Source organism: Mytilus californianus, unplaced genomic scaffold (assembly GCF_021869535.1).
Source record: "Mytilus californianus isolate M0D057914Y unplaced genomic scaffold, xbMytCali1.0.p SCAF_1, whole genome shotgun sequence".
Lineage (NCBI taxonomy): Eukaryota > Metazoa > Mollusca > Bivalvia > Mytilida > Mytilidae > Mytilus > Mytilus californianus.
This window is the reverse complement of record NW_026262581.1, coordinates 115447156-115519244: the sequence shown is the minus strand read 5'-3', so window position 1 is coordinate 115519244 and position 72089 is coordinate 115447156. Positions and strand designations below refer to the sequence as shown.

At 33.2% G+C, this 72089-nt stretch overlaps 3 protein-coding genes and 2 long non-coding RNA genes across 5 annotated transcripts; all 5 read left to right on the top strand.

Annotated features, from left to right (window-relative positions):
• Positions 1 to 16968: 16968 nt before the first annotated feature.
• On the top strand, positions 16969 to 23685 carry LOC127731282 (ras-related protein Rab-43-like). The gene is made up of 4 exons (XM_052240316.1): positions 16969 to 17204; positions 19010 to 19193; positions 20045 to 20190; positions 21116 to 23685. Exons 1-4 carry the CDS (start codon positions 17004 to 17006, stop codon positions 21221 to 21223), a joined length of 639 nt encoding a protein of 212 aa, XP_052096276.1. The 5' UTR covers positions 16969 to 17003; the 3' UTR covers positions 21224 to 23685.
• A 10355-nt stretch (positions 23686 to 34040) lies between these two features.
• LOC127731395 (uncharacterized) lies at positions 34041 to 35720 on the top strand. The gene is made up of 3 exons (XR_007995617.1): positions 34041 to 34723; positions 35322 to 35429; positions 35660 to 35720. It is a non-coding gene; the product is annotated as an uncharacterized LOC127731395 (long non-coding RNA).
• A 1188-nt stretch (positions 35721 to 36908) lies between these two features.
• LOC127731298 (uncharacterized) lies at positions 36909 to 41676 on the top strand. Its single transcript, XM_052240317.1, has 4 exons — positions 36909 to 37183; positions 39164 to 39347; positions 40573 to 40718; positions 41407 to 41676. Exons 1-4 carry the CDS (start codon positions 37010 to 37012, stop codon positions 41518 to 41520), a joined length of 618 nt encoding a protein of 205 aa, XP_052096277.1. The 5' UTR covers positions 36909 to 37009; the 3' UTR covers positions 41521 to 41676.
• Positions 41677 to 45283: 3607 nt separating this feature from the next.
• On the top strand, positions 45284 to 52513 carry LOC127731315 (ras-related protein Rab-43-like). The gene is made up of 4 exons (XM_052240318.1): positions 45284 to 45550; positions 50086 to 50269; positions 50889 to 51034; positions 52263 to 52513. The coding sequence occupies exons 1-4, from the start codon at positions 45377 to 45379 to the stop codon at positions 52368 to 52370; spliced, it is 612 nt and encodes a 203-aa protein (XP_052096278.1). The 5' UTR covers positions 45284 to 45376; the 3' UTR covers positions 52371 to 52513.
• A 13505-nt stretch (positions 52514 to 66018) lies between these two features.
• LOC127731406 (uncharacterized) lies at positions 66019 to 67936 on the top strand. Its single transcript, XR_007995618.1, has 2 exons — positions 66019 to 66375; positions 67181 to 67936. It is a non-coding gene; the product is annotated as an uncharacterized LOC127731406 (long non-coding RNA).
• The last annotated feature ends 4153 nt before the right edge of the window (positions 67937 to 72089 follow it).

The window sequence follows — 72089 nt, the reverse complement described above, 5'->3', positions numbered from 1 at the left end:
TGGGACGTTCATTATACAAGGGCATGTCTCCCTTATTCGAAAATTTAAATTATATAAAATTTAAAAATGCAAAAATCCACACAATTCAAAATTTTATAAAAATTGTTAAAAATTTTGAAATGCAAAAAAATCAAAATTCAAAATTTGAAAAATAGAAAAAAAAATTGAAATAAAAAAAAAAAAGTAATAATTTTTTTTAAATAAATAAAAAAAAAAATCAAATAAAAAAAATCAAAATATTTTGAAAATATTGATTAACCTATCTATAAGAATGCCTGAAGCAAAACGATGGATGAATTTTACCTTTACGTATCCAGTGGATTTCTTTTATGCTTTTTGAAAATAATAACGGTGGCGCATTTACGATTCAACTTCACAAAAGCTACATATTTAAAATATAAAATTTAAAATTTTATGGATTTTTGAATTTTTGAATTTTTGATAATTTATATTTTCCAATAAGGGAGACATGATGCCCTTGTATAATGAACGTACCAACAATATCGACTTTGTTACTCATACGGATGTCTGACTCGTCAGACCTACACAACAAGACCAAATACGGTCAACGTACATCTGGTGTGACTCATGTTATTGTCATGTGGTGCGTCATGCCCTGATCTTGCATCCTGATGACTCGTGGTATCGAAATGGTCGGATCGCATAATGACCAAAAATGGCGGGCGTGCATTCGTTATGACTCATGAGGGGGGATTGGCATGGTTCTACGTGAGTCCTACTGTTATATTCATATCCAAATATGGTCAACATGCATCCGTCGTGATTCATCTTCCTTACCTCTATTCAACATAGGTGATATCAGAATAAAATGATATATATATACTTTCTTCCGGTGACGTCATTAGGTTTGGGGAAAGGGGGGCGGTATATATACATCCAAATATGGTCAACATGCATCCGTCGTGATTCATCTTCCTTACTTCTGGTGACGTCATTAGATGGGGGGGGGGGGGGGGGGCGTATGTGCCCATATATCATATAACATAAGAGGGCGGGACATGCCCATATTTGGCTTTAAGGGGCGGGGCAAACCCATATTTGGGACAACCACAGCAGCACTGGTTGTTGTGGGGGTTAAAAAATCAGAGACAATACTACTGGTTCACCTTTTCCCACGCAATCAAAGAAAAATATATATCAAATGAATATACAGTTCCATACTGGGAAAAGACCAAATTATTATTATCAGCTTCTTTAACAACATGTTTTTCAATAACTAGAATACTCAGTCAATCCAAGATGCGGGGTTATTAGTCCAGCTTAATGGAAAGTTCTAGTTAACCTGGTCTAAAGGTTCAGTGTGAGCTTTTTACAATATTTGGCGTCTGTTGTTTGTAGTCCGTTGTCGTCCGCCGTCATCATCCATTTACTTTTACAAAAGATTTTCCACAAAAATGATCCGCTAATTATGATCTACTTATTAGTTATTGTCGTCAGTTGATTGTTTATATTTTGCTGGTTTTTGCAGATAAATTTCTATATTTTGTTAAATAATCTAATTTAAAAGTGTAAACATTGTCAACATTCCCTGTAATTTTATCAACTTTTCAACTATAAATTATGTGTTGTGTGAAATGGCTTTCCGTACTTTCGGCATCCTGTCAAATAGTTCCTAAAATAACATTTTTTGTAAAATAAACGTATAGACAATGTAAAAACTATGTAAATGATTACCTTTCAAGACAAGTGTTTAAGTAAATTGATTTTTTCTTGAAAAAGCGGATTTCGTTTTTCTTTTTGTTAATGGCTTTAGAACTATATTTATCAATGTATATATATGGTGCGCAACTTTTTTTATGAATTAAATTAAAAAGGTGACATACCCCCAACTTTGGACCTCAATTAAAAAAGTTCCGTAACTTTACCCACCTGGGTCTTTGGGTCCAGGCAACCTTAGGCAATTGCCTATCATTTGAACCTAGTGTGGACAAAAGCTTTGCCGTAGGGACTTTTTTATGAATTAAAGAAGGGAGGGGGTTGGGTCACCCTACCCCAACTTTGGACCTCAATTAAAAAAGTTCCGTAACTTTACCCACCTGGGTCTTTGGGTCCAGGCAACCTTAGGCAATTGCCTATCATTTGAACCTAGTGTGGACAAAAGCTTTGCCGTAGGGACTTTTTTATGAATTAAAGAAGGGAGGGGGTTGGGTCACCTTACCCCAACTTTGGACCTCAATTAAAAAGTTCCGTAACTTTACCCACCTGGGTCTTTGGGTCCAGGCAACCTTAGGCAATTGCCTATCATTTGAACCTAGTGTGGACAAAAGCTTTGCCGTATGGACTTTTTTATGAATTAAAGAAGGGAGGGGGTTGGGTCACCCTACCCCAACTTTGGACCTCAATTAAAAAAGTTCCGTAACTTTACCCACCTGGGTCTTTGGGTCCAGGCAACCTTAGGCAATTGCCTATCATTTGAACCTAGTGTGGACAAAAGCTTTGCCGTAGGGACTTTTTTATGAATTAAAGAAGGGAGGGGGTTGGGTCACCCTACCCCAACTTTGGACCTCAATTAAAAAAGTTCCGTAACTTTACCCACCTGGGTCTTTGGGTCCAGGCAACCTTAGGCAATTGCCTATCATTTGAACCTAGTGTGGACAAAAGCTTTGCCGTAGGGACTTTTTTATGAATTAAAGAAGGGAGGGGGTTGGGTCACCCTACCCCAACTTTGGACCTCAATTAAAAAGTTCCGTAACTTTACCCACCTGGGTCTTTGGGTCCAGGCAACCTTAGGCAATTGCCTATCATTTGAACCTAGTGTGGACAAAAGCTTTGCCGTAGGGACTTTTTTATGAATTAAAGAAGGGAGGGGGTTGGGTCACCCTACCCCAACTTTGGACCTCAATTAAAAAAGTTCCGTAACTTTACCCACCTGGGTCTTTGGGTCCAGGCAACCTTAGGCAATTGCCTATCATTTGAACCTAGTGTGGACAAAAGCTTTGCCGTAGGGACTTTTTTATGAATTAAAGAAGGGAGGGGGTTGGGTCACCTTACCCCAACTTTGGACCTCAATTAAAAAGTTCCGTAACTTTACCCACCTGGGTCTTTGGGTCCAGGCAACCTTAGGCAATTGCCTATCATTTGAACCTAGTGTGGACAAAAGCTTTGCCGTATGGACTTTTTTATGAATTAAAGAAGGGAGGGGGTTGGGTCACCCTACCCCAACTTTGGACCTCAATTAAAAAAGTTCCGTAACTTTACCCACCTGGGTCTTTGGGTCCAGGCAACCTTAGGCAATTGCCTATCATTTGAACCTAGTGTGGACAAAAGCTTTGCCGTAGGGACTTTTTTATGAATTAAAGAAGGGAGGGGGTTGGGTCACCCTACCCCAACTTTGGACCTCAATTAAAAAAGTTCCGTAACTTTACCCACCTGGGTCTTTGGGTCCAGGCAACCTTAGGCAATTGCCTATCATTTGAACCTAGTGTGGACAAAAGCTTTGCCGTAGGGACTTTTTTATGAATTAAAGAAGGGAGGGGGTTGGGTCACCCTACCCCAACTTTGGACCTCAATTAAAAAGTTCCGTAACTTTACCCACCTGGGTCTTTGGGTCCAGGCAACCTTAGGCAATTGCCTATCATTTGAACCTAGTGTGGACAAAAGCTTTGCCGTAGGGACTTTTTTATGAATTAAAGAAGGGAGGGGGTTGGGTCACCCTACCCCAACTTTGGACCTCAATTAAAAAAGTTCCGTAACTTTACCCACCTGGGTCTTTGGGTCCAGGCAACCTTAGGCAATTGCCTATCATTTGAACCTAGTGTGGACAAAAGCTTTGCCGTAGGGACTTTTTTATGAATTAAAGAAGGGAGGGGGTTGGGTCACCCTACCCCAACTTTGGACCTCAATTAAAAAAGTTCCGTAACTTTACCCACCTGGGTCTTTGGGTCCAGGCAACCTTAGGCAATTGCCTATCATTTGAACCTAGTGTGGACAAAAGCTTTGCCGTAGGGACTTTTTTATGAATTAAAGAAGGGAGGGGGTTGGGTCACCCTACCCCAACTTTGGACCTCAATTAAAAAAGTTCCGTAACTTTACCCACCTGGGTCTTTGGGTCCAGGCAACCTTAGGCAATTGCCTATCATTTGAACCTAGTGTGGACAAAAGCTTTGCCGTAGGGACTTTTTTATGAATTAAAGAAGGGAGGGGGTTGGGTCACCCTACCCCAACTTTGGACCTCAATTAAAAAAGTTCCGTAACTTTACCCACCTGGGTCTTTGGGTCCAGGCAACCTTAGGCAATTGCCTATCATTTGAACCTAGTGTGGACAAAAGCTTTGCCGTAGGGACTTTTTTATGAATTAAAGAAGGGAGGGGGTTGGGTCACCCTACCCCAACTTTGGACCTCAATTAAAAAGTTCCGTAACTTTACCCACCTGGGTCTTTGGGTCCAGGCAACCTTAGGCAATTGCCTGTCATTTGAACCTAGTGTGGACAAAAGCTTTGCCGTAGGGACTTTTTTATGAATTAAAGAAGGGAGGGGGTTGGGTCACCCTACCCCAACTTTGGACCTCAATTAAAAAAGTTCCGTAACTTTACCCACCTGGGTCTTTGGGTCCAGGCAACCTTAGGCAATTGCCTATCATTTGAACCTAGTGTGGACAAAAGCTTTGCCGTAGGGACTTTTTTATGAATTAAAGAAGGGAGGGGGTTGGGTCACCCTACCCCAACTTTGGACCTCAATTAAAAAAGTTCCGTAACTTTACCCACCTGGGTCTTTGGGTCCAGGCAACCTTAGGCAATTGCCTATCATTTGAACCTAGTGTGGACAAAAGCTTTGCCGTAGGGACTTTTTTATGAATTAAAGAAGGGAGGGGGTTGGGTCACCTTACCCCAACTTTGGACCTCAATTAAAAAGTTCCGTAACTTTACCCACCTGGGTCTTTGGGTCCAGGCAACCTTAGGCAATTGCCTATCATTTGAACCTAGTGTGGACAAAAGCTTTGCCGTATGGACTTTTTTATGAATTAAAGAAGGGAGGGGGTTGGGTCACCCTACCCCAACTTTGGACCTCAATTAAAAAAGTTCCGTAACTTTACCCACCTGGGTCTTTGGGTCCAGGCAACCTTAGGCAATTGCCTATCATTTGAACCTAGTGTGGACAAAAGCTTTGCCGTAGGGACTTTTTTATGAATTAAAGAAGGGAGGGGGTTGGGTCACCCTACCCCAACTTTGGACCTCAATTAAAAAAGTTCCGTAACTTTACCCACCTGGGTCTTTGGGTCCAGGCAACCTTAGGCAATTGCCTATCATTTGAACCTAGTGTGGACAAAAGCTTTGCCGTAGGGACTTTTTTATGAATTAAAGAAGGGAGGGGGTTGGGTCACCCTACCCCAACTTTGGACCTCAATTAAAAAGTTCCGTAACTTTACCCACCTGGGTCTTTGGGTCCAGGCAACCTTAGGCAATTGCCTATCATTTGAACCTAGTGTGGACAAAAGCTTTGCCGTAGGGACTTTTTTATGAATTAAAGAAGGGAGGGGGTTGGGTCACCCTACCCCAACTTTGGACCTCAATTAAAAAAGTTCCGTAACTTTACCCACCTGGGTCTTTGGGTCCAGGCAACCTTAGGCAATTGCCTATCATTTGAACCTAGTGTGGACAAAAGCTTTGCCGTAGGGACTTTTTTATGAATTAAAGAAGGGAGGGGGTTGGGTCACCTTACCCCAACTTTGGACCTCAATTAAAAAGTTCCGTAACTTTACCCACCTGGGTCTTTGGGTCCAGGCAACCTTAGGCAATTGCCTATCATTTGAACCTAGTGTGGACAAAAGCTTTGCCGTATGGACTTTTTTATGAATTAAAGAAGGGAGGGGGTTGGGTCACCCTACCCCAACTTTGGACCTCAATTAAAAAAGTTCCGTAACTTTACCCACCTGGGTCTTTGGGTCCAGGCAACCTTAGGCAATTGCCTATCATTTGAACCTAGTGTGGACAAAAGCTTTGCCGTAGGGACTTTTTTATGAATTAAAGAAGGGAGGGGGTTGGGTCACCCTACCCCAACTTTGGACCTCAATTAAAAAAGTTCCGTAACTTTACCCACCTGGGTCTTTGGGTCCAGGCAACCTTAGGCAATTGCCTATCATTTGAACCTAGTGTGGACAAAAGCTTTGCCGTAGGGACTTTTTTATGAATTAAAGAAGGGAGGGGGTTGGGTCACCCTACCCCAACTTTGGACCTCAATTAAAAAAGTTCCGTAACTTTACCCACCTGGGTCTTTGGGTCCAGGCAACCTTAGGCAATTGCCTATCATTTGAACCTAGTGTGGACAAAAGCTTTGCCGTAGGGACTTTTTTATGAATTAAAGAAGGGAGGGGGTTGGGTCACCCTACCCCAACTTTGGACCTCAATTAAAAAAGTTCCGTAACTTTACCCACCTGGGTCTTTGGGTCCAGGCAACCTTAGGCAATTGCCTATCATTTGAACCTAGTGTGGACAAAAGCTTTGCCGTAGGGACTTTTTTATGAATTAAAGAAGGGAGGGGGTTGGGTCACCCTACCCCAACTTTGGACCTCAATTAAAAAAGTTCCGTAACTTTACCCACCTGGGTCTTTGGGTCCAGGCAACCTTAGGCAATTGCCTATCATTTGAACCTAGTGTGGACAAAAGCTTTGCCGTAGGGACTTTTTTATGAATTAAAGAAGGGAGGGGGTTGGGTCACCCTACCCCAACTTTGGACCTCAATTAAAAAAGTTCCGTAACTTTACCCACCTGGGTCTTTGGGTCCAGGCAACCTTAGGCAATTGCCTATCATTTGAACCTAGTGTGGACAAAAGCTTTGCCGTAGGGACTTTTTTATGAATTAAAGAAGGGAGGGGGTTGGGTCACCCTACCCCAACTTTGGACCTCAATTAAAAAAGTTCCGTAACTTTACCCACCTGGGTCTTTGGGTCCAGGCAACCTTAGGCAATTGCCTATCATTTGAACCTAGTGTGGACAAAAGCTTTGCCGTAGGGACTTTTTTATGAATTAAAGAAGGGAGGGGGTTGGGTCACCCTACCCCAACTTTGGACCTCAATTAAAAAGTTCCGTAACTTTACCCACCTGGGTCTTTGGGTCCAGGCAACCTTAGGCAATTGCCTGTCATTTGAACCTAGTGTGGACAAAAGCTTTGCCGTAGGGACTTTTTTATGAATTAAAGAAGGGAGGGGGTTGGGTCACCCTACCCCAACTTTGGACCTCAATTAAAAAAGTTCCGTAACTTTACCCACCTGGGTCTTTGGGTCCAGGCAACCTTAGGCAATTGCCTATCATTTGAACCTAGTGTGGACAAAAGCTTTGCCGTAGGGACTTTTTTATGAATTAAAGAAGGGAGGGGGTTGGGTCACCCTACCCCAACTTTGGACCTCAATTAAAAAAGTTCCGTAACTTTACCCACCTGGGTCTTTGGGTCCAGGCAACCTTAGGCAATTGCCTATCATTTGAACCTAGTGTGGACAAAAGCTTTGCCGTAGGGACTTTTTTATGAATTAAAGAAGGGAGGGGGTTGGGTCACCCTACCCCAACTTTGGACCTCAATTAAAAAGTTCCGTAACTTTACCCACCTGGGTCTTTGGGTCCAGGCAACCTTAGGCAATTGCCTATCATTTGAACCTAGTGTGGACAAAAGCTTTGCCGTAGGGACTTTTTTATGAATTAAAGAAGGGATGGGGTTGGGTCACCCTACCCCAACTTTGGACCTCAATTAAAAAAGTTCCGTAACTTTACCCACCTGGGTCTTTGGGTCCAGGCAACCTTAGGCAATTGCCTATCATTTGAACCTAGTGTGGACAAAAGCTTTGCCGTAGGGACTTTTTTATGAATTAAAGAAGGGAGGGGGTTGGGTCACCCTACCCCAACTTTGGACCTCAATTAAAAAAGTTCCGTAACTTTACCCACCTGGGTCTTTGGGTCCAGGCAACCTTAGGCAATTGCCTATCATTTGAACCTAGTGTGGACAAAAGCTTTGCCGTAGGGACTTTTTTATGAATTAAAGAAGGGAGGGGGTTGGGTCACCCTACCCCAACTTTGGACCTCAATTAAAAAGTTCCGTAACTTTACCCACCTGGGTCTTTGGGTCCAGGCAACCTTAGGCAATTGCCTATCATTTGAACCTAGTGTGGACAAAAGCTTTGCCGTAGGGACTTTTTTATGAATTAAAGAAGAGAGGGGGTTGGGTCACCCTACCCCAACTTTGGACCTCAATTAAAAAAGTTCCGTAACTTTACCCACCTGGGTCTTTGGGTCCAGGCAACCTTAGGCAATTGCCTATCATTTGAACCTAGTGTGGACAAAAGCTTTGCCGTAGGGACTTTTTTATGAATTAAAGAAGGGAGGGGGTTGGGTCACCCTACCCCAACTTTGGACCTCAATTAAAAAGTTCCGTAACTTTACCCACCTGGGTCTTTGGGTCCAGGCAACCTTAGGCAATTGCCTGTCATTTGAACCTAGTGTGGACAAAAGCTTTGCCGTAGGGACTTTTTTATGAATTAAAGAAGGGAGGGGGTTGGGTCACCCTACCCCAACTTTGGACCTCAATTAAAAAAGTTCCGTAACTTTACCCACCTGGGTCTTTGGGTCCAGGCAACCTTAGGCAATTGCCTATCATTTGAACCTAGTGTGGACAAAAGCTTTGCCGTAGGGACTTTTTTATGAATTAAAGAAGGGAGGGGGTTGGGTCACCCTACCCCAACTTTGGACCTCAATTAAAAAAGTTCCGTAACTTTACCCACCTGGGTCTTTGGGTCCAGGCAACCTTAGGCAATTGCCTATCATTTGAACCTAGTGTGGACAAAAGCTTTGCCGTAGGGACTTTTTTATGAATTAAAGAAGGGAGGGGGTTGGGTCACCCTACCCCAATTTTGGACCTCAATTAAAAAAGTTCCGTAACTTTACCCACCTGGGTCTTTGAGTCCAGGCAACCTTAGGCAATTGCCTATCATTTGAACCTAGTGTGGACAAAAGCTTTGCCGTAGGGACTTTTTTATGAATTAAAGAAGGGAGGGGGTTGGGTCACCCTACCCCAACTTTGGACATCAATTAAAAAAGTTCCGTAACTTTACCCACCTGGGTCTTTGGGTCCAGGCAACCTTAGGCAATTGCCTATCATTTGAACCTAGTGTGGACAAAAGCTTTGCCGTAGGGACCTTTTTTATGAATTAAAGAAGGGAGGGGGTTGGGTCACCCTACCCCAACTTTGGACCGTTTCCCCGATTATAATTCCAATGTTAAAATGAAATAGTTTGTATTGTTGTGATTGCATCCTCTTCTTGTTGATTGAAATCAGTGTAAAGAAATTGTTCTTCTGATTTCGGTTTTTCCGTCTGTTTCCCGAGTTTTTTTTAAATATGCCTCCTTGAAAAGCTTTGATTTGAAAATTTTGTCTGTTAAAGTAGCTAAAATCTTTATATCCATTCAGATATCGTGTCACGTGTGTCATTGTCACATAAAACACATTTCCTATTGAAATGTAATAAATAAATTGCCAGTTTTCAATCTTTCCTAACGAAAACTGTGGATATTTATTAGCTTTTATTTCAACTTATAATTCTGACTGCAAAATTCTGTACTTTACGTTCCAAAATCGATATTTTGTTTTCTTTTAAAAAGAATATAAGCATGTGGATTTAATTTTATCTTTACACTAGTTAAGTATGGTCTAATTTTTTTATTTATTCACTATTATCATGATTATAAAGACAAACCGTTTCTAAGGTAATCAAAAAAGGGAGCGGAGAACCTAAAAGGAATTTTGAAAATCATACAAGAGATGTCCTGTGGTCAAGAACAATTATGTTGTCTTGAATATATAAATAAATAAATAAATAAATAAATAAATAAATAAACAGTTTTCAATTAATAGACTTTTTGAAAATGTATTGCATTTCGTCTTCCTACTGGAAATGATTGTCATCAGATTTCAAAGAACGTTTCATGTTATTGCAAGTCTTCGGTTTTTAGGCAAGATCAGTTTGGCGCGTATTTCTTATTGTTCGCTGGCTTATTGTTCGCTAGCTTGATACACCTTATTGTTCGCTGGCTTATTGTTCGCTAGCTTGAGTCTGGTGGTGAACTCATCTCTTTTATAATGACGTCAACTATGATAATGTTTTATTTGTAGCGATATTTTTTCGTTAGGCTACCCAAAAGAACTCGATTAAATTGAATGTAAACTTTCTATACTGTGTTTTCTAGTTACATATATATGTGGTATGAAAAACATTACATGCTACAGAATTTAGTAAGATGCACACTATGCTCGTTGGACAAAAATTTGAGGGGGAGGGTAGGCTATTTGTTAGTCAATGTACGTTGTACATTAATGAGGCAGCGACTTTGATAACCAAACGACATCTAGAATATTTGTTGAAGTATGTCACTGTTTAAAACTCTATTATCATGTCATCCAGACAATAATCAAAAACATGTTTTTCTTCTCAAAATACAGTTCATATTTGAGATATTTTTTTTTATGTTCATGATTTTATACTAAAATTCATATAGATAAGGTAAATCTTTTTTTTTTATTGTAGACTGATTATTTGTGATAAATAGAAAATAACAGTTCCTAAAAACATTTACGAATTCCAAGAACACGTGATTTGGATATATATCTATATGTACATGTGTGGTAAGGGTTCAAAACGTATGCTCAATGTCAATTATACCAACCAATGATTTGTTTGTATATGTAAGTTATCTTAGTTCAGTGCCAATATGTAACACACGATTTAGATTTAACGCCATATTCTGTAAGCGTCCATATTCATATTTTAATGTGTCGAAGGTTGTGGTCTATGTTGTCAGAAAATGTAATATTAATTGTATAATAAAACGGTATTTTTAGATTTGACCAGTCAGAAAATCTTCATTACAGCTCTAAACGGAAACCCATTTGACGACAAAAACAGCTTAATAGTACCAAATAGTTTTCATTGTCAGTTTTGTTATTCCGCGAGATATGACAAGATACTTACCGACAAAAAACAAAACTTGAAAGAGACTAAAACGGATAAAAAGTCAAGTAACATTCATGAAAATTTGTATTCTTTCCTATGGATTCTTTCAGTCGATGGTTCTTATTGAAATAAGACCTAGAGTAAATTTTATTGGTGAATGTGAGACAAAATTACATTAAATGCAGTAAATCTGAGTTTTTTTTTGTGGTGAAAAATCCTATTTCAGTATACGAATACGGATAGTAAACGGCATATTGCAAATGTTGGTGCCAATGTTAACCGTTTAAAACAAATCAAGCAAGTACCCAGGAAATACGGAAAACAAATAAAATTGCAATTATTTAAAAATATATTTTTTCGCTAACCGAGTCCCCGTGCTCGGAAGCTGCTTTAAATAGTGGGACAAAAGCACTGGAATCGATGGACAGTAGTTTGAGAAAAATCTGTTTTTCTTTAATGAAATCACTTGTTTGCGGCAGAAAAAAACATTACGCTCAAATTTGTTAATTCATTATGGCCGTCTTATGAGGTAGGCATCCAGAACTGTTGTATTATATTTAGTTTACACTGGTTTTACACAGATAGTATAATATATCCAATCTGATTTAAAAAATAGTGTTTGAACCATTGAACATCTATCCATTTGCTTAAAGCGTGTCGTTTTCTGCATTCAAATTCGAAAATGTGACTCGGAAAAAATATCAATTAAAGCGTACATGTAAATATAAAAATAAGATGTGGTATGATTGCCAATGAGACAACTCTCAAGCAGAGACCAAATGGCATAAAAGTTAACAACTATAGGTTACCGTACGGCCTTCAACCATGAGCAAAACCCATACCGCATAATCAGCTATAAAATGCCCCGAAATGACAGTTGTAAAACAATTAAAACGAGATCACTAACAGCCTGATTTCAAAACAATGATCGAAAAACAAATATGATATACACCAACAAACGACAACCACTGAATTACAGGCTCCTGACTTTGGACAGGCACATACAGAATTTTGCAGGTTATATGTAAGTATTGAAGGAGCGATTAAAGTGATTTAAAATGGATGACAACCCAGATATTATATATAAATAAGAAGATGTGGTATGAGTGCCAATGAGACAACTATCCTTCCAAGTCACAATGTGTAAAAAGTAAACAATTATAGGTCAAAGTACGGCCTTCAACAAGGAGCCTTGGCTCACACCGAACAGCAAGCTATAAAGGGCCACAAAAAGACTAGTGTAAAACAATTCAAACAGGAAAACCAACGGTCTAATCTATATAAAAAAAACGAGAAACACTAATGAACCACACCAACAAACGACAACCACTGAACAACAGGCTCGGCTCCTGACTTAAGACAGGTGCATAAAAAATGCAGCGGGTTTAAACGTTTTAACAGGCGCCAACCTTCACCCTATCCTGAAACAGTGGTATAACATTACAACATAAAAAGACACACAATAAAGTATCAATTGAAATGGCTTAACTCGATCAAAAAGACAATACACAAAAACAATTAAAATACACTGAACGAATAAGTTTGATCTATGACACAATATTAATAAAAAAGATGTTTCATGTCAAAAAGACAACTTTAACCAGGACAAAATGGCGTTAAATAAAGTAACGTACACAGGTAAATTTAAATATAATAATTTTGTTGTTAGGAGTACAGAAATATTTTTTACAAAATAAATTTGTTATTCATAGTACTGAAGTGAACATTTTTTCGTCATACTAAATACTTATCAAAGGTGGTACATATTAAGGATGTATTCTTCTGAGGTTTCAGTCTCGTTGAAATCTCGTTCGGAAATTATTTCCATAACATGTGATACAAGTTGAAAATATCAAAGAATATAAAAAACATTATAATCAAACTTAACTCTGTGAAAAAAATTGTGTAATTACAATAAGTAGTTTTTGAGTAATAATATTTTCAAATTTCATAACCAATCTGGTAAGTGTCATCAGCCAAAATGTTGAGAAAATTGGTGAGGGTACAAAGAAATGATTTTACCAAAGATATGTACATCCCATATCATTTTTTTCTATTCGAAATTCTCAGATATTTTTCAATCATGATGTTTAATGTTGAAATTTATATAGGTTTGCCAGCATTTTAAAGGACATTACTCCCAAAGTAGGTTAAGTATATTAAAGTTACTGCACGTTATTTTCAAGCAAAATATTACATCAGTAGCAAATATGTATATATATAAACCGTATTTGCAATTGTTGTAATTTTAGTTATATACACAGCACGGTTTCCCAACAGTAAAACAACTCAAAAGAGAAAAAACAAACGACCTAATTTATACCAAAAAACAATAAACGAAAAACAAATATATGGCGGACAGCAACTAATGACAACCAAAGAATAACAGGCTCCTGGCTTGTAACAGGCACATAAGGAATTAGACGGTGTTAAAGATGTTTATGAGAGCACAGAGGTCTTACAAAAGAGGGGTTGCAAGGAAAATGTTGAGAGGCGCAATGGACTTAAAATTTCGGGCGTTCGTAGTTGGTCCATTGCGAGACAACATATCTTCCCCTTCCCAACATGTCCTCGTTTTCCTGTCGATGCAATAAGCATGCGTATCTCTCAGAATATTTCACTTCAATTTGTTAACTGAATGAATATTATGAAATATTTGCCGCTTAACTAAGCAAACAACAATTAATCAACAAATAAAATATTATTCAGAGTACCGCAAAGTTTGTAAATGTCTTAAGAATTAAAAAATGAAACATTATTGATGAGTGGTCAAATATTCAAATATGTATTCTCTTAAATTGTTTGTCGAAAAATCTTGCTTGCAAAGTATTTGTTCATGAAGAAAGCATTTCTGTATAATGTGATACTCGATATATGAATGGGATTACCCTCCCGGTGTCAATTATTAAACACAGTTTTGTTGCATCACCTATACAATATGAGGACGAAATCCACAATAACAGTAGAAAAATCAATAAAATGAACAATAAATATTAAAACCAATATTCATGAACTCCGTACTCTAGATAAATATGTAGATTTATCAGGTATTAATATAAATTTAGACAAGACAAAGGTTGTTTGGATTGGAAAGAAAAAGTTAAGCCAAGAAACTATGTGTGTTAAGTGGGGATTGGAATGGGGTTCCAGCAGATTTACACTTCTTGGGATAAATTTCTCCGTGGATCTTGATGAAATTGAAAATTTAAACTATGACCCCAGGATAAAAGAAATTGAAAAAAAACTATAAAACTTGGACAAACCAAATACTCTCCCCAATTGGAAAAATATCAGTGATAAAAACACTTACAATATCAAAATAAAACCATTTATTCCTATCCATACCTAGTCCAAAGCTTAAATATTTTACTGACAAAATATTTTCCTTTATCTGGGATAACAAACCAGATAAAGTTAAAAGAGAAACTTTAACCAAACCACACTGTTCAGGAGGTCTAAAAATGATAAATATTGAAAACTACATAAGAGGTTTAAAATTAACCTAGATAAGAAGAATTAATAAAAATAATTCAAAACTTGTGAAACTACTCTTTTCAAAATTTTTTGGAAATGCAATTTCTGGGCCCATATAAAAAGCTGAAAAATCCATTTTGGAAAGAATTATTTGATGCTTGGAATGATCTTCAAAATATTCAAGATACATCTCAAATTAACACATGCAATATATGGAAGAATGATGAAATAAAGATTGGTAATCAATCAGTTTTATATAAAGAATGGACTAAAAAAGGGAATTTGGTTGATTAATGACTTGTTAGATGAATGTGGAAATTTCATGACTTTTGATAACTTTAAAATTAATGTATACAATGTAAAAACTAATTTCCTTACATAGCAAGGCTTAATTTCTGCAATAAAAAAGTATTTAAAAGAATATAATATATGTCCTAATGACTTAGTGAGAGAAAATGGCCCCGTTTTGCCCTCAGTTATTAAAATATTTTTTAAATCCCCGAGAGGTTCAAAAGATATGTATAATATTTTAAATAGTAAAAAGTCAAACCTTAAACAGAAGTGTGAGCAAAAATGGTCTTTAATTATCAATACAAACTACAATTGGAAAAATATCTATATATTGCCCTTTTATATTACCCAGAATTCTAAACTGCAGTGGTTTCAATACAGAATAATACATCGAATTTTAGGCACGAATGATCTTCTCTTTAAAATAAAAGTGAAAGATACAAATAAGTGTAGTTTTGGGTGTGGAGGGATCGAAACAATAGAACATATATTCTAGACTTGTCCGTATATATCAAAATTATGGGAGGACCTTAACTCATAGATATTTGAGAAGATAGAAATAGAACTAACTTTAGATATAGGTTTGGTTTTATTTGGTATTCTAACGAAACCGATAAAAATGATATAAGAAACTTAATAATTCTGTTAACAAAATTCTATATTTATAGAAGCAAATTATCATTGGAACAAACCAATATGATAGCACTGAAAAATTATTTAAAAGAAAACTTATTAATAGAAAAATATATATTTTATAAGAATAAAAGTCTGAGTAGGGCAGAAAACTGCTGGAACCCCTGGACTCCTTTATTGTCATAAAAACAAAAATAAACAACAGACACCATATGTTGTATAAATTAAAAATATGTATTCTTTATCCAAGCAGCCTCTGTCTTTCAACCATATTCCGCAATGTATTGACTATTTTAGCTGTGTCTATTAATTTAAAATATGTTGTATATCTTCTGTCTATATATTATATTGTGCATAAAATGTGTATAACTTACTATTATGTTTATTTGCAAATAAAAAGAAATTCATTATAAAAAATATATATTCATGAACTCAAAATCGTTTTTTTTTTTTTAATCTTTTTTTCCAGTGTTTCGCATTTGCGCAGTATTCCTTTCCGGTAGGGTTTGTCTCGTGATTTCGCGTACAATATAAGGAAGGGTCATCACATGAATTCCCGCTAATTTGTTGTTTCTGATTACCAAATTACTGAATCATATTGACAGTTAAAAAATAAAAATAAATTCCGCATCATTTCAAAATGAATATAGAAACTCCCCTGATCAATCTGGCAGATTTTTGTATCTTGTAAGGAATGTAATACAAGAAATCTAAATCATTTTAGGCCAACTTTGTAACCACGTCGTTTTTATTTTAAGGTAGGTATACATTATTTTATTTTAATGTTAAAAACGTTACCTGAAAATAGCGTTTTTTTGCTTACACAGAAAATGACGTCATAACTAAAATACCTAACACAGGACCAACAATGGAAATGATTCCGTATTTCCGTTACGTTTTCAACAGATTTAAAAATGTACTGGAAATATTTTTTTTTTTTTTTTTTTGCAATTTGGTAAAGGGTTATAGATTTCTCATCCCTTTTAGAAGCCTATAGGGTACCTCAAAATTTACGGATTGTTTTTAAATGTTAGTGATTTTATTTGTATTTTTTTAATGTCATAATTTTTTAAATGGCATTACTAAATTTTACTGTATTTAAAATTTTGCAAAAATCAGTTTCAAATTAATAATTTATACGGACTTCGTCCTTTTTCACAGGTAACACCTGCCCATATTAAAAAAAAATCGATTTAATGGAAAATAAAATACCTGGAAGAAATGGAATAGGAACGTAGCAACTTCTGAAGCAGTGTTGCCGGCTCTCCGAACTTTCCCGAAGTCCTGCGATTGTCGAGTTATTTTTAGCTTCGATCCTCGCTTGGAAGTTGAGGAACGTAGTTGTGTTATATTCTCTAAGTTTGCAGTTTGGTATTAGTACATATTTTATTTTGAGTTATCTCCCTTATGCATAGCATTTTCAACAAAAAATGTGGTAATTTGACATTCTTTATGCTCCTGGTTCGTTACATGTATGAAAACAATGATCGAGTCCATATTCCGAGCTCTAAACTGTTTGGTATGACCGATATTATCATTTCCTTTTAAACGTCGACAAATTTGACAATATCAGTTCCGGTAGAATTAGAGGTGAGCATATTAGTCATATTTCCGGTTATTCTCGTCATGTCAACAAAAGTCTGTTAATATTCCGATGGCTTTTTATCCGTCGTCAGCTGATACAGATGATTCTTTTGATTTTCTTTTTAAAATTGTGTTAATAGGTGATGCAGGAGTTGGAAAAACATGTGTAGTGCAGCGTTTTAAGTCAGGAACATACGTTGAAAAGCATGGGAGTACCATAGGTGTTGATTTCACAATGAAAACACTAAAAGTTGATGGGAAATTAGTGAAGGTTAATAGGTTTAAACACATTACATTCTTGTAACATTTATCTTGTTTAAATTCTTGTTAAAACTACTTTAAGAATATACACAATAAAAATAAGGAGATGTGGTTCAGGTATGATAACCAATATGACCAATTAACAGACCAAATTATGAGGAATTCTAGACAGTTCGACACCCAGACAAATCGGCACCCGGAGGCACCGAGAAAGACACTTTGGCACCCAGACAAATCGGCACATAGACAAATCGGCACCTCATAAAGATAAAATCAATTATTAAATCCTTGATCAAAATATAATGAACCAAAAATCAAAATTACCTGGGACTGATATATATAGGTACATGTATGTGGGCATGACCTCAATTTGCAAGTTTAGTGTTAATATAGCAATAATTTTCGACTGTTTTTACAAATAACCAATTTGATTCCTGCACTATCTATGACATTATTGTATATGGTATCTTCGATTAAGTATCTTATGAAGTGGTTTATTTTTTTTGTGAAGACTGTATCGCAGCTTAGTCATTTGGGTAGCTGTCTTATTTGTGTGTATTCTTTTTCCATATGCATGAAAATTGATTTCATAGATTTCACCATTCATGTACTAGTTTTAATGTAATGCATAGTTCTATTCCGATAGTATTCTAAATCAATCATTTGTCAATAAAACACATGTAGCATATTTATAATATTTATTTTATTTATTATAATTATATTCATAACAGTTTATAGACATGTTAACAGCACTAGATTTGCATCAAAGGTGAACAAGATAGTAATGAAACATTTTAAATACTATAAATATAACATATAACATATATACAGGCAGCACTATAAGTTTTAACCAAGTCATTTTGGTGTTGGTCTGTACACACTGGCACATTCCTTTAGCAGTCTGGAGGTGGAAATGCTGTTGCTACAATACTGGTCCCACAGTCTATACACTTTTGATCTCCATTGAGAAATTATCAAATTTCATTATAAACTTACATAAATTTAATACTGATTAATGCATAACTAGAATTAATTATGATTTAATTAAATGATGTTTATTCAAACACCATCATATTTAACAATCAATTAGGATTTAATTAAAATTTAATGATGTTTATTCAAACACCATCGTTTAGGATTTAATTAAAAAAAGACGATTATTTTGTAATACATATTTTATTTACAGATTTAAATATTTCTGTAACAATTCTTTTATTTTTCTTAATATTTATAGATTATCGTTGGTTATCTCAACAAGATTGATTTTCTCGCTTGAGCCGGTACGGATGCCGAAATGTCTTCGGACCTGGGTGCCGTAATGTCTTGTTACCAATTATGAGTCAACAATTATATGTGTGAACATTTTCGCTTGTTTGGCCATAAATTTGGGGAAAATATTCTGTCATAAAAAGATTGTACAAATCATTTGAACATAGTTGTCAGATGTTAAGGACAGTCTTATGGTTTAATGTGCTTTAACCATTAACAATGATTAAAAGAATTCTTACCATCTCATCAAATGCTCATCAGATAGACCTTTTCTCTACTGGAAACACAACAGTTACAGCTTAAGATCAAGTTAGATTGTTCTGTCATTACAGAGAAAAAATACGTTTGGATAAATACAATGTAGTTGTGTTCTTCAAAACACTGTTTTACTTTCCTTTATTGACACCTCAATGGACACTGCAGTTAAGTCATGCTCTGCTCAGTGTTCCCTGTCATTTCTGTTAATAATGTCTGTAAGGATTTTCAATTTAATATTTTATTTTATAAATTGTTTTGAAATAAATGAACATGATGAATAATTTCCAGCTTCAAATCTGGGATACTGCTGGACAAGAGAGATTTCGAACTATCACACAAAGCTACTACAGAAGTGCCAATGGTGTTATATTAGCTTATGACATTACAAGAAGAGAATCTTATGAAGATCTACCTCGATGGTTAGAAGATGTCAAAAGATATGCTGGTGGTAGTATTGTACAGTGTTTGATAGGTTAGCAGTATTTTATTAGAAGCAAGAATTTTATATGAATGGAAGTAGCTATTTGAGTAAATGCCATGTTAAAACAGTGACCCAACAAATTAGTTGACCAAAACGGCATATTTGGATCAACATATGGTCTTCAAAAATAATATCAATTTTTAAGGTAAATGTTGAAAAGACTTAAAGTGAATATTGTTTTGACAATTATAAGTTTTTAACAAACCAAATTTTTTAAAACACCTTCATGGATTTTCAGGAAACTTTGACAGAAGCTCCCTCATATGCATAACCATAAGCATGATAAGATACTAGAGTACAAATACTGATTCCTTTCCCCCCTATTTTTTTCCATATGGTATTTTATAAACAGACATATCAGACTTAAAGGTTATCTGAGACAAATTTTACATAAACAGCAGCAGTTGCAGTCAAGACACATGGTTCTATTAAACTTTTACAATTTTTTTATTTTTTTTTATTGGTTTCCACATCTTTCAAACTTTTCTTACAAATTTAGATATTTTGAATCAATCAGCATGGCATATTGTCAATGTGTACTATGTAACTTGGTTATTTGAACTACACAATTTAAGTTATAAATTGCCTTGAGTCTACATGTATATAAGATACATGGAAAAGTGCAACAAACAATCATACATGTATTTCTGACACTTAGTCTACATCTTAATCTCAATAGAGAAAGAATCATTGATCAAATTTCCTGACTTAGGACAGGTCATAAGCATATGATGGGGTCATACTAGTTTTGTGGGTAGTCATGTTTGAAATATCAACTGTGTGTAAACAGGTATATTTTACTTAAAATTATACTGTAAATGAAAACTTTTCCTTCTTTACAGGTAACAAAAGAGATTTGGAAAATTTAAGAGAGGTGAATATTTCTGAAGCTAAAAATTTTGCTCAACAACATAACATGATTGATGTTATAGAAACAAGTGCTAAGGAAAATACAAATGTGGAACAAGTTTTTCTAGAAATGGCTACAGTAAGTGTTGACCTTAAAGAAAGTTTAATTGTTTATTCTAGAAATGTAAAAAAAAGAATGTCAACTCAAACAATCTTAGATAGGCTCATAGGAGATACATGTATAGTTGCTTAGGAATTGCCTTTTCATATTAGTTATAAATGCCTTGTTTTAATGATACATCCCTTTTGCTTCTCTTCAGAATTTACAAAGAATCACAGAACAGATAATATAGAAATATGTGAAGTCTATCTCACTGAAACTAATATGTTAATTTCATATTTATCATCTGAATTAATTGAAAATGGAAATAATTCTAGTTATAAATAGACCTTTAAAGTTGTGAAAATTGATTTTTAAGTGATTTAGTACTCTATATAAAAAAAGGAGATGTGGTATGATTACCAATAAGACAACTCTCCACCAGAAACCAAATGATGTAGAAGTTAGCAACTATAGATCACCGTACGACCTTTAACAATGAGCAAAACCCATATCCCATATTAATGTAAAACAATTCAAATGAGAAAACTAACAAACTGATTTATTTACAAAACAAAAACCAAAAATAAATCTGATATACAGCAAACATTGACAACCACTGAATTATAGGCTCCTGACTTGGGACAGGCACATACAAAATGTACAGAATGTGGCATGCTTAAACATGTTTGCTGGCACTAAACCGCCCTTAACCTGGGACAGTGGTGTAATAGTACATCATAAGAACTAAAACAATAAGTTAAAAAGTGTGTAACTCAGCAGAATGATACAAAGCACAAAAACTAACAAAAGACACAAAGAGCAGATCTGAGAATATTGATAGTTACTGAAAGCTAGTTCAAAGCCCATAACAACTAGTTTACATTTATATCGTTCATACCCAAGAAACATGTACACCAAAGTATTAACTCATCATTTTTACAACTTAGATTTTTTTCTTCAGGAATTAAAGAGAAGAATTGGTGGAGATTCAGGTTTGGCCAGTTCAAAGTCTGGTGGAATTAGTCTCAATACCCAAACAGTTGGTGGAGGTGGTTCATCTTGTTGTTAATAGCTTTACAGAATGTTTATTGTTATTTTCTATTATATCATGTTGATTGTGCATATGAAGATTGACTGTATAAACATAATTAGTTTAACATGGAAGAATATCAGATGTGTATGCATGGAGGAACAATAGTTTTTCTTTACAAATCTTTGAAGTCAATTTTTTCCCAGAATGGGACCATGAGTGTAATTGGTGTCAGATGTTATGTTGTTGTGATGTCTTCTTATCATATAGGGTTAATTGTTTGTAGTTGTACTGTTAAAAAAGTTGTTTAACTTTATACTAGAACAGATGATAAAGAAATCGCTAGGTTTTTGTTAAAAAAACATTATTGAAATCTAATCATTTGATTTAATATTACTAGTTTGTATTCTGGTCCTTTTGTTATGGTAAGAATTACCAGAGTACTGTAAAATATTTATTTTTGCAATTTCTAGATCCTGACCTGTTTGCTAGGTTTCATTTTTGTGTGTTTTGTTCCAGTCTCTTATCTTCCATAAAAAGGGTGGGATTGAGGGATTATTTTCGTTTATCTTATCTTATCATTGAAATTAGCGAAAAATAAACAACTAACGAAATTTCGCAGTGACACTTTACAGTAGCTTCAGTCAGTAAAAAATTTGGATGAGTAGATTAGTCAGTAACAGGTTGGCAGATAATTTGATAGTGCAGATGAAATGGAAATCACTAGAACATGTATTAATAACTGGACATGCTACTTTTTTTTTCATGAAAATGATCATGAAAAGTCCAACTACAGTATCAAACGCCCTGTTATATACATTGTAATTTGATCCAGTCAAACCTGCCTTAATGGTCACCTCATATTAGTGGTCACCTGCCTCTCACGGTCATTTTCAGACCCTCCCAAACATTTTCTCTATGTAATTTTACTCTTTTCAGCGGTCACCTAATTTTCACACAAAATCGTCATTTCAACTTTTAACAATGGTCATTTTCAGTTTTTTAACAATCAAAATGTAATCATGACAAAAAAATATGTGTTCAGTATCGAGGCCAAAATGAAAATCGGAACCTGTTTGCAACGGAGGTCTCGAGAATAGGAGGTGAATTTGAGAATTTCTTGTGTTCTACTCCTTTCATGTTCAATTAAAAACCATGTCATGGACTTATTTCTCCATGAATATTAACTATTTCAAATGTTTATTCACATTTAGAGTGCTGGAATTCTCCATTGTTTATTTGTCTGCTCACACGAAAGATAACTCTATCGATGGAAAACACTAAAATAATTTCCCTGGTAAGGGGAACGTCCAAAGTCAGAATGAGAATTTTCTTTTGGAACCTCATTTAAAAGGTCACATCTCTTGAGCGGTCACTTTTGATACTTTCCATGAGTGACTACTTAATACAGGTTTGACTGTACTTTCAATAGTATTTTCAAACTTGGTTTAAGTAGAAAAAAGGCTTCTTAACTACATAGGCAAGCTATTATGATTAAGAATTCCCAAAATTCCAGATTTAGTCAAGAATCTATGGATGTTGTGTTAAACTCTTTTAGGGCAACAAGATCTGTGGATGAGTAATATTTTTTGTGAGAATGACATTACAGTCTATTTAATAAATAATAGAGTTTTTAAAATTCTGTTATTTTTCTGAGCTGCAGAGAGAACCTAAGGCATACCTTAAACTCCAAAACTACAATTTATATGATTTTAGGATTTATATTTGGAAATATTTGCCAAAATTGATTATAGCAGAAAAAACAATGTATCAAAAGATAACTTAGAAATTATTTCACCAAGAACAATTTGGTTTTTTCGATTATAGTATATTTAAACAGTCAAAAAAAATTGTTGTCAGTGTTGGGATAACCATGTTTACAGAATAGTTTTGTATTGAGATGTACAAAATGAAGTTAGCTTTTGATAAATGTTTGTTGTTTATCATGATTAGATTTTTTATTCAAAGTAATTAATTTAATATAAGTACCAACGTTAACTGAATATAGTCTTTTTACATTGTATAGTATTTTAAAAGACATATACTATCTGTTGTTTTTGGCTGTCAAACAAAAGTGCAATATTGTTCCATAATATATATGAATAAAATATATTTATGTATTGATATTAAGCATTTTCAAAATATATTTTTACTGAATGTGCTAGATGGTTGTGTATTTATAACTAAAGGAAATTATGCTAGAGTTAAACTGTTACATATGTGTTTAAATGTAAGGTTGTTTTGGTTAGTCTGATTTTTAGATTGAAAGTTATTTTTGCTGAACTTTACTAAATTGTATGTGAAAACAGTTGAACTGTTATTTTTGTGTTCTCTTAAAAAGCTATATTATCTAGCCTACCAGAACATGGTAAGGGACTGTTAGATTTTATATTTATATCAGGATAAATGAAATAAATATGTTATCAACTATAATCATTATTTTTTTCTTTATCATTATTGATGCTTGTGTACAAGTGTGAGAATAAAAATGTATTACTGTATTAATTTTTAAATTTCATTTCTGTGATATTGTTAGGAAGTGAAAGGTCAGATGATTGTCACAATATTTTATCTATAAGAAAGTATGAATTAAAATGTCATAGAAACAACATATTTAATACCAGTGGTAAATACATAATGGGGAGATTAAATGTATGAAAATAATATATAAAGAATTGACAAAGGAAAAATTAGATAATTCTTTGTAATTTTTTCTTAAGAAAAGCCTCATGATTGATGTACTGAATTTAGTATGTTACTACCATGAAACTGCCTCCTGAACAAATGCACTGCCAATGGACCCTATCTCTGATATCTTGAAAGGTAAATTAAAAAAATAGCCTAGCCAAACATATCAGATAAATTATACGTATAATCCATTTAAGTATAAAAGAGACCTTTTAAAGATTACATAAATAATACTACACCTAAAGTTATTATTATCATGCCTGTGTTGGGCATGACTGAAGGAGCCTGTGTTGGGCATGACTGAAAGAGCCTGTGTTGGGCATGACTGAAGGAAAGTTCATATGTAGGTTATAAATTTCTGCTATCCCTAAATATGACATGAAAACATGTATAACAATATAAAAAAAACCCAACAAAACCAAACTTTATGGATTTGTATGATGATTTATGTCAAATGATGGAAAGCCAAACATTTTCCAAATAAAGAGTCTGTCAATTGCTGCTGTGACCTTGATCTTTGACCTACTAACCTCAAAATGAGAAAGGGTCTTCATTATCACATGGGAGGGACATTGTCAAACTCCATTAAAAAGTTTTTATTTTAGAAATAAGGGGACATAGACAATCTGTATTTTATATCTAAATGCTTTGTGCTACATGTATTACATTTCCTTTTTGTCAAATGCATTAATTTATTTAAATTTATATGTAAACATTAGTTAATCAGTTACCATAAATTATATGAAAATTCTCCATCAGTTTATCAGGTACCATTTATTATAAGTGAATTCTTCAATACATATCTTAATTGTAAGATGTGACCCATGTCTTACAGGTGTCATGTGAGTTTGACTTTATTTTAAAAATACTTATTTCATGTGAGTTTTGTTACATATTTTAGGAAAGGCAGTAGAGTAGTCACATCAGTATGAATGCCACCAGTCTATATTCATTTTCAATATTGACCTGCCAGGAGGTATCTGTTTTCCAATATTGACCTTTTGTTAGTATTTCCCTCCAGATTGTAAACATTTATAAAAAATTGTATTTATTTAATGAAGATGAAAAAGCATGAAACATTAAATATAATTACTACTTTCCTAAATTAATGCTTTTTATTTTTAACCAATGACTTGTATGTTTTCATTACACAGTTTGAATAATTTTAGGTGTCACTCTTCCGTTTTATAAATTTAAGAAATGTTTCTCCCATTGTAGTTTGTTTCATTCCACAAACAATATGCCTTTATAAAAATAGCTCAATAGATAATAAATCATGACAAAATGTATGGAAATATATGTAAAATGTCTTCCATTTCAACATAGTATTTCTTGATATTTTTACAGAAGTAAAAAAGCTATATTGTTACACAAAAGAATGTTGTATATATTGATATGTATTGTTTTTAGAATTAACTTTGTATTTATACATGTGACAGGTTTTTATGTGCAACATTTTTTATCAACTTCAAAATTTTGAAAATGTCTCCACTATGGATTTAGTTAACTTGTTTTGTGTATTTCTTTTAGTCTTTTGAAGTGTACATTCAAATTTTTGGTATAATTTTTATACTAGAATTATTTAATACTTATGACAAGTGAAACCAAATAATATTTTGAAAAAGATAGAAGTTGTGTCACAGGAAGTGTAATATATTCTTTGGGTAATTATGCATTATTATATCTTATTCCAGTTTTATTAGTTCTCTCCGAAAAAGCCATATGACGTTTTCATCACTTTAAGCTTTCTTCTGATTGCAAACTTCTAAGAAATAAGAAAGCTTATATGACAGAAAATTCATTGGATAGAAAAGTTCTTCTGTTACTAATTTGAAATTTAACCACCAAAGCCAGTAATTTATTTAAAATTGTTTATTTATATTGTTTCTGTGCAAAAAGATCTGTTACTGCAACTTCACAACTCTATGTTTATATGTACAAGTCTTATATAAAAAGATTTAGGATTTTGGTGTTGTCAAATAAGAAATCCAAGATGTCTATAACATTAAATTCATTTAAGCTGTTTTTTTAAACCATTTCATAGATTTGAAAATCTATTATGCTTTCTTAAGCAGATGTGAAATTGGTGTGATTATTTGTCACTGGACATTGATCTATTAACAATTAATCAATGAAATGATAGAACCTTGAAATACAAAATGTATATTATACTTTTTGCTGATCATCAATTGAAGTTCATTGGTGATTCATAAGGTTAACATAAGATCCAGAGGCATCCAGAATTGGCTTTTCTTTTTTATACGACCGCAAAAATTAAAAATTTTTTGGTCGTATATTGGTATGATGTTGGCGTCGTCGTCCGATGACACATTGGTTTTCGCACTCTAACTTTAGTTTAAGTGAATGGATCTCCATGAAATTTTACCATAAGGTTCAATACCACGAAAGGAAGGTTGGGATTGATTTTGGGGGTTATGGTACCAACAGTTAAGGAATTAGGGGCCAAAAAGGGGCCAAAATAAGCATTTTTGTAACTTTCAGACAATTACTTGTGTGTAAGTGTATGGATCTCTCTGACATTGTACCACAAGGTTCCATATCACAAAGAGAAGGCTGTAATTGATTTTGGGGGTAATTGCCTCAAAATTTTAGGAATTAGGGGCCAAAAAAGGGGCAAAAAACAAGCATTTTTCTAGTTTCATGACAATAACTTGTGTGTAAGTGTTTGGATATTTCTGAAATTGTACTACAAGGTTTCATATCACAAAGGGAAAGCTGGAATTGAGTTTGGGGGTAATTGCCTGAAACGTTTAGGAATTGGGGGCCAAAAAGGGGCCAAAAATAAGCATTTTTCTAGTTTCAAGACAATAACTTGTGTTCAAGTGTATGGATCTCTCTGAAATTGTACTGCAAGGTACCATACCACAAAGGGAAGGCTGGGATTGAGTTTGGGGGTGATGAATCATAAGGGGGTTCAAAAAATTTGGGGGGGGGGGGGGGTTTCTTTTTTTCCTTTTTTTTTTCTTTTAAAATTTTCCATTTTAAGTTGGTTATTTCTGATTTATATTTAAAAGCAAATAATAATGATATGGTAGGAGATACACACCAAACAGGATGTGTAAATTTTTATATAATAAGTATTGTGCAATAGCAAGAAATTTTCAATTGCAAATAGCAAGAAATCTTCAATTGCACAGTATTGCGCAATAGCAAGAAATCTTCAATTGCACAGTATTGCGCAATAGCATGAAATATCCAATAGCACAATATTGCGCAATAGCAAGAAATTGTCAATTGTACAGTATTGCGCAATAGCAAGAAATATTCAATTGCACAGTATTGTGCAAAAGAAGATACTTCTTATAAATTGCTTATTTCTTGATCAATTTCAATGGGGTTTTATTCTTGAATTCTTGGGGTTCTTTAATATGCTGAATATAACCGTGTATTAAGTTTATGGATTTTGGGCCCCGTTTTTAAATTGGTCCACATTGAGGTCCAAAGGGTCCAAAATTTAACTTTGTTTGATTTCATCAAAAATTGAATTATTGGGGTTCTGTGATATGCCGAATCTAACCGTGTATTTAGATTCTTAATTTTTGGTTCCGTTTTCAAATTGGTCTACATTAAGGTCCAAAGGGTCCAAAATTAAGTTTAGTTTGATTTTAACAAAAATTGAATTTTTAGTGTTCTTTGATATGCTTAATCTAAACATGTATTTAGATTTTTGATTATGGGCCCAGTTTTCAAGTTGGTCCAAATCGGGGTCCGAAATTAAACTTTGTTTGATTTCAACAAAAATTGAATATATGGGGTTCTTTGATATGCTGAATCTAACCATGTATTTAGATTTTTGGGCCCTGTTATCAACTTTGTCCACATTGAGGTCAAAAGGGTCCAAAATTAAACTTTGTTTGATTTCATCAAAAATTGAATTCTTGGGGTTCTTTGATATGCTGAATCTAACCATGTATTTAGATTTTGGATATTGGACCATAATAGGTGAATGTCCAATTTAAAATTTTTAAGTTCTTAGACCACATTCATTCTGTGTCAGAAACCTATGCTGTGTCAAATATTTAATCACAATCCAAATTCAGAGCTGTATCAAGCTTGAATGTTGTGTCCATACTTGCCCCAACTGTTCAGGGTTCGACCTCTGCGGTCGTATCAAGCTGTGCCCTGCGGAGCATTTTATTAAACTTTTTTTCACAGATCACCCTTATTATGATCAGAGCATTTTTAATAGTCTTGATGATTTATGTTAACCAAAAGTTCAAGATAGTTACAGTATTTTTTGGGTCTCTTCTGCATATATTTCTGGTAAACTATTGTCATTTATTGTTCCTTTTGTGGTAGTAAGACAAATTTTGTTCTGGTATGCAAAACATGAGATTTTTTAGTTTATATTTATGGAAATATAATATTCATGTATGTTTTGTAAAGTAAGTGAGAAAATATATTTTTTTCCATTATAAATATCAATTACAAATAAGTTTTAGATTTCCTAACATCTTTTGTTAGTACAATTTACATGTTTATAAGTGCAATTTAGATTCAATGAAATGTAAATTCAGGTTTACACATGTTAAAAGTACACTGAATACAGTAAAGGTGTATTTAAGTTCATGCTTAGAACTTAGTAATTTTTGTTGCTAAACGATAATTATTTTATTTTTGTTGTTTTTTTTTGTTGTACTTGAAATATAAATGATTATAAACGGTATTTGATTATACCCAACAATAAAAATAGATATAAATTTTACTGTACTTCTGAATTTTTTTAGAAACTTTTTTCTCTTTGTCTGTTGAGTATCATTTGTTGAATGAATAAGTATACACATGACATACATGTGTATGTACCTATAAGTAGGACTGAATTCAGATCAGAGGAAAGTAGAACATATACCACACCATGTTTTTTCTGCATTATGTTTAAACATTCCCAAATAGTTAACATTGACTTACTAATCACTGCATTTTATTTATCATACATATAAACTACAAAATATAAGAGGATTTCAGGATTTTTATACCAAAGATAGAAGAGGGATTTCTAGTCTGTATATCCATTAGTCAGACTGTCTGTTAGTCCTATATCAAAGTAACGTTTTGGTTTAGTGTAGTTTCTGGTCACATCAATTTTTGAAGACTTTATTTAGAACTTTATAGAAATGTCTTTTTTATTGTTTTGTTCGGTTGCTGTCTCATTATCTTACACACACTGTCTTCGTTTAATCAGACATTTTAATACAAGACAATAAAAAATACGTCAACATTTTAACACTACCATTTAAACAAATCTTGAAATCTATCAATGATGTGGTTGCCCTAGAACAAGAACCAATTATTCATTGAATTAATTTATTATATGTTGGTTCTTAAATTGTTAACTGATAGTTGCTAATTTCTACATCATATGGTTTCTAGTGGAGTTGACTCATTTGGAATCATACCACATCTTTTTATACGACCGCAAAACATTTTTGCGGTCATTTATTGGTATCACGTCGTTGTCCGAAGACCCTTGGTTTCCGGACAATAACTTTAGTATTAGTTAATAGAAATCTATGAAATTTAAACACAAGGTTTATAACCACAAAAGGAAGGTTGGGATTGATTTTGGGGGTTATGGTCCTAACAGTTTAGAAATTAGGGGCCAAAAAAGGGGCCCAAAGAAGCATTTTTCTAGTTTTCAGGCAATAACTCGTGGAACGGTGTATGGATCTCTCTGAAATTGTACAACAAGTTTCCGTACCACAAAGGGATGGTTAGAATTGGCTTTGGGGGGTAATGGCTCAAACCGTTTAGGAATTAGGGGCAAAAAAGGGGGAAAAACAAGGGTTTCCTTGTTAATGGACAATCACTTTCAAGTACAATGTTAAATTTGGATTACCTGCCTTACACTGCTTTAAAATTATGTAGAAAGAAATTTTGTATTGCCTTGAGGTGATTAGCTGTCAATTTATTTTTAGAAGTTACTAATAAAAATGCTGATTAAAGATATATTATTTTTAGACATGATTATGTATGTCATTTTCTATTTTAAGACTTTTATGATGTATTTAAATATGGGTAATTATGGTTGCAAACTCCATTGGAAATTTGAATTGAGATAATGACTATATCTTGAGAAGATTTTTTTTTTGGAAAAAGGGGAGGGGGAGGTGAAAAAAATATGGGGCGGGGGGGGGGGGGGGGGGGGTTAAAAAGAAATTGGGATTACAGATTTCAGAAATTAAAAAGAAAATTTCTTCAAATATTTTTTTTTTTGTAAAAAAAAAAGGGGTGGGGTGAAAAAAAAATTAAAAAAGCAATTTATTATTTTTAAATTGAAAAATTAGTCTGGGATATTTTGATTGCTATTTGAAAATAGGGACACGCTTGGGGTTTGACTTGACAAAGACCACACACGGACCCATCTGAAGATGAGTTACGTTATTCAATGTTCTGAGAGTGTGATACTTTTCTATTTAAGGTCGTCATATTTTAAGTCTCTATTCTATTGAAGTGACTATATAAACATCGTAGCCAACAGGACGCATAACGCCTCCTTTTCCCTTCATCAAGGGTCTTACTATCTGATGGCAGAAGTCCAGGTAGCCATCTACCGAAAATGTGCTATGTTAAATGATACACCACTGCTTGCCGACGGCTTTCATTGAATTTGATTCAATAAACTTAAGAATAGCTTCGTCTCTCTGGTGTGGGCTTACTATGGGTCTTACATTTTCTGATTAAATCTCATAGTTAACACGATTCGCAATAACGGCAAAATGTTTCTTCTAGTCTTAAGTATGTGTACAAATTCACCAGAATTAATAATAACAGGTATTTCAAATCACTGCAATATGCCCCATCTGTCATTTTGTCATGCGTTTTAAAGTAGTACTTTAACTTTCAACAGCTAGAACAGTTTAATGCTTTATGTATCTTCAGTGTATCTACACATTAGAGAATATCAAGCTACTTGTAAATGAACTTTTCGTAAAAATGTTTTTTGTGTAATTTTTGTGTGTGTAAACATTTAGTAGACAACAACTAAAATTAAATGTCCGTTCGTTTTTTCGTGTATACATGCAAATTTTCTCTAAAAAAAGCAAACACATTTTCACCTTTATGCTTATTAGTCCCCTACCGACAAAGTCGAAGGGGACTTTAGGTTTGTACTCTGTCCGTCTGTCTGTCCGTCCGTCTGTCTGTCCATCCGTCAGTCCGGCAAATCAGTTTTCCACACTTTTTTCTTCGTTCTTGAAGATATTGATTTGATATTTGGTATATAGTTTTGCCATGACAAGTTATAGATCAAGTTCGAATTTTGTTCCGGTCTGATGATTTAGTCCAGAGTTATGGACCATAACTCTGGACCATATCTAATGTTAAGAGTACTATGTTAAACCATATTTCTGTACAAAGGGAGATAACTCATTTTTTTAAAGACATTCTTCGGTAAATTATTTGAAGAATTTTTTGGCAGGTTTGTTTGTTATTTTGTATAAACTAATTTTCTGAATGCTGCTATATATATATATATATATATATATATAAAACGTCTGAATAATAGTCAACGATTTTTCCCACGAGGGCGCTGGATCGTTACGAGTAATATATATATATATATATATATATAAAATATGATGTGAAATCCTTTAATTAGATGATATTAATAATCTATTTTTATTAATGTATATATTACATTACATTGTGTAGATAAAAATTGTTGACATTTTATAGATAAGTTACAAATCTATATTAGTTTGTGACAAATAAAAGAAAAAATATTTGGAACTATTAATTATATTTAATTATAATTTGAAAATAGATATATACACTGTATTACATCATATCTAATTTTAGAGAACTATTAATCATTTCTAATGTTAAAGTTTTTTCCACACTTTTTTTCATCATGCTTGAAGATATTGATTGATAATTGGTATATAGTTTTATCATGACAAGTTATACAGATCAAGTACGAACTTTTGTTTCGGTCTCATAACTTTGTGCAGAGTTATGGTCCTTGGACTTGAAAAATTCACTCATTTAATCAGTTTTCCACACTGTTTTTAGTCATGCTTGAAGATATTGACTTGATATTTTCTTTTTGTTTACACCATGACAAGTTATAGAACAAGTTAACTATTTGTTCCAGTATAATGAATTTTTACCCGATAGGGGACTATGTATTGCCATGCAATACTCTCAGAATGCTTGTTTTTGTGTACTTCTCTGGGATAAAGATTAATGCATATATGCATATTTACTGAAATAAACTTCCGAGACCCATCGACCAATACTTCATCATTGTGGTTAGCGGGCTGCCAAGCTGACCAAACTGGCCATGAAAGCAGCCGTTGTGAAGGAAGTAGACTGCAACCAAACAACAATAGTAAAAAACCAAATCAATCCAGCAACACCAAAATGGCCGACTTGTTCCAGCTTGACAACAACAAAAACATTTAAATGCTCACCAAACGCCTTCGGGCACAGAGCCGACCGTGCGAGGGCTGTAAAGCCAGTCAAGGTCGTTAAACACTTCCATCATCATCATCATCATCGTGAATTAAATAAGTTAATTCGTAAAAGGCGTGCTATATATATATAACTTATCGGAAGTAAAAGATGGTCCAGTAACATTTACAGGAAGCAATTGTGATTCCAATACTTTATAGTTTCACATTTCAATTGTTTTACAGAAGATTTGAGACATCGGTAACAAAAAAATACTTGATATTTGGTCTCTTTTTCTCATTATTTGTAGAATTATTAACTTTAATATTATATATAAATTTTGAAATAAAATAATTTGATTGTTAGCGTCGAAAAACTAAAAAATATTCTGACTCGGACAAAAAACCATAACCCCCCTCTTTGAAGTTAAATAGTTGCACCCTTATCATATTTATATTCACTTTTTATTTGTGAAAACCAGAAATTGAAAAAAAATCACCCGTGACAACTGGCGGCGAATCTCAATGATTCATACCTAAAGTAAATAAAATTGGGAAACAAGTCAGACTTCATATATCAAAATATTAAGAGGAAAATTTGAAAGAAAATGCAGCAACAGTCAACCCTAAAAAAATACACCAAGAAGTCTTAGAAATTGGTAAATGTCATCACATGTTCTATGGAATTAGGAACATGTAAACATATCAAGTTCGGTAATCCACCAACTAAATGCAATATGTGTGGTACAGATGACGATGATAATACAAATGTAATATATTTCTTGGCCGTTTGGCCTCCAATAGGAGCAACTTAAGAGAAGTATTTTAACAGACCTGAGAATTCAATAAACTATTGCAAGAGAGAAGGAACATGGAAATATTTAACAACTACTCCAATATATCGTAGCATCTATTAAAAGATTGCCGATACTTTAGGTGTAGAACAATTAACAAGAAATCCTTGCTACAACTTACATAGTACATGATTGAAAATACAGGAGCAAAGGAGCAAATTAGTCAGCGTGTACTTATTCTCCGCTTGACACCAATTTTGATATGATTCTCCGATGATGCTAAATTTTCATCCAATGACTTTTCTATAAGAAAATGATTCACTAAGTTGAGAATTAGTGACCATAATTTAGAAATAGTAAATGGTCGCTATTATAAAATTCCTAGAAAGGATAAACTATGTAAACTGTGCCACTTGCTGGAGGATGAAAAACACTTCCTCCTTGAATGTAAAATTTACAAAAAACTAAGGGATAATCTATTTGAAAATTGTTTACCTTCTCATAATTTTATGTCTCTTACCCAAGAACAAAAGGTAAAAGAAATGCTAAACACTTCTATCATGGAACATGTTAAAAATATTAGCTCCTTTATAAAACAGTCATAATAGAACTGAGGGCAGAAGTCTGATAATTTTTTCCATGTGTTAATTTCTTATAGAATTGTTTTTTCTTTGCTATATTATGTTTGTTTTTGTTTTTTGGTTTTTGTCACAAACTAATTATGTTTATATGACAATAAAGGGATACATTATTGTGTGGATAACCTTAATTCGGCACAACAATAAGTTTTAAATGTTAGTAGTAAATATCATTATGAAAAATCATTAACTTTAAAAGTTGTTATAACAATTCTAATATGGTTCAAACAAGGATTTGTAGTTTTAGTTTAAACATATTTTATTTGCTCAAAGCAAAAAAGGATCAGACACAAGTAAAACATACTTATAAAGTCTTCTCCACACTGTAAATATACCTGACGCCTGACGCGTCCGGACGCGTTCAAAATTTGTACACCGAATGTTCAATATTTTAACGTCATATGTTCATGCTTAGAGACGTGTTCAAAGTTTTAACGTTTGTGTTAAAAATATTAACATGTGTGTTCAGACGCAGTGAACACCGGTGTTCAAATTCTGATCTAAAAAAGAAGATAGTCGTTTGTCCGATTTTCTATCCTTCCAATTGGCAAATTCAAAAAGAAATTCTTTAAAAAATATGAATGTATACGCAGGATGATGATCTTGTGAATTTTTGGCTAATATTTTAGTAATTGTGAAATATTAAACTTCCAAGCTGGCATATATGTATAGTTTATGAATTTATTTTATTGTTTATTTATATATACTAGTTTTACTTATAAGTGACATAATTATGCATATCAATGAGGCCTGTTATGATAATATCGTAATAAAAATATGTCGATGTTTATCTTATTTCATGATCCGTTCATTTTATTAACATTACATGTTCAATCAGTGTTCAAATCGCTCGAAATTTTGAACACCTCGTGTTAAAAAAAAATATACCAGGATACCAAATACCGGAAACAGATATCGGCTGGCGATTTAGGCGGTTAAACGAAGAATGGATACACATAAGAAAGAGAACTGGAGAAGGGACTTCTATCCCATATGAACACGAAAGAAGTAAGTAACAAGTTAGAATAATCTCCATAGGTAGTTCGATGGCTTCCTTGTTATTTTCTCATGCCAGATATATATTTGTCAAATATTCATAACTGTTATATCCAAATTTTCAATATTCAACATAAAAGACGAATTAAAAAACGGGCTTTAGATATAAACGTAAATAACTGTAAGCTTTGTTCTGATGATTTCCTAAACTGATGAATAAACAGTCTGTCTGTTATACAGAATAAATGATCATTTTCGACATCCACATACATTAGCTGAACACTAAGTGTTAAGAACTCTAACATCAAGTGTTAAAAAATGAAACACAAAGGCATTAAAAACTGAACACCACACATTCAATTGATGAACACTAAGTGTTAAGAACTCTAACATCAAGTGTTCAAAAATGAAACACAAAGGCTTTAAAAACTGAACACCACACATTCAATTGATGAACACTAAGTGTTAAGAACTCTAACATCAAGTGTTCAAAAATGAAACACAAAGGCATTAAAAACTGAACACCACACATGCAATTGATGAACACTAGTGCAAACATTTGGAACACCATTTTTGAATTAGAAAATGCATTTGTTTTTTTTATTTGCAGGAATCGTTAGATTAAAATGTTTGAATTAGGAACCGGTAGCCAATAATCCCAAAAAGGTCATTTCTGCATGCTACAAAGTGGTGGAAAAAAGAAAGATGTCGAAAAAAGGTATGACAATATATGTATATTAATAGCTTATGTGGGTGTATCATTTCTATCTGTTCACCTTAGGTCAAGAAATCGACTTTTGTAATTTATAATGTCAAAACTTGCATTTCATTGCTATAGAATATCAATTTGTACACTAGTATATATCGACATTAAAGCATAACAAGCAGTGCATAATTTGATGCTTTATGAAAAACTCTGTTCTATTAATTTTTAATTTTATTTTGCAGGATATATAGGCTCATAGACATTCCTTGTTGTGGAGGATTTTGACATTGGAAGTTGATAACAACACATATATGCCACCCAGTTGATAGCTTTAAGTGAAGATGCACTGAAAAGTGGAGCGTACATTGTATGTGATCGTACAAGAACTGTTGGAATTTGCAAACTTTTAAACTTTCATTGTGACAAATACCTATATCATAAACTATCTAATTATCACATTGACATGCTTTTTTGGTTAGGATACAAATGATGTTGCAACTATCTAGTCATGTAGGGGGAAATCATTATTTGTGATATATATTTAAGTCAGTTTAAAAACATTATGTATGTGATTTCACTGACTGTTACTTGTGATATCAAAAGGTATCTGGTGTACTTTTCTTACATATAATATGCTCATTTGATTACATAAAGAATTACTTGTTAAAATATGTTTTATTGTTATATTTTGCCTGATTGAATATAGTTTTTATAACAGTTTATTTAAGTTGAGTACTTATGGAAAATTATGTACGCTTGAAAATAGAACATGTTCCACATTTGAACACCATCACTTTGAACACTTATGTCAACTGTTCTGAAAGTTAACGTCTGGTGTTCTGAATCTTAACCCTTTGGCTTTAAATATGTTCTGTGTGTTCAAAAAGTGTTACATGGCTGTTGAACGCGTCGACGTATCAATATTTTGAACATTCGGACACGTTAAATCGTTGTACACTAAGTGTTAAGAACTCTAACATCAAGTGTTCAAAAATGAAACACAAAGGCATTAAAAACTGAACACCACACATTCAATTGATGAACACAACTGTAAACATTTGGAACACCATTACACGTTCAAAAAGTGTTACAAAAAAGCGTTCAAGCAGTGTTCTATTTATTAACACTTAGATTTACAGTGCACAATACAATATATATAACAATACAAATTGAACATGAGCATGCATCATATAATATAAACAACATAAATATTACTAAACTATACTAAAAAAAGGAGAGGGAATGAGGAAAGAACGACAGAGATTAGGATGATGATGATAATGATGATGATGTGTGTTTTACCTATACTGATACTATACTACGAGGAATCGTTTTGATCTCTTTATAAAATTGAATACTTGTTTAACAATTTGCACATTTTGATCATAGGAAAAAGTTTAAAGGATTTGTATAGTAAGAATCTGGCAATACAAGCAATTTAAATAACGGCGGTTACTTCACTTTATATGGGAAGTAATTGTAATTGTAATGTTTACATTTAACAGCTGAGTAAAACTTCCGGTTATTTTACCTTGTATGATATTAGGTTTGTCATTCAATAATTCGTCATGATTTCAAAACGAAACTAAAACATGGGAGATACATACGATTATTTGTTCAAAATAATTTTAGTTGGGGACCCAGCCGTCGGGAAAACCAGCCTTGTTAGACGGTTCACTACGGGAAAATTTCAGCAGGAATACAAGACGACCATTGGTGTAGATTTTACTGTACAAACGTTGCAACTTGATGGTAAAATTGTAAAGGTAATTCTAAATGTGGTTATATCTAGCATGTTAAGAGTTAGTTTAGGAAACCATTTGTCTCAGTTATTATGACGTATGCTGTATAATTAGAAGAGAAATTCTAACAGTCAATTAGGTTAGTACTGAGTATGGGGGTTCAGAACATCCATTTATTCATGGCCACGTCATACTTACGGTACGGTGTATGTCGTTACTGTTATACTTGTTTAAGGTTTTGGATGAACCAAGGAATTATCTATGCTTAGAGTGGGGGTCTCATTGGGGGGTTCTGATCCCGGATCCCGCTTACTGTTTTGTCAGATTCCCGTATCCCGCTTATACTATGTACGTGAGCAATTCTTCATTTCCCGTTTTCACGGCACAATAATTTGACTTTCACGTGTCACGCTTACAAAAAATCGGCAATCCCGGGTCACGCTTGGACCCAATGAGACCCACTAGAGTGTAATATTTGGCATTTCCTATATTTATCTAGAGGACATATACTAGAAGAGCTTAATTTCTTTACGGCGGGAATACGTTATAAATTTGTTAAGATCTCTAACTTACGCCTTTTTAATTTCTTTCTATGGACTGGAAAATGTACGTAAAAGAACCTCGATTAAATTCAGTACAGTAACGACAAAAATGATAGCGAACACCGAAATAAATAAACAATGTTATACCTATAGGAAAGAATGCTCGCAGACTACTATTCTCAAGCTTAAAGTATTAAACATGCTAATACAAAATCGTGCCATTCTACACTCTGATATCGATTACTGTACTTCGTAGAAGATTTCTAACAGAAACGTCATGTTAGGTAAGGCAGCCACGATCTTGTGCTATGTCAAAAACAAACTGTTCGTAATTTCAGTTTAATGTAGAAAAACAACAAAAATATTTAAGAATTACTTCGAACTAAAAATATCACTAAAATAAACACACAAACAAAACAACAAACAACAACTCCCAGTTAAATACAACAAAATACTGACAAAGTGACTAAGCAACAACAGTAGAATTGTCAGAAAGTGTAGATATAACAAAAGAGAAAGATTTATTAACTTGTTATCTTTCATGTTTTTTCTTTCTATGTATAAAACACGAAAAATCTAGGAATAAGCATTATGCATTTTTGAAAAAAAATGAGGAATGTGATGATATAGAATACTAAATTACACATGTAAATAACAGAAACATCTACAAAGGTAATTGATTGATTGATGGATGTGTCTCGTGTTTCGAAGCGAGTACAAATAAATTTTATATTTTACTACAATGTAAGAATGTTGTTTGTATCATGCAATTTGATATTTACGCTTAAAGGTATATATTTTTTTATTCCCAAATGTTGAAATTGTATTTGAATGGAAAAAGCATGACTAAAGAGGACCCTATATTGTATTGTGACGTAAACAGTAATTTGAATATTACCGTTCGTTCACATGCAACGCTAGACTTGAAAAGCCGATCTTGTACATACGTATTAGTATAAGGATATGTATAAGATTGCCAATCAGATCACTATCCACCAGATACAAAGGGACGAGGGTCACTGTAACCTATAAGTCACCATACGGCTTTCAATAATGAGCAAATCAATACCATATACAATAAGTTTTATGTTTAAAAGTATCCTGTATTGGGACTTAAGGTGGTACATAACACTATACAGGGAGATAACTCTGTAAAAATCAGCTTAACGTTTTAATCACATTCTATTGTTGAGGAAAAATTAAGCTTCTCAATGATCAAAATTAGTGTTTGTCAAACTGCTATATATCAAATGAATTTTTTCCAATGAAGTGTGTGGTTCAAGTTTTTTGAAATTTTTATATTTTTGTCAAAGGGTCAAAGTAAATATTTTGTCAAAATTTTATGAAAATTAAACGAGCCAAATTAATTTTAGTCAAGGTGTTTGGTACCACCTTATATTAATTTATGATATTCCATTGTCAATCGTTTTTTAATAATGTGTAATGTTAATATTCTAAACAGCTGCAAATTTGGGACACGACAGGACAAGAAAGATTCAAAAGTCTTACAACAGGATATTTTCGTAATGCACATGCTGCTTTGGTTGTGTATGACGTCACCAACACAGAAACTCTTAAGAACTGCGTCAGATGGATGAATGACGTCAGCATGTATAGTGGTCAAGACATTCCAAAAATATTATTAGGTATTCTCTACCACGCCATTTTATTAGTCTGATGTTTTAAAATCATCAAATATACATGCACTTCTTCACTCATTCCCAAGACATTTGTCATTCAGATATCTCTGAGTTATAATGTATTTGAATTTTGCCATCCTTATTTTGCTTTAGGCTTCTAGGATCTTCTAGACTTGTATTTGATGAAAAACTGCGAAAATTGCAAAAAATGCCTTATTGTAAGATATCAACGTTTGATATTGAGGCCATCATGTTTTTGCTAAAAGATGTATAACGTCACAGTACCCAAATTGCACCCATTTAGCAAAAATAGCAGTGGAAATCTTACAAGTTTTCCTAGAGACTAAACAATTTGTAATTTTATGATGTGACATTATGTACGTCTTTCAATATAGCTAAATATATTCAAATATACACAAAACGTTCACAGTATATATCAACAGATGAAGTATTTACTGGAAAAAGTAAAATATATGTAAACGTCACCATGCGACGTCCACAAAATGTCAACTTTTAAAAATGAGCAATTAAAATATGTTACACTCGTCCATTTCTTAAAAAATTAATACTATCATGGACTATTGTCAAATTGCTATAAATATTTAGAGAAATAAAACAAAACATTAGTTACTCGATTTTTACAGATGTGAATTTGAGCATGGATGCAATTTGGGTACCCTCATTACAGAATAATGGATCATTTGGAGGTCGGTTCAAACCTATTTTTCTATGATTCAATATGGATTCAAAATTAAATTGGTGGAACTATGTAGTACATAAGGATACATCTACAAAATAAACACAGAATGGTTACTTTTGTCTCGATCATAAATAAACGTAGGTGAAAAAACTGTCAAAATAGGTGCAATTTGGGTACCCTCACGTTACAAGTGATGTGAGTTCGGAAAATATGTTTGTTAGTAAGCCTGTTGCTTATATTTATTTTTGTTAACATATTAATTGAGAATAAAGAGGTTTTTTGTTTTTGTTTAAATATTTCAATTATGGCATGTTTAGGAACGAAACAGTGACACCACAAATAAAGAAATTCATTTAAAATCATTATGTGTTAAGATCAAAAGTAGTTTGCTGCAGTACGTGTATGAAAAGCAGATTAAAACATTCGACTGTAATCCATGGCGAAATAAAAGGGATAAATGAAATACTACAACTCGCTAGATACTTTAATGTACGTGTCAGATGTTTCAATTATACAGCTTTATCTTTGCAGGTAATAAATGTGATAATTTGAGTGGTCGAACAGTAAGTTCGTCAGATGGCGAACACTTTGCAAGACAACATGATATGATATCCTTTTCAGAAACAAGCGCCAAAGATGGCCGAAATGTAGATGATGCTTTTTATAAATTGGCTCAGGTAAGTAATATAGATAACGTTGTTGACTGCAAATGTAGCGTACACATAAAGTAAGTACATTTCAAAGAGTTGACAAGTCTTTCCTGGACCACAATGATTTATTTTGTGTTACTGGGACGATAATGAGTTCACTTTTCTCATCAGGACGATCGATTAATTTACATGTCTTACTTGGACGACACTGAATTCACTTCGCCTTACTGGACGACGACGAGTTATGGGATATTGGTGAGTTCACATGTCCTATGCGGAGAGCACATAGGGTATTGTTTCACATGAAAGATAATTAGTTAACAAGTTTATCTGGTCCTTTAATATGTGGTATTCATCTCAATTAATTTAAGAAGTATACAAACAACATTCTTATTCAATTGATACTTTTTTCTTATGAGTCTCCTGTCTTCTCATCTTGTAATTGTTTTAGTTAAATGTCATTATATAATTCTTGTAGGTCTAATGCTTTCTTAGCTGTAAACAACCACCAATTATAATTCTGCTTTTTCTTTTATTCAGTTTGAATGTATTTTGTTTCATCTGGACTTTACTTTAAAACTCATGAATATCCAAAGTAATATACACCTAAAGGAATCCGCTATTATAGCCATTCCCTGTTACTCATTGATTGTGAATACAAATAGATAAGGAATAATATCTTTTGTCAGACTAATTGCTATATGTTTTATTTTAGGAATTATCCAGGACGTATTTTGATTCTATGGATTATAGATCTGACTCAATTAGGCTAGACTCTTTACCAGACAATAATGCATCTTGTTGGGATGTTGTGGATATTAACATTTAAAATGTTTAGCAACGTGATCGAATGGTTGCTCTTAAATATTCGAGGATATTATTATGTATACTTTTATTTCACTACTCTATTCCCTAGAGGCATTGGTATATTTTCAAATGTGTCGCAAGTTATAATAATCATAAGAATCTTTACTAATTTGCAATATTTATTTAGTTTATTTCATTTCTTTCTGTTACTCAAAATATAAAGAGCATTTTGTGTAAAGGACCAATGGAAATCATAGAGGTAAAATATATAGGACATTTTAACACCAAGCAAATCTGAAATTTAAATGAACAGCATTTACTGCATCAAATGGCACGAACTGTAAAAGTAAATTTTTAAGTGTATTTATCAAGAATTATTGAATATACCCCAAAAGCTACTCGAATATGATATGCAATGTTCTGTATTAAAACAAAAAAAACTATAATCACTTTTCAACCTGTACACAAACATATTTAGAACCCTCCAAAAAATTAGTTAAATGATGAAATGTTTTCACTTTAGTAGTTTATAGACAGCATATTATTTTTTTGGAGTACCTTGGAGGTGAAATTTAAAAACAATTTTCCCCTATATTATTTTCATTCTGTTGACATATCTTAATTTTCTGTTCCTCGAACCTCTTATGCATGCGTTGTTGTGGTCATTTTTCTTGATGAGTAAGATGTTGTGAGTCTTGCAACTTATTTTTGTTAGAACAGTTCAGTTACCAAGGCTTTAATTTTCATTTTTTAGTTTCAGATTTTTAGTTTTTGATTGTGTTTTCCCCGATAACAACCAATACTTCGTCTGTGGTACGAAAATGCTTTTTAAGAAGATTTTTGAAGAATGTGACTTCGAATTTTTCTCTCTGCACAATTTTCTCACTTGTTGGGAGATCGTTAATGTTTTTTATCTGGCTTATATTATATAAATTGGTTTCACAAACTAAAATTAAATCTTGAAATCTTTCTTGATTAATTATTGTATTCCTATGTTCCTACTTTCTCGAGAGATAATCTGCAAAGCAGTTTTTTTTTAACAATGATGCATTATTTAAAATAAATCTTTCTGATTTTTAGCTCACCTGGCCTAAAAGGCAAAGTGAGATTTTCTCATCACTTGGTGTCCGTCGTCTGTCGTCGTCTGTTAACTTTTACAAAAATCTTCTCTTAAACTACTGGGCCAAATTTAACCAAACTATGCCACAATCATCATTGGGGTATCTAGTTTTAAAAATGTGTCCGATGATCCCGCTTGCCAACCAAGATGGCCGACATGGCTAAAAATAGAACATAGGGGTAAAATGCAAGTTTTGCATATTATTTTGAAAACCGCTTTAAATAAAGAAAATCTAACAAGGGCAAAATTGTTCAGAATGTTGAGCTCTATCCATTGTTCTTTTAAAGTCAAAACTGTCAGACGACTTCTTATCGGAGTTATTGCCCTTAAAATATGATGAATTTTACCATTTTTAAAAATGTTTGCCTATTATTTTTATAGACAGAAACTATAAAAGCAAAAATGATAAGCAAGACAAGATCTACAAATAAGTCAACAAGGCCGAAATCTTCAGTCGACTCCTTATTAGAGTTGTTACCCTATAATGATGATTTTTACCATTTTATTTGCGTTTTTGCCTCACATCTTAAAAACTATATTAGATAGATAGAAACTTTACATAGCAAAAATGATCAGCAAGACCAGATCTACAAATAACTCAACATGATCGAAATTGTTAGTTGACTCCTTATTGAAATTATTGCCCTTTAATGACGATTTTCCCATCCTTGCCTAATATCTTGAAAACTGTAATAGATAGGTAGACACTTTGAAAAGAACTTATTATCAACAAGACAAGATCTACAAATAAGCCATAATCAGTCGACTCGTTTTTGGAGTTATTGCACTTCAATGATAATTTTTAACATTTTTTTGCATTTTTTGCCCATTATCTTGAAAACTATAATAGAAACATAGAAACTTTAAAAAGGAATAATTATCAGCAGGATAAGATCTACAAGTATGTTGTCAAAGAGGGACGAAAGATACCAGAGGGACAGTCAAACTCATAGATCGAAAACAAACTAACAACGCCATGGCCAAAAATAAAAAGACAAACAGACAAATAATAGTACAGATGACACAACATAGAAAACTAAAGACTAAGCAACACGAACCCCACCAAAAACTGGGGGTGATGATCTCAGGTGCTCCGGAAGGGTAAGCAGATCCTGCTCCACATGTGGCACCCGTATTGCTTATGTTATTACAAATCCGGTAAATAGTCTAATTCGGTAGGTCACATTCGTGAAAAGGGAAGGTTATTGTAGTTACGACATAAGGAACATATCCGATATCATCTGTGAAACGGTTATTCCATAACGGTCAACCAACTCGTGATGGCGTCCGTAACATTGTCAACATGACTGAAATTATTAGTTAACTCTTTATAGAGTTATTCCCCCTATTTCTACTAAAAAGTGGCCATTGTTATAGGTGCAGGTGAGCGACACATGCTCTTTATAGCCTCTAGTTTTGTGTTGCAGTCAACTCAATTGTTTCATTTCTTTATGACCAAGCTGATATACCCATTGTTACTATCTTGGCTGATAAATACAAATACGAAGGCACACACCAACCAGAGGAGCATACTAATAACGTTTATACAGGTTGAATATATTATGAGATCATTTTCCTATAAACACATTTGTCCAATACATATTTTGATATTCAACAAATAAAAACTATCTAGGTTGATAGTTATGACTACGAAGACCATGTTTAGAACGTTCTTATGTTGAGCTGTTACACCACTGTCCCAGGTTTTATCCAATTAAAAGTATCTGTATCTCCTGAAGAAAAAAACACCTTTATTTCACGAGTTACAAAATAAAACATGTATTCTAACAGTTGATATAATAATATTAATTTTACTTCTTAGTCAGCTTAGATGTCGTGGCTATTTATTTAAATGATTGTTTGTGGACCTGGTTAATAGGGGTCATTTATTACCCTGATATAAATGGAGGGAATTTTCGAAGACATAATTATGAAACACATATGAATCTACTTTCTTAATTTTTTCTCCTGTAAGATTGCATACATTTTTTTACAATTATGCAAATGGGGTTCTTTTACATTCAAGTTCATTCATGCTGTGTGATAGGCAAAACTATGTAGTGGACACAATCTTGCTTAGTTAAAGCTTTAACTATGCAGAAAAAATATTAGACATGACTCAAAATATAACAGCACGAACAAATCTACCAATGGAAATTACTTGATAAAAAAGAGAAAAATTTGAAACTTAGTCTATACAAATAGACAACAGCATAATTAAAGAAAATCAAAGACTTTCTTTACACCACAAGATTTGGAAGTGTTATATAATTGGTATGTTTAGATAGACTTTATTTATCTAATAAGTTATTTGTTTGCCTTTAGTAACATATATTAACAAACCTTACTTGTGAAGCGGGGACTGCCTACCCTTTACAAAGCATCATAGCTTCATCCGCTTTTAGGTAGGGAGTGCTGTTGCTCAATCTTTAGTGTAGTATTTCTGTGTAGTATTTTGTGGACTGTTGTTTGTTTTTCGTCGTTTTTTCTTTTGGCCATGGTGTTGTCTGTTTTCTTCAACTTGTGATTATCGTCTTTAATGTAAGTAGTAAATTCCATGATGATAAGTAAATAACAAAGTTATTACAATCATTTTAAGATCTTTCAAAGCAGTTTAAATTCAGGCGGTTAGTTCACATTATATGGGAAGTAATTGTAATGTTAACATTTAACATATGAAAAAAACCCGATTATTTAACCCTGCATGATTAGTTCGTCTTTTAATAAGTCATTATGATTTAAAAACGAAACTAACAAAATGGGGGATTCATACGATTATTTGTTCAAAATAATTTTAGTTGGAGACGCTAACGTCGGGAAAACCAGCTTTGTTAGACGGTTCACTACAGGACATTTTCAGCGAGATTGCAAGGCGACCATTGGTGTAGATTTCACTGTACAAACGTTGCAACTTGATGGTAAAATAGTAAAGGTACAAATTCTAAAGTTGGTAATATTTAACATGTTTAATTTAAGAGCTAGTTTGTCTCAATTATTATGATATGATTATAATTTGAGGTGAAATTCCCACCGTCACTTGGGTTAGTCCTAAGTAGCTGTTTGGATGTTTTGGGTGGTTTAGTTGTTGATATTGTGGGATCTAGGGCGTCACATTATTTCGTGGCCATTTAATACTTTGGGTACGCGGTATGTGTTGTTGTTTTGACTGTCATATTAATCGACAATTTAAGATCAACCTTGGTAAAAGCCCCAAAAGATGTGAATAAATTAAACATTGACAGTCTCTATATCTACTATTAACACCAAATTCTCCAAAAAACAAACAAAACAATATAAAGACATGCGAAAGGAGAACAATTAAGAAGGTCCTTTACATGCGACGGTATGTGAATTTATGGCATGGATAAACTACATTTCTTTATCTCAACCCTTCGCATTCTTTGTTTGATAAATATGTTTTGATCTAATGTTTTGTTTTATTTAGTTACCAAAAGGACTCTATAACTACACAGTGTAAAATAAATTACTTGCATACACAGTGATAACAGATATTAAACCTATATAGTATGAATAGACTATGCATTGTTATGCTCAGTAAACCCTTTGTCTTTTTTATTTTATATTTAAATTGCATGTATCTTTCACAAGAATCTGTTAGTTTGATTGGCTAAAAACAATCGCGCGTCATTCAAAAATTAACCTTCATATTAAAATGAAATCGGTTACATTCGTGATGACACGTGCTTCCACAATAAAAGAAAAACTTGATAATTTTTTTTTCATGGTCTTATTAGCATACAAATGTAATTATAAGAAATGAATGCTCCTTTTTGTAATTTTATTGGGGTGTAAAAGTGTTGATCGTGCACACAATTTTAGAAAATTTTATCGGTTGTGGTTCGTAGAAGATATCAAACAGCTACATCCTTAATTAACATTTTTGATATGTCAAAAAAAACCAAAAGTAACATTTAAGTACTGTTTCAAACTGTAAATGAGCACACTCACGAAAACAAAACAACAACAAAAGACTGAAAAAGTGATTGAACAACAACGGTATAATCGGTAAGTCGATAATGGAAAACAAATTAGTTCCTTTCATGATTTTTCTTTCTATATAGAAAGCACGAAACCTTTACGATTCAGAATCATTTATGGTTTTCTGGGGGAAAAAATGAATATGATAATTGAAACAGATTTGATGGATACCTAAGTCCAGTTTTACATGCATCAGGACGATATCATATTATTTTATTTATTGATGTGATTTTGACAATTTATACAAAATCAAATAAAAAAATACCATCACATTTTGCAAACTTTTTCAAAAACTAACCATTCAATTCGTATATTTACAGAAATCTTCTTAATTCAATATATTAATACATAGATAGAGCAAAAATTGGGTGGTCTCAACATACAAATTTACGTACAGAAATCCGGCTGATGTTCAAACCCTTTCCCCATATACTGATTTTTGCTTCCCATACATATATTTTACAGGAAAGTCATAACCAATTATATATTTCCCAGTTATTAGAAATACAATCTGTGACGTTGACCACATGTGATCATTCACATTAATAGATAAAATGATCAGTGCACAGTTTTTATAGGCATCTATATAGAAGATGAACATAGCGACATTGTTTGCCAGCATTTTAAACAACTTGATCATTCAATTCTTTCTATGAATGCCCTAAGGCAAAGTTGACCTTAGATGGATTTGGCTATTTTTTTAGCTCCTTTTTGGTCATATAGCTCTTCAACTGTTTCGGCTCTTATACATTCTTGGCTTTCAAATATTCGGCTTTTAGCGTTCCTGATGAAGGTAAATCCAGAAAAGCGCTTCGAACGCATGAAATTTATAACTTATTGTTTTCATTTTCTATGCAAGTTCGCATCATCGAAAAAATATACCAAAGGATTAACAATCCTCATCTTGCAACATCTCTCCGTAGACAAAAGAAAGACTACTGGATTCGAGAATTGGGAACTGCGACACCATATGGTTGCAATGACAAAATTGATGGTATAAGTATTCTATCTAGTCCTTCCTGTAACTCGGTGAATGTGATAAACATTTTCAACTCTACTCTTTGACGTGGACGCAGTCATGGTCATCATAATTATACATCACGTACTCTCCATGGTGTCTCTATCAATGACTTGCAGCCATTTATACAAAATCCGTTGGTCTCGATGCCATCAACTTGGGCAATGTCCTTCATCATAAATCAGTTCACTCGAAAATACATCCCTATTTTAAAGACCAGTCTGTATCTATCATTTCTTATACCGATACATAACCAATTGCAACTAAAATTTTCTATTACAAACACGTGTTGCAGGATCTCAATATTGACGAGTTCAAGTCTAAACCTCCTGATTGCAGCTGTGCTAGTTTCCCATTCATATTTAATCCGACTCGCCACGTTATTACTGGTGACCTAAACATTGTCAATAACACTTCTCTTCGAAATGTGTTATCAAAAGGCTCGAAATATCGTGAGCCTAAATCTATCAATTGGAAACACAACTTCAAAATACAGAATATGGGTAAAACGCGAGAAAGAAGATGTAAATACTCTTTCCGAATGGATCAAGACTGTGAGGTCGTTGATACAATTCAGAATTAAAAAATTCAATTGGTCTATGAATACACATGCTACATCAATCTTTAAAGACCGTAATATTGCAAAACACCTGTCCTACCTCCAGGACAAATATGTTGTTGTCCCCGCAGATAAAGCCCCAAACAAAATCTTTTTTGTGTGTAAATCACATTACATAAATTGCTTGTTAAATGCATTAGTTATTTACAACTCACTTGGAAACATATACCCACACGACACTTACCAAGGAGGAAATCCTGGATAATCATAGGTCTGTTCTTTGTTCCTTTGAAATATCAAACTGGATTTTCCTTCACTGTATTGATACCTAAATTTCATAAGTGTCCTTAAAAACAATGATACATTCCTGAGCATCCAAGTGCTCCACGAAACCACTTTCAAATTATTAACATCAATTTTATCAGCAATCAAAGCTGAGCTTCAAAGTTATTGTGAAACTACCCATTCTAGAGGCGGCGTGAATCAGATTTGGATACTAAAAAACAGCAAACAACCGGCATTTCCAGTGGAACCATCTGTGCTCCTATTCTTGCCGATTTGTTCCTTTATTCATATGAGGCTGATTTCATACAAGAGCTTCTTAGGGAGAAAGAAAAGAAGTTAGCATTACTAGTATCCTTTAACTTTACTTTCCGCTATATAGATGATTAAATAATTCAAAGTTTGGTGACTATGTTGAACGCATCTATCCCATCGAACTTGAGATAAAGGATACAGATACAGTTTAGTCTGCCTCATTTCTTGACTTACATTTAGAAATTCACAATGAGGGTCGGTTGACGACAAAACTATACAACAAAAGAGATGAACCCAGCTTCCAAATTGTGAACTTTCCATCTCTATGTAGCAACATTCCAGCAGCGCCTGCATATCTCCCAGTCGATACGATATTCCAGGGCTGGTATTTCCTATCATGATTTCCTTGATAGAGCGTTGCAGCTCACAAAAAAACTATTAAACCAAGAGTGGTGAAGTTGAAATCATCCCATCGTAAATTTTACGGACGCTATCACGAGATGGTTGACCGTTATGGAATATCTGTTTCACAGATGACAACGGGTATGTTCCGGTTGTCGTAACCACAATCCTGTCCTCTTTTCCCCAAATGTGACCTACCGAATTAAACTTTTATCACCGGATTTGTACTAACATGAGCAACACGACGGGTGCCACATGTGGAGCAGGATCTGCTTCCCTTCCGGATCACCTGAGATCACCCCCGGTTTTTGGTGGGGTTCGTGTTACTCAGTCGTTGGTTTTCTATGTTGTGTTTGGTGTACTGTTGTTTGTCTGTTGGTCCTTTTCTTTTTTTGCCATGTCGTTATCAGTTTATTTTCAACTTTCGAGTTTGAATGTCCCTTTGGTATGTTTCGCCTCTCTTTTATGACCCGTTGACTTATAAATTTCTGCCCAATTGTTATATAACGTCCGTTATATTGCACATAATTGATATGTTTGACATCTCAAACACGTGACCCACAGCGTCACGTCTGTTATATAATTAGAGACCCTACGCTCCCGTGAGAAATAGCTCGAAATCCGTATGAATTCATATAAGAACAATTTCGTTTTTTTAAGTGAATTGTATTATTTCGTTCATATATCATGTAACACTTGATAAGCTGACCATGTATATAAGAGTTAGAAGATACGGAATGATACCCAATTAGAAAACAATAGATCAGAGACCAAAAGGACGCGAATGTTAACAACTCTCGGTCACCGAATGGCCTTCAACAATGAGCATAACCCATCCCGTATAGAAATATTGAGAACTTATCCTGTACTGCTAATGGTTTCTGGAACGTGACTTATGAGATTACTCTATAAATCATTTCCATAAATTTGTAATGTTTTTTTTTCTTAACAGCTACAAATTTGGGATACGACAGGACAAGAGAGATTCAGAAGTCTTATAAAAGGATATTACCGTAATGCACATGCCGTTTTAGTTATGTATGACATCACTGACACTGAATCTCTCAAAAGTTGCGTTAGATGGATGAACGACGTCAGAATAAATAGTGGTGAAGACATTCCACAAATATTATTAGGTATTCTCTACGACACTACTTTATTAGTTTATCTTGTAAACACCTAATACAAGGAATCATGTGTGATTAGGCTACTGTTTGTGTTCTCGATTTTGAAAATTATCAAACATATATGAAATTCTTCAGACGTTTTCAAGACATTTTTTAGTCAGCTACAAGTTACATTGTATTTGAATTATGTCATCAATATTGGATTTAGGCATTTAAAACTACATTTCAGGAAAGATTGCAAAAATGCCGAAATTGTCTAATTGTTAGATATTGCCGTTTGATATAAAAAAAAATGACGAATATCCTTACTCAAACAATTATCAGCCTATCCTACATGTATTTTGTCAACAGAGTGTCTTATACAAGTGATTCGAGTTTGGAAATATGTGTTTTTAACGCATGATTTTACCCATCTGCTCTAAATGCATAAGGCTTATCGAATTTATTTATCGATAAAAGTAATATTGTATTTTACTGCAGAATTATTATACTGAGTGAGAATAATTCATGGCGACCTAAAAGGGATAAATGGTATACTTCAACTCACTATATACTTTAATTTACTTCAAACAGTTCATCTATTCTAGATTGATTTCTTTTTAAAAATTATACAGCTTTATATTTGCAGGTAATAAATGTGATAAATTGAGTAGTCGAACAGTAAGTTCGTCAGATGGCGAACGCTTTGCAAGGCAACATAATATGATGTCCTTTTTAGAAACAAGCGCAAAAGATGGCCGAAATGTAGATGATGCTTTTTATAAATTGGCTCAGGTAAGTTACGATAAACGATGTTGACCATACATGTTGTCAATTGATCGATAGGTTCTTAACCCAATATACATACTGACAGTAGATATATTCCAAATGTTGTTTTTTTTACAAAAAAAAACGCTTGTGTTTATCTTTGAAACAAAGAATAAGTTATTTCTGGCCAAAGTAAAGAAATGCCGAAAACTCGGAAATGTTGAATACATCTTTACATATCGTGAATATCTAAGCATGATAAAAGTAGGAATCTGCTATTGTAGCCGCGCCCAGTTCACCTATTTTTGAAACTAATTGCTATATAAAGGCAACAGTAGTATACCGCTGTTAAATAGTCATAAATCGATTTAAATGAAACAAATCCGGGTCACAAACCAAAACCGGGGGAAACACATCAACTATAAGAGGAAAACAACGGAACAACATAAACACTGAACTACTACAAAAACAAACGCCAACATACATAGAAACGGACTATTTGATAACAACTGCCACATTCCTGACTTGGTACAGGACATTTTAAGTGTTGTGTTTCTGTTGTGTCGTTGTTCTCTTATATTTGATGTGCTTCCCTCAGTTTTAGTTTGTAACCCGGATTTGTTTTTTTCTCAATCGATTTATGAATTTCGAATAGCGGTATACTACTGTTGCCTTTATTTAAGACAAAATGGTGGGTTGAACCTGGTTTTATGACTAGCCAAACCTCCCGCTTTTATGGCAATGTTAAAAATACCGCTAAAATGACAACATTACGTGACAGGAATACATTACAACTAAACGCAAGAACACTCAGGACAGAGACATACATAAATAAATAATATAATAGTACATTACAACATGTAAACCACAGAATAACAACGGACTCCTCCCATTTACACCACAATAGAATTATGAACTGTGCGTCACACGAATATATCAACGCCACAAAAAGTGACGTCACAGGTAAATTTCTAAAAATAAAATATAAAATTGGGATTGAGTTTGTAATGGTGTTATTTTATGTATTTTCTAACCATTACAAGAATATTTATATAGAATTGTGTTAGTAATTTGTATTTTCTAACCATGTCGGTTTTTCTTCTAAATCAAAACTGTAAAAACAAATAAAGCCTGTGCATATAGTAGCTTTAAACTAAAAATCATATAAATGAAGTAGCTGATTAATTATCTTAACTTTTACATACATGTAGAATAAAATAGAATTCAAACCACAAACGATAATGTCTTATTTTAGGAACTATACAGGACACATTCTGAACCTATGGATTATCGTTCTGACTCTATAAAGCTAGACTTTCTGCCAGACAACACTGCATCTTGGTGGGGATGTTGCGGATATTAACATTCAAAATATTTAAAAAGTTATTAAAAATTAGAGGAAAAATTTATGTATGACGTTTCTTTTACAATTCTGTTCGTATGAGGCATTGTTATATTTTAAAGGTGTGTAGCAAGTTATAGTAATTACAATTATCTTTTCCATTGTTCAATACTTATTCAGTTTATTTATTTTCCTCCGTTTCTCAAAAAGTAAAAAGAACATTATGTGTTAAGGTGTAAGCCTTGGAGGTAAAATATATAGATAATTTCATCACGAAGCCAAATCTGAAATTGATGGTAGTACAATACGAAAATTTGGGGTTCTTGAATTTTCCTAATTATAACTTTATCATTTAAAAACATATTAGAACAAATGATTACCATATTAGAGAAAATAGCATAAAAATTAGAGAAGGAGAGATAGCACTTTCAAAGGAGTTGGTAAAATTGCTATTACCTGCATCTTTCTTAACGACCATATTTGGAAGTAGATTGAAAAGAATAGACAATTCTTGTTCTAAAATTAACATATAAGCTGAAGAGATGATAAATGTTTGTTTATTCATCACAAGGAACATAAAAATGCTCTTTTTTCCTATATACTGTTTTGTTTTTTTTTTGTTTTTTTTTGTGTTTTTTTTTTTGTGATCTTATGTGTTGTTGTATTACTTTTTCTTGATGGTTCAGATGTTGTAAGTCGTGCAACTTAACTTTTTTAAACACATTTTTTAATATTTTTTTATTGCAGATTTTGAGTTTTTATCATCCTAACCACTCCTTTTTCTGTTGCTAGAAAATATTTTTAAGGAGATATTTTGAAGAGTGTGGCTATTTAAACTAATTTCTCATACGTAGGGAAATCGTTGATGTTTTTCTTTTGATTATCTCCATCAGTTTTCATAAACTAATAAAAAAAATCTACATATCTTTCTTAATCATTTATTTTGTTTCTAAGTTCCTGTTTTCTTATAAGGTCGTTATTTGTGGTGTCTTCTTACTCTTTAGTTCAAAGTTTCCCTTAAAGATGTGTACTGCTAGTAGTACTTTTCCCGATTCTCACCTTTTACTCGCTTAAAATTCCTTGTACGTTGCGCACGGTATTGGTGTCTCTTTGGAAAAATGCGATAGATAGCGGGTTATTCCAACTCAAGCTCTTTTCCTTTACAATAAATATCCATGTTCTGCATATCATTCGAAAGGAAATAAACCAAAGAAATCAATAACATAGATGATTTTGTGCTTTGTATATTATGTAAAGAAAAACTTTGCTCATTTCGATGCCTATAACGTCATTTTAAGGGTGTCCCGCTGTTACAATTTTGTTTTATGCACGTCATTGAAATCCCAGTGCGGATTAATTAGTAGGTTAAATGTGATGAAATTTTACAACTGCATTGTATACCTTTAACGAAAAAGGGCATCATAGACAATGTTAACTGTGAGTGAAAGAAGATCTCAGAAGCGTTTAGATTAGGATGAGAAAAAATGTCCCACTGTGCTGCTCAACCCTTATAAAAACTTTCTGCCTTTTTTATTATAAGATATAATAGATGTAAGTGGCTCTTAATGATATCAGAAAAATTATACATGTCCTAAAGAAGCTATCTGAAGTCATCATTATGTAACTGCGGTCTTACTTTCATAACATCGTCAGTTTTCCCGTGTCTAATAAAATGTCCCGATGGACAAAATAACATAAAGAATAATTCGGAGGCTGTTTATTAAACGAAATTCTACTTGATCTCCAATTTTTAACACCTTTTAACTGATATGAATGGAAAATACATTTAATTTCCTCTAAAATGATATGATATGTACTTTTGTTTGAGCTGCAGGTAGAAAATACGAAACGATCTAAGATGTCCAATGACATGTCCCCATAACTGTAACTTGACGTTCACGTTATGATAACGCTAAACTGTACATGACTTTTCTTGCATATTTGGCATAAAATAATTTCATGAAATGGTTTGATCTAAATAAAATAAGGTTCTCGTTTAATATGCATTAAAATATAGATCTGCATTGTATCAATGATTTAAGATGTCTAAATATTTAACTCGGATCCTTCATAAAGACAAGGCTCCGGGGCCAGAAAAGTGAGACAAGATTACATATGATCACAGTCTCACTTTTAGAAAAGCAACATACAGTGAAAATGAAAATGCGATCAAAAGTGAGCTCATCTTATCTATCCCCCTTAGCCATATTATAAACGATTCAAAATCAAGCTATACACCCTATCCTTAATTTCCAACGTTTTTATTAAAAGAATCGAAACTATATACATGTGAATAAAAAATTTCACAAAAAGTCTAACGAGAAAAGTACTCGTTAGTCATGAACATTTCGGTATAACGTGCAATCATTTTTTGTCGCAGCGACTCATTTAACAAAAAATCTTACGAGAGAAATACTTGTGTATGTCATGAACATTTCAGTAAAGCTTACAATCATGTTTTTGTGTACTGTGGATAGAACAATCTCTAGTCATCTACCTAGCAGCATGTGTATGAAAAAGAAGATTGATACTTCTAGAAGTAATGTGAGGCAGAATGGAGTTTATTTACTCGGATCTCCAACAGAATTGCCTGCTACATAGGCATGCGATGCGACGATCGACTATTAAAATTGTAAATGGAACTTTTCTTTTCCATTAATTTGAAGAGAAAGAGATAGAGAAAAAATCAAATGCACTCAGTGTTAGGGTTATAGTTGTCCAACAAATATGATGGATTGCACACAAACATGTAGCAGGTTCCACTGTATATATTTACAGACACTCCAAACCCTTTCGAAAAAAAACCCCATGCACTGGACCCCACATCTTCCAAAATTTCTTTCTTTCCATATTTTTTGAAGGCGTATATTTTGCGGGAAGTTTAATATTCTTTGCATTATAATAACCAATTTATAAAAAAAGGCAGAGAGAATTTCAAATACTAATAAATATACTACATTGAATACGCTGTATGTATACATTGAAAGCTGTCTTATGAGACAACTTTAGGGAGAGGAAAGTGGTTTCATATGACAGGTGGTCTTTTAATACATGTTCATTCTATATGAAATGAAATGCAGAGGGACCTACAATTAATGGTCTTATAACACAGGTTTTTGCTTAATACAGGTGGTTTCTTAAGCAGGTTTATCTGTATATATATATCAAATTGACATCATATTTTCCTCTTTTTTTATCACTAAATCAACCTGAAACAGCCTGCTGTGTGGATCGGTGGTTCTCTTAAAGCACCCCGGCTTTCTCAACCAATAAAAACTGACCGCCACGAAATAGCCAATAGTGTCGAATGTGGCGTTAAACACCAAAAAATCAATCGACCAATCTGCTGTGTGCAAATGTTCAATTTTTGTGTATAGTAGATCTACCTTTTTTTATCTTCGCAGAACGCCAGAAAACATGGCCTGAATATTGCTTTTTTTATACTTTTAAAAACAAAATCAAAAACATTGAAACCGAAAACCCGAAAATAACCCGTTTGGAAACGGTCTAAAAATGTCAAAGAAAATTTAGTGTAAACGGATACTCAGTTATATGTTGAAATTGGGAGCGCTAAATCAAAAACAATTTATAGTATAAAAAGTACATAGTACTTCGTTTCAGAAAACATTGATCCATGTATATGTACTAAAGTAGTAACTAAAAAATACATATCTTGTCACATAAAAATAATCATATGTTTAAAAATCGGATTTCGGCCTGCTGTTAATCAAATAGTGGTTAAGGTAGATTTGAGTATATATAAAAAGGGGCAAGGTTTTCCATACATTGCCAAAATGCTATAATTGCAGAATAAAAAAGTATGAATCGCTGACCTTTTTTGAAGCTTTAGTTTGTGAATTATATCAGATGAAAAGATAGCTCGTAAAATGTGTTTTCCGAAAGCAAAAAAAAAAAAAACCAAACGGAATCTCTGTTCTCGTTTTCTTAATAAATCACCAGAGACCAGATAACATAGAAGTTAACAACTATTATAGGTCACCGTACGGCCTTCAACAATGAGCAAAACCCATAACTCATAGTCAGTTATAAAAGATCCCGAAATGACAAATGTAAAACAATTCAAAGGAGAAAACTTACGGCTTGATTTATGCACGAACCTGTGTAAATTTTTTCATAAAATATTATTTTTTGAATTATTTGCCTGATAACACTATCCTGATTAAAAAAATTGTAATCAATGAAAACATTTTATTTAATAAAAAATAATTTAGACCCCGACCAACCTTAAAATATTGAAAGTTGACAATGGCAGCTTAGAACACGTATTTCTTACTCAAACTTGTTGCATATTTTATCAAGTATTTCGTTAGAGATTTATAAAAAAAAAATTGTAATTGATGTCAAGATTGTGAACTAATACGTAACATTACCTGATAGATTATGTAATAGGAATTACAATACTAGTATAAGCCACTTTTTATTATAAATTAATAAAACGGACCTCTTATGAATAAAGTGTTGATAAAATGAGATTATGAAAAGAAAAATATCTAGCGATCGTCAATCAACCTTCACATGATCCAATTAAGAACCATTTGAATGTTAACATAAATTGAAAAAAAGGGGCGACAAATTACCAAATTACAGCAAACAAGTAGAAACGTATAATAGAAGAAAAGAGACAGAAACCAGGAACGAAATATTAACAAGTTCACTAGCCAAGATTGGAGACGTCTTCTGGCAAAGAGAACATTGCTAAATTTTAAGAAAAAGAAAAAAAAGATAAAACACAAAAAGTAAAAGAAAATTAAGAAAATAAGACATCGAAGGTTATTAGCAAAGACATTCAATGTGATATGTTGGAACCACGTTCGTCCTAAGAGTATAGAGGTAGCCTCAGATTTTTCCTGCATTTGTTTCACTCATAGTATCAAACTCAGTTTTAAAGTTTCAAAACATTTTGAATTTTGAAAATGAAAAACGCTAAATAATATACAAAACAGATTTTAAATCATGTTACAAGACATCAAATTGTTATTCCGTGCTAAACATTACTGTTGGAGACAATTTTTACACAAAATTAAAAATGTTGCATGTGTTTCAAATAATGTTCTAATTCTATGAAAATTTGAATATCAAAGTTTGCATTTATTAATGCCAACCCCGGCTTGAAAAAATGAAAATATATAGTGAAGCAACTTCGAAAATCTCTGCAAAATGAATACTTTTTAGAAGAATGTAAATTTTACGGTCACTTTAAACAGCATTTTCACATATATAAGTAAAAAGCTAATACGCTTGAAACGTTCTTTAGAACAACGTCAAAATCGTCGTTTTATTGGGAACGTCATGTAACGCTGAGTGGTACCAATACTGTGAGCAACTAGTACCCTTCTTAAAAAGACAAACGTTATTCACTAAGCTTAGATTAAATGTTCATGAAATTAATTGTTTTCTTTCTTAAAATGTTGATTGTGTATTTTGAACCTTCAAAGCAATGTCGGAAAAAAACAACCCTTGATACGATAAGTTTTATATATCTTCAGTCATTGAATTCTTCTTAAGAAGATTTGTTTTCATATTGACTTTAGAATAATTTTTATTGGATCATAATCAATATCGATGGGAAAATAAAATGTGCAAGGAACCATGTTGTATTTATCAATAAGGATTTTGAACAGTCATCGTAGTTTTTATCTTTGGTTAGAATTATTCATTTATCAAGAAATTACAGTTAACATTCTTCTGAAAAAAATATTTCACTTAAGAAATTGAAAACTTCATAACAGTATTTTCTTTCCGATAGTATACGAAGGATTCATTTGTATATTATAAACATTGTAAATGACAGCAGTCTCTTTTATTAATTTAGCTTTGCAATCTGAGTGTTCCTTTGGTGGTGTCAAGTTCCGAGCAATTAGAATTCAAGCACACGTTAAACTAAGTTCCAAGTTCCAAGTTGAAGTTTTAACTCTGCAGAAAAAATAATTGGACCTTATGAAACTGTCAACTTGAACGGTAGTTTGTTCAATTCCAACACGTACAAATTGGTTTGATACAAGGGTTTGGATAAAATTAAAGGTATATTTCGCTATGAAAAAAAAAACCATTTAAACCGTGAACAAGCATTTAGTACCTCATATACTGAAGAAGGAGCATTGTCTCTTCAATTTTCTTCTTACTTGTTTCCTTTCACATCGATATCACAAATCAGTTCACACAACATGAATAGATCATAATCATTGTACCATTAGATCGCACCAAACAAAGGATAAGGATGAAAACAAATTTTGACTCAATTTAAGAAATGTCCAGATAGTCAAAATGGAAAACTATAAAAATCATCATTGATGGATGAACAGAAAGACATACAGATAAACGAAACCTTGAGTTTCCTTTGTTTAATGTTGACAGGAAGAGGTAACCCTTAAGGTCCTCAGAATAATTTTCAATATGAACTTTAAATAATATACTTAAAAAATTGAGGTATGATCCTACAAATGATCCAGATTTTATAAACAGAAAGATATTCAGATGTACGGAATACTAATCTGGCGTCCCTTTGTCTTATGCTAACAGAAACCGGTCGCCTTGGAGGTACCTCAAATATTTGTTCGAGTTTTAAACTATGCACTAGATATTGGAATGATTTAGGAATGATCCTCCAGAAGCTCCAAAAACCTTCTAATGATATGGATTTTGAAGAATAGAAAGACATGCAGTTTTAAAAATTTGGATTTTCTTTGTCTAATGTAACCAGGAAATGGTAAACAAAGACGTAGTTAAAACAGTTTGTTTTTTGTTAGAATTATTTCTTTATCAACAATCTAAAGATGCAGGGTTCTGATAAAGGTAAATCCAGAAATGCATGTCAGACGCACCAAAATAATGTGTTATTTTCATTTTCTACCAGTGGATCGATACATCTACTGGTGGACTACTAGTCCGAGATGGTATCATCAGCTCAGTAGTCAGTGTTCAATAACGACACGATTTATGACAATTATAACGTACCTTTCTTACATTCTGCGTTCATAAATAAAGAATTAATAGGAAAATAATGATCCAACTCCCGCATGCCTAAATGACATAAGATGGCATTGGCTTATTAAAAAGTAAGATATGAAATTCTGCAAATGGGTTGTTTTACATTCAAGTTCATTCTTAGCTTTGTTGTGTTAAAGTTTAAAGTATGTATTGAACCAATCTTGCTTCCAACTATGTGTACAATTAATAGCTTCAGAAAAAATTCCGGGAATATCAAGAAAACAATTTATCACAGTATGTATGCATACGATATCCAAAAAGACCATATTTCTTTAAAAAAAATAAACTAAGGTTGGTATGTTATGTAATAGTTAACCTAGCCAAATTTAAAACTAATTGTAAGCAAATTCTGAGAGGCTGCTGTTGTCGTCGATTGCTATTTTTATAGGAAAAGGATACCATTATATGATAAGTCTTTTTTATTGTAATTTGTTATAACTATTACTATTTACAAGATCGATGACGTGCAAATTTATAACGAAAAGTATCCTTGCGGAGAACGTGCCAACATTCAAGTCTCCTATTTCTAAGGGCAACAATTTTCGTCAATCGTTTTACCTTCTGTTCCAATGATCAATACTTGTTAAAGTACTTTTGTTAAGTCCCACGTAAACAGTAAATTCTAAGTACATTTACTACATTATTCTTGGTACCAACAACCATTTGATATTTTATTCTTTGCGAAAATAATCTAATCATTAGAAAATCAGTTGCTCACGGGAAAGGTTTTGTTTATATGTACTGCATCTTCATAATTGTGCATTCAAACAATAGATACCGTAAAAAGTGTGGAAGGTTTTTTTTTAATTTTTAATACACAGTGGGTCCACAGTTCCAGTTGATATTTTAAAAGCATTTAAATGAACACGTTAATAAGCGGATTAACCTTCATTAATTACATCATAGACGACCTAAATAGTTTACTTATTTTACCACATGTCATATGAAAATTACGTCTAAAAATATTAGCAACTCAGTCAGACGATTGTTTTTGAAACATTTACATTTAATATTTGAATAAAGTGTTTTTTTATTTCAAATTTAAGCTAGAATGTGTGTCTTTCGTCATCTTGACTGGTAAAATAGCAGAAATCAATCAGTCTATAGCGTCAATTAAAATATGCAAATTGTGAGACACAAAATCGGATTGATATGTAAGACTTTTCATTTAAATAAAGACAACAATGTGACTTACTTCATTATTCCGTCTTATTTTACAGGTCAAAAATATTTTTGTTTGATTCGATTTTTTAAAAACTTACATCAATGTTGGGAGAGATAACTCAGATGCATTAATTTTATAAAGAAAGGTATAGCTATTTTGTTTTTTACAATTTTGCAAAACATGTAGCTTGAACAAAAAACAGCTCCGTGTCCTATCCTTGTAAATTTAATTTTGAAGAGATGTAAACCACATTTTGGCAAAGTAATAAAACATTCCACTGTTTTAATTTAGACGCCCATCTACCTCAACCTGAATGTTTGTTACTTCATATAGTTGATGAATTGCAAATGAATGTCTAGTTAAACATGTGACATGCAATTCAGATAATACAAATATCGTTAATTCTTGGTCATAATTGTGAGACAGAGTCTAAGTACATTTAATCTGCTGTGCTTTTAGACCAAAAGCCTAACTACAGACCGGAACCTCTTTAGCTTACCTTGCGAAAGGCCAGATTATTGAAGCAGCTCGTAATGGCCAGTTTATTTTAGCAATTTAAAATATGTAAAAGTAATAAATTCATTTAATATATTTCAATAATAAATAAAAAGATGTGACATGATTGCCAATGAGACAATTATGTGCGACGTCGAATGTAAATTCAAAGAATGTCCTTTTGTTTTTGTTCTTCAATCTGGTCTGTACCTTGGAAATTGTAGACGAGGAATCAATTTCTAATCATACCTAAGAAAAGACAGTTTTACTCCTACAATAGTCACGCAGTACTTATGGTCGGTATGAAGAAATCGCAAAATGTGACATTTAAGTACATCCTTTATTATATGGGTAAGAAACAGTCAGCTGAGGAGTTATGAAGTTTCGATGAAGCCACTCACAGACTGGTCTGATTATTCATAAAATTAAATTTGGAGAAAAGAACAGATCTAGCCAACTGTAGTTGATATCTGCTAGTAGATATCAAGGTCTTTCTACTACGACTCGTGTTATATCGATGTTTGTTTATATTGGGTAATGGTCTGTAAAGAACCAAGGAAATATGGTCAGCTTGTGTCAGACACTGTATTTGGAGAATTAATCTACTCATTGTACTCATGATATTCAAAATTTCATGTAAACAGACCCGGAACAATATATGACGCCTTTAAATAATTGAGAAACTGAAACTGTTTTTAAACATTTCTACGCTTTTGCGCATATTGGAGGTTTTCTAGTTACGGATGTGAGAAAAGTAGAAGTAATATGAGGCTTCTGAAGTCAAAATTGCGTTGTTGTGCATTCCCTGCGACTTTTATATTTGTTTGATAAACATCAATACCCTTAGTTATTCTAGTTTGGAGCAATACTTAAATATCTCTTTGTTGTGATGAATTGAATTTCTGTACAGTTTATTCACATTCCAATTATAAGAATGTGTTGAAGTACCCCTGCAAAGTCCAACGTCAACAATAGACACATGTATATTGTATATTTGTATTTGGTACCAACAACAATTTGCAAAGGGAAATAATCAAAATCATAAGAAATTAAGGCGACAGTAGTTTACCGATATTCAAATATTGATAAATTAGGAAGAGACAAATCAAGGTAACCAACAGTTTAAGACGGGATAAATATGTTTTGCATTGTTATGGTTGTTGATTCACATTAAAGATAGGGTAACGATTGTGAACGTTGCTGTGTATCAATTGTGAATTTTTAATGAATTGGACTAAAGTTCCTGTTTATATATTAAAAGACTTAAGATTATGCGAATTATTAAATAAGGCGATTAACATGAATGAATCGCCTTACAAACTACTGAAAATGCGTCAAATTACAACTTAACTTTCAGCACCGAGCTAATTTTTGGTACTTGCAAACTATATGTTATGTTTGGAATTGATTAAATCTTATAACTTTGACATTAACCATTTGTATTAAACGATTCTAATTACATCATTTACCACAACGTTTATAACTGTATATATAGGTCTTGGTTTGCTAATAAATGTCTAGTTATACATGTGACGTGTAATTTAGTAACATACTTAATTTAGAAACGTACTTACCTGAAATTCTCCGTTGATAATTAAAAAAATATATATTTAAAAACTAAGGCAATGGGATGGATAAATACCCTGCCATGTCCGGTCTGTGTTTTGGTTTGATTGTTCTGCTTTGTATCGATCTGGTGAGTTAAGCCTTTTTCAACTGATTTTTATAGTTTGTTCTTATGTTGTGCAGTTTCACCACTGTCCAAGGTTAGGGGGAGGGTTGAGCGCTCACAAGCATGTTTAACCCCGCCACATTCTTTATGTGCCTTTCCCAAGTCAGGAGCCTGTAGTTCAGTGGTTGTCGTTGGTTCATGTCGGTCATATTTGTTTTTCGTAAATTATTTTGTTATTAATTTGGCCGTTAGTTTTCTCAATTGAATTGTTTCATATTTTTGTATGTCGGAGCCTTTTATAGAAGACTATACGATATTGGTTTTTTCTGATTGTTGAAGTTCGTACGGTTGCCTATCATTGCTTACATCCACTTCATTTGAACTTTGGTGGATAGTTGTCTCATTGGCAATCATACCTCATCTCCTTATTTTTATAAAAGTTGACCTAAAATTAATTCCGTTATCCTTTTTATGTCCGTTTTGGTCATAAACCTTCCTCACGTTTTAGGTATTTATACTTCCTTGCATTAAACATGTTGGGTTTGAGTGTTCAATATGAAGGTAAATTCATAAAAACGCTGACGCACACTCAATAACTTTCAAATACTAACATGATTTTGCAATTACATTTGTTTGTAAACCACTAAGTAATCATGGATAGATTGTGTCATAGCCGTTTAGAAACTGAAAAAATGCAACTGAAAAGTTTGATGAGGACTTTTTGGAGTAAGGAAATAATGTTGGCAATACAAGTGTAAGTGGTCATAATAAGCCTGGTACAGGTTATGAATGTAAAAAGGACGGTTACATCATCAGCGAAATTTCAAGATAAGAATGGACAGCAAACATAATTACGAATCCGTAGTTTTAACCCAGGTCTCCAATAAAGAAAAAGCGAAAGACAAAGCCAGGCGATGTAAAAAATAATTGTAAAGACTGTGTGTTATCAACTTTTATGTGATATAACTCTTTGATGACACTTTACACACTAAAGATTGTACAATAAAACACAGGGTTTTGGGTCGTTCTTAATATTGAAATCAGGCGGTGCATAGAGATGAAAAATTGATAGACTATTTTCAGAATGCCCGCGATTAGGCAACATACCCATAAATCACTCGAAATGAAGTTACTTCGACCATATGAGAGTATTCATATAAACAAGTAGGTGGGTAGTTTTCATTACTAGTATCTGTGGTTGAAGTGCGGGACAAAACAAACAAAGATCAGCTATAGCGGTCACAATAGCTATAAAAGAAAGTGATAAGGGGAAAAACAGGCTATCTGAGTATTCTTTACGTCAGTGATAAAGCATGTGGAGACACATAAGTAAAGCTTTTCTAGCCTTTAAAGATGATGTTGGTTTACGTCAATTGAAGATGCACAGTCATAAAGGCCGTGGGGTGGCCTATAATTGCTTACTACCACTTCATTTTAACTCTGGTGGATAGTTGTCTCATTGGCCTTCATACCACATCTCCTCATTTATATAATTATAGCTACGATTGTGCAGGTAATATGGTCGGAAGATAAAAGGCGTAAGAACAGGAATTAAGCCATAGCTACCTGTTGTGCATGTATCTCTGGTGGGCTTCCAATCACATATATGCATTGCGCAAATGATTCATTTTTTGCATTTCTGGACTTGTTTCCTTCCATAATTATACTAAACCTAGTTAACCTAGAGGACTTTTTACAGCGTTCTAACAATTGAACATCAAAAGCTGCTGATGCAACATTGACTTCGTTACGTTGTAAATGTTCAGATGTGCTTTGCATTTATAACAGGACGTAACAGATCCTTACGAAAAAGTTCGCTTAAAATAGGATAAGCCTTTAAAAGAGTGACTCTAGTTCAAAGAACGTTGACAGACTGCTGGAGATGTAGTGTAGATGAACAGGTAGGCATACATATGTGAACTATAAGAAATTGAAGTTAAAAAAAAACCAAACATGTGGAACACAAAACAAAAGATGTTTCAGCAGAAAATTCACAGGACTAAGTTCGAAAATTCATTTCTCGACCATATCCTTATCGAACTGAAATTAAGATTTACGTATCCGCATGCAAGACATTTTTTGGTATTATACTTGGTACATGTACGCTGTGTAATGAATGGTTCACTTTAGATATGTTAAACAATACATCCAATTTGTTCGATTGTGACAATACTGAATGCGACTTATGACCGTATTTTACTTGCAATGAGTATCATGAGTACCAATACAGAAGCAGGAAATGCCTTAAACCTTCCAGTGGCACCTGAGACCCCGGGTTTTTGGTAGGTTGACCAATCTATTGTTTTCTATGTAGAGAAAAAACTGCATAAAAGATACCAGGCTAATAATTTTGTTCGCCAGCCGCATGTTTCGTCTACAAATAGACTCACCAGTGACGCTCGAATAAAAAAAGTTAAGAAGCGAAATAAAGTACGAAGAGCATTACGGACTTAAAATTCCGAAAGTAATGCTTTCTTATTGTTGTTTGATCTGTTATCGTTTTTTATTTGGCCATTGTGTTGTCTGTTTTTATTGGACATGAGTTTTGATTGCTCCCTTAGTATCTTCTCTCTCTCTATTTTAGACAAACAACTTGCTTTTCTTTTTTCCTTGACTTGATGACTTTGCATGACGAATGATCAATTGATACTCCATACTTGAATTAAGAGCTAATATTGGCTTTCAAAATTTAATGATTCATATAAGTTATGATGGCTTGAATCTGTTTAAACTTCATCTGCTGCGTTTAAACATTTTCTCAAAGTGCATTTATCAGAATAACGGGCGGGAAAATTGCCACTGAAAAATGAAACATATTTAAAAGGATAGAAATTTTGCAAGAAGCCACCTACGAACTTCTCATATGATTGTTTCATGTTTTTTTTTAATGTTTATTATGCTCGGCACACCCTACTTAAGGAATCGGATATAACTTCACCATTCCGACTGGACGTAACTGCGTATTCATACATTCCACCGAGTGAAACAACCGGCCGTTGAAGGAAAATCAATACCCTTGGACTATACATACTTATTTTATTCAGAGGTTGCATCTTCCTGTCTCCACTTGTTTTCTTGAGTTAGATAGGGCAAAGTTATGTGACCGATTCCTCCCCACCCCATGCACATGAGCTGTTGCAGAGGTTTTTTACTGTTCTGTATTTCTATATCTCATTCAATATCTAAGATAATATGAAGAATTGGAATCCTTTGTTTATCATACGTTTGATTGAATTTTAACAATCTTTATTCGGTTGTATAATTTACCTTTCTTGTAAAATCTTCTGATAATTTAAGGAAATAGACAAGAAAAATGACAAACACTGACAAATTGATAGGTACATGTTTTCATAATTCAGTTTTTGATTGACGTCTTTCCATAAATACCTTCTCAGTACATAAAAGTAAATTTTGTTTTTGTACATTAATATGACCCATATACGTCTTTTTAAATCTTCGTTTTATATTCATTCATTATTTCTTACTATTCTTACATATACAAACTTGGCACTGCTAGTGTTTGGATTATTTCTTCAATTGAGAAACCTGACTTATTAAAAATAAGGCTTATTTACAATGAACCGATGGGCGGAGTAAGTCCTAAGTACAGTAAGGTAAAAGAAACAGGACTATAAGAGGTAAAACATGGAGAGGATATTGACATTTTGGTTGCTCCGATATAGCCGGTAAGTTGCTTATTTTCATTCATGCATTTTTGTATAATTATCTATTCATTTTGAAGAATTATGGTCAGTTTTTCCTTTTTTGTTTCACTAACAAGGCCAGAATCTTACATAAAAGAGTCTTGATAACAGAAGTCACATATTTTTCAGGACTTCAAAAATTAAACATAAGGTATGCTTTCCGTGCAGACAATATCTGTTTCTGAAGTAACCTTTTTCAGGTCACTGAAAAGCCCACAAAAATAAAACGCTTGAGAGCAAAATACCAAAAGGTTCTAAACAATACAGCTAAAACCTCAGGTCAACCTGCCCGAGGGGAATTGAATTAGATTAACCACAAATAAACATGTTCATATTTAATGAACTGAAAATTTACAGACAAAATGTATTCTTGAATTCGCAGATACCGAATCACTGGCTACTAGGCAAATGGTACCATCACCAGCAGCAACATATAACACGCATACAATAACAAACGTCGCCGCACGGTTTTCAACAATGAGCAAAACCAAAGCAGATTGACTTATGACAAAACATTAAACAAACAACAAAATATGCTCGTTCTTCAATTTCAATTTATTTACATTTTGCCCATTTATAATTATCATACAGTCCGTGATTTATAAAAGAAAGACGGGAAATATCAAAGGGATATTCAAACTGAAAATTCTTACAACACCACTTTTTTTTATAAATTTTCCCACTGACATACTTTACATTACGTTAACTCTTGTAATCTGTTTGAATACCATCATATAGTTCAACTTGAGTGGTCTAAAGATCGATTCAAATATTACATTTTTTCCAGAACAAAACGTTATGAATGATTCATCAATTTTTCCCTGGAAATTTGTGTTGGTGCTGTTAATCATGTGTGGTGGGAGTTTTTCTTGCAAACGAAAATTTATCAGAGAAGTCATTGAAAGGGAAAATTGTCTCGAAAGAAGAGTTTTGAACTTTATTTGTACCGGAAGTTGTCATCAAAGAGGAAGTGAGCACTCTCAGTGCAGTATTACAATTGTAAGACAGAAAACAGTGCGCCTGTGGTGTACCAATGAACATGGAAGCATTGTTCGCAAAAATGTAACTATACCTATTCCAGCATCTTGCTCATGCACACAAAGGTCTTTGGATTATGTATACATGCCAATAGCGAGATAGCAATGATATTCAAATTGTAACACCATAAGATATATTCCCTTGTGCCAAATACAAAGAATTATACCTGGACAGCTGCAATATCTATTTATTTATTTATTTATTTGACATCACAACCAACACCATTTTTAATTCAAAACATTATTTTCATTCATCAGATGTGACAAGTTACATATTTATACTAGTATCATATCAAAACAGTGGACTCAACAAAATTTCGCTGGAATCTACAATGCCGTTACAGAAGTGACCAACATTAAAGCCATTAGAAATAAAAAAAAAACATGGTCGGATTTACTGACGGACAACCAGTCAGGTTGTTTGTACTGTTGTAAAGCCGTAAAAGAAAAGTTCACTAAAAAGGTGGAACCAGTACTGTTTTCAATAAACAGTTATTGTTGTTTTATTTATTTTATTATGTATTGGAATTAAATTTGCTTTGAGAATTGTCACATAATTTTCTTGGTTCTTTTCTTTAAAAAGCGCCAGTGAATCTGCTGTAATCATTCGCCGTGATTTTGCGTCCCTTGTCAGCCGTCATCTAGTTACTGTTCACTTTCTCATAATCTTTCTTGAAGATTTCTTTATTTATTGTTTTTTACTCTGAGTTAAGTAGTTTTCTGAAACGATTGAGCCAAAATGTTTTTATTTATATACAAATATTCCAATTGAATCCGCCGGATCAGACGAAAACATGGGACCAGAGACAATCCTTGATTCTGATTGATCATTTTAACAAGGTAAAATATTTTCAAATTTTAAAACAGAATTCATAATAAAGGGGCCTTAGACTGCAATTCGTCTGATTGATGGCAATAATAAAGATATATCAGTAGTAAAAAACTATTGTCAATTCAAAAATTATATGTGCCCAGATAGCACCTAAAAGATACAGACTTCGTGACGCATATATGTCTATTCATGTTGATAGTGAAGGAACACAAAACTTTACACTTGCATCATTGCAGCGAACACGTTCTCATTTAAAATTAGAAATTCTCATATGCCACTTAACTCATTTTTGTGTGAAAAAGCTACATCTTTTGGCATGATTGATATATTTTGCGTTAAAAAGTCACTGTATAGCATTATTTATATTTGTCTGTCATTTTTTGGCAAAATTTTTGGTCTTTTTTTGTTAATGCGAATCCAAAACTTCATCATTTTAGCATTAGCCTTATTCATAGGATGCTAGAATGAACTATTTCAACACCCAGGAAATAGTTGAAGCCATTAAACCTTAAAAAATTACTCATTCTGCATTTTTGTTGTACTTTTATGCCATTTTTGCAATATATACATAACATAGCATTTACCCATCTTTATTTCAGATGTTTCAATGAATAGTATGCTAAATTCAGTCTTTTTCTCTGACTTGTATTTGTCAGGTATGTATGCCTGCATACCGACCTGGTGTATGCTAAACTCTCACTCTATGTGTATACTAGAATTTGTCAGGTCGGTATGCCAGCATACCGACCTGGTGTATGCTAAACTCTCACTCTATGCATATACTAGTATTTGTCAGGTCTGTATGCCAGCATACCGACCTGATGTATGCTAAACTCTCACTGTATGTGTATACTAGTATTTGTCAGGTCTGTATGCCAGCATACTGACCTGGTGTATGCTAAACTCTCACTGTATGCGTATACTAGTATTTGTCAGATCTGTATGCCTGCATACCGACCTGGCGTATGCTAAACTCTCACTCTCTGCGTATACTAGTATTTGTCAGGTCTGTATGCCTGCATATAAATCTGGTGTATTTAGTACCTTCACAATATTTATTTTGGCATAGTTTAGGTCTGTATGCCTGCATACGAACGTGGGGTATGTAGACATAAATTATTATTTATTTTGGCATTTTTCAGTCACTAGACAGGTATGCCTGCATGGATTCTAAAATCTTATTCTGGATACATGTTTGTAGTGGCAAGTCTGTATGCCTGAATGCTAAGCATTTACTGTGTAGTAACATTTCTTATTTGCTTATGTCTGCATAACCAACCCCCCATCAAAAATAAGGAGATGTGTATGATTGTGAAAGAGACATATCTCCATCAAGGGCCGAATTACATGGACGTAAGGGATGACTTATGTATAGCCTTCAACTTCGTTTGAATTTGAAAGAAAGCTCTCAATTCTTAACTGCAACACTTAGGGGTTTATACCTGTATTTCAACCCGCTTTGCAATAAACTCTTGTGAAAAAATGGAATTCATAGGTTTGCTTGTCGGCATACCGACCTATAAAAGGACCCCACTGGAAATAAGTTTCAACAACTTTTGTGGGTCATCCTAAGGTATTAGGCTACAGAGAAAATCTAGTCAACTTAAATTTCACTCATTTTTTTAATCTAGTCTATTCATATTATCAAAATATCATGACAATTTTCATAATTTTATTTTTTGAATTATAATTTTTAGTAAACATGTAAATCATTTTAGTGTCTATGTCTAGTGCTATATCCGTGTCATTGTAATTTAATGTATCTGTATTCTGTCAAATTCATGCCTTTTATCTTGAATATATATATATATATATATATAGTCCTATACACATTTGAACGTGAAAGTTTGCATATTTGTTTGACATTTTCAGTTCACGGTATTCCTGCATACATTACCGGTGTACGGTGAACGCTTATTTTTTTTTACTTGGATATATACAAGATTTGATTGCCTGTATACCCACCTATGTTCTATTGAATTATAGTTTTACATACATTTTAGTATTGTCAAACCAAGCTGGTGTTCAATGAGCTAGTGTAATTGTGTAGGGTTTGCCTCCAGTATAAAATTTCAGCATATTTGGTGGAACTTATTGGATATTTAGCAAACTGAACGGTTTGCATTCTAACCAGCCGTATGTTGTACTCATATTTTAAATTGTAAAACTATTCTTTTTCATCATGCTCTAAGTTAATAACTTCAACTGATGGATAGAAAATGGAACGGTCTTAAAATCTGATATAGATGGCAATATGCATATTAAATAGATAGCGATACAGCAAAGTTTTAAGTCATTGTGTTTGCATCTCTGCCTGTCAACATGCTGTATGACAAAGTTCTTGTTTGGTATTTTTTTAAATGCTTTTAGGGGGGATGTCTGTATACAATTTGCTGTTAAAAGATGTATGCCAAACATGCATGTATTTTAATTATCGGTAATTTAAACAATTTGCAATGATCTGTCTTGACTGCATATCATAAGTCGATATCATCCTGGACTGGCTTAGATATGAAAATTACAGTGAATTTATAGTATTATACTATGGTAAAAATTGGGTATACTGGCATATACACTGGAGTTATGAAAATGAATCCTTCAATCAGGAAAGCCAAAGAATTGATGCTTTTTCTAGGTGTCGTCCTTTTCTAGTGAAGCCATTTTTACTTTATTAGCAGGAACAGTAAAAGGTCAGGTGCTGTTCATTGGTGTCGTAATTTTCTAGGAAGGCATTGGTTTAACCTATCCAGTCACTAAGAAGTGTTACAATTCAATTCATAAGCAACACATAAATAGTTACATGAAAGGTATAGCCACTGTTTGAAAAATTCTGAAACGAGAAATGGAAACTACATATTATATACATAAATATATATATGTAAATATTATACACTTCATAACTTTAATATTATCACAATTACTGATTTTAGAATTTATTGAACTAAGGGTTCTTCGTGGTTGAATTGAAGTCGTTCCCTTGAAAGTTTTTTTTTTGCCATGCATCTGATTGAAGATCAATGAAATCTGTCATTTCCTTAATAACATTCATTTTTCCAATTTGAACACTCTTGAAATGTGCTGTTAAGATCCATTCGCAATAAATGTATGTTTAATTTGTTTGAATTACTTCTGTTTTGTTTTTTATTGCCTACTAAATTTCAAAAGTTTTCTGTCTGTCTTTCGATTTTGTTGATAGTTTTTCATAAATTACCCTGTTACAGTAACATCTTCTTACATACACACACCACAGAATGCTGCATGATCATGTGACAAATGTACAGTTTTCCCAAACAAGGAGAACATCATACAACCTCCTTGTAAAAATAAGGAGATGTGGGATGATTGTATATGAGACAACTGTCCACCAAAGTCCAAATGAAGTGGATGTAAGCAAGTATAGGCCGTAAAGACTTCAACAATGAGAAAAACCAATACCGTATAGTCAGATGATAAAATGCCCCAACATGAAAAATAAGAAACAATGCAATTGAGAAAACAAACGACCTAATTTATAGCAAAACAATTTACGAAAAAAAAATACGACATACATGAACCAATGACAACTTCAACTACAGGCTCCTGACAGCAGACAGGCACATAAAGACTAGTGTGGCCGCTTTTAACATATGAGCGCTCATCCCTTGCCCTTACCTGGGACAGTTGTTTCCCTAAGATTTTTTTAGAATAAGAACTGAATCGAATGGGTTAACTGAAGGGCATTGATCATGCATTTTGAAAATCTGGATAGGGGCTGAATTTCAATTTAAAAAAAAGCCGGGAGACTTAACTCAGTAGCAGATCCAGAAGTTCCATAAGGGGGGATGGGG

Excerpts from the sequence above, each read along its gene's own strand:
- LOC127731282 (XM_052240316.1), top strand. The coding sequence starts at position 17,004 with ATGGCTTTTTATCCGTCGTCAGCTGATACAGATGATTCTTTTGATTTT. Across the intron at positions 17,205-19,009 it reads TTGATGGGAAATTAGTGAAG|CTTCAAATCTGGGATACTGC; the intron begins GTTAATAGGTTT and ends AATAATTTCCAG. Across the intron at positions 20,191-21,115 it reads TTTTTCTAGAAATGGCTACA|GAATTAAAGAGAAGAATTGG; the intron begins GTAAGTGTTGAC and ends TTTTTTCTTCAG.
- LOC127731298 (XM_052240317.1), top strand. The coding sequence starts at position 37,010 with ATGGGAGATACATACGATTATTTGTTCAAAATAATTTTAGTTGGGGAC. Across the intron at positions 37,184-39,163 it reads TTGATGGTAAAATTGTAAAG|CTGCAAATTTGGGACACGAC; the intron begins GTAATTCTAAAT and ends TATTCTAAACAG. Across the intron at positions 39,348-40,572 it reads CATTCCAAAAATATTATTAG|GTAATAAATGTGATAATTTG; the intron begins GTATTCTCTACC and ends TTATCTTTGCAG.
- LOC127731315 (XM_052240318.1), top strand. The coding sequence starts at position 45,377 with ATGGGGGATTCATACGATTATTTGTTCAAAATAATTTTAGTTGGAGAC. Across the intron at positions 50,270-50,888 it reads CATTCCACAAATATTATTAG|GTAATAAATGTGATAAATTG; the intron begins GTATTCTCTACG and ends TTATATTTGCAG. Across the intron at positions 51,035-52,262 it reads CTTTTTATAAATTGGCTCAG|GAACTATACAGGACACATTC; the intron begins GTAAGTTACGAT and ends GTCTTATTTTAG.